General features: G+C 25.9%; 1 protein-coding gene and 1 non-coding gene across 2 annotated transcripts; one reads left to right on the top strand and one right to left on the bottom strand.

The window, feature by feature from the left end:
* Positions 1 to 45,951: 45,951 nt before the first annotated feature.
* Positions 45,952 to 55,034, bottom strand: LOC145831408 (uncharacterized). Its single transcript, XM_082938662.1, has 5 exons — positions 54,565 to 55,034; positions 51,271 to 51,463; positions 49,779 to 50,020; positions 48,082 to 48,293; positions 45,952 to 47,809 (listed from the first exon to the last, which is right to left on the bottom strand). The coding sequence occupies exons 1-5, from the start codon at positions 54,732 to 54,734 to the stop codon at positions 47,586 to 47,588; spliced, it is 1,041 nt and encodes a 346-aa protein (XP_082794788.1). The 5' UTR covers positions 54,735 to 55,034; the 3' UTR covers positions 45,952 to 47,585.
* Positions 55,035 to 59,708: 4,674 nt separating this feature from the next.
* On the top strand, positions 59,709 to 59,781 carry Trnar-ccu (transfer RNA arginine (anticodon CCU)). Its single transcript has one exon. It is a non-coding gene; the product is annotated as a tRNA-Arg (tRNA).
* Positions 59,782 to 72,089: the final 12,308 nt, after the last annotated feature.

Raw genomic sequence — 72,089 nt, 5'->3', positions numbered from 1 at the left:
AAGATTTTTTCGTTTTCTTTAACTTAGATTATAAACATTTTTTTTTTAAGTTAATTATATCAAACAGTTGATATAAAAAATATACAATACAATCTTAAATGTTTCTAAATGACATATAAAACTCATATAATTTAAATTTAAATTTTTTGTGTTTTATAAATTAGCTTATTTTATAACATTATTATATAATTAGTACAATAATCTTGATACACATTGTCATTTTTCTATTGATTTTGTATCGTTTAATTTAAAATGAAAAATAACATTTATTAGATATAGTTTTTTTTAAACTATTTCAAAAACTTTAACCAATTAAAAAACACAGCTTCATTTTTTATTTATAGAACCTATTTTATGGTTTTTATTTGTTTTACTTTAAATTATACTATATACTAGAAACTATTTTATTTACACATATAAGTTAAGAAATAAAATGTATTCATTATCCATACAATTTGATATAATCTTAAATGAAGCTTTAAATTTTTATATGTTTTTAAACTATTTTGTTTGAAAATTAAACTTCAGAATGTTCTTAATTACAGAACATTTAAGAAAATAACTAACATAACTAGACTAATTAGTTTTGTATAATTATGTTAAATTTTATTAGCAAACCTTTTATCTTAGTTTTTAATTATTTTAAAATTAAAGTTCGACATTACGCTGATATATAGTACCATATATTAAAAGTTATCTTAAACGTGCTTTTCCTAAACTCGTATAATTCACTTGCTTTACACAGCAATGACAATTGTAATTTTTTTAATTAGTAAACAACAAGGGTACTTAACAAAACATTTTTAGATTACCTAACTTTTACAAATCAAAGTTGCACGGTTTTAAATTTTCATAGGTTTTTACAAACTTGAGGGAAATAACCTTGAAATAGTTTAATTTTAAAAACTATGTTTTTTAGATATACTTGCTGCACTATAACTTCATTTCTAAAGTAAAAATAACTAAATTTAATTATAAGCTTTAAAAATATTATTACCAATCTAGTTTAGAAATAGTGCATTATCTTATTTACTTACAAGGGCAGATTTTAGAATTGAAAATTATAGCATGCTAGTGCAGAGTTTTTTTTTCAAGTAGGCTCTTAATCGTTGTTAATTTATCTAAATGAAACTTCGGATAGTATAGAACTTTCATAAAACTTTTTTTCTTCAAAACATTTTTACCAAACAAAGTTTTGCTCAAATAACTAAGTCAGTGATTTAACAAAAAACGTATAAAATTTTTGGAAATTATTTTGTTAATTTCGAAGTTATTGTAAAGTTTTTTTATTGATAAATGTCCTCTACATAATGAATATATCAAATATATTTATTAATTTTTAGCAGTTGTCGGCATATAAGGTAAACACCAGGTATATTATTTTTAGTATAGTAGTTGTCCACTATACGACGAAGGGTCAGTTTGCACGAAGACACTTTTGAAAAAGTGACATTTTTGCAGGATAGTAATTATTAATAAAATTAACTGAGTCAAATAAAAAAAAAAATAATCGAAAAAAATTACCGACAAAAGGTAGGTGTAAGATGGTAGAAAAAATAAACAAGAAAATACCGACCAAAGGTAAGAATTAGAGGTAACAGTTATAGTAAAAAAAAAGAATATTAGTAAATAAGTAAATTAACAATCAATGTAAGTAATATGAAAAACCGAATAAGGGTAAGGGTTAAAGATAAAAATAAAATTTTAAAATGCATTAACTTAAAAGAGTTTTAAAAAGAAAAAAAAAAAACAAACAAGCCTCATTCCGTGCTAAAGTGTTCCCTCGTGCATATTATTTGTTATAACTATATTTTTATACATTACTTAAATTTTCAACATGTTATTTGTGTTCTAACTTATTATAAGTGGTCAATAGACTTCAAAAGTCGAAAACATTTTTAAACATGATAAATTAAATAAAATTGAAAAGCAAATGTATAGGTATTAACTAACTTTGAAAAATGTAAACTGACAATGTAAATTACTTTAAATTAGAAAAACAGTTATATAATGATTTAAAACAATGTTGTTTAAAAATAGGTTGTCGTTCTAGTATTAATATTTAAACCGTTTAAACGGTCAAAAAGTGAGTTTCTTTTATATTTATTCTACTTTAAACTTTTAATTTACTTTTCAGTTTTCTGTTTACTAAGAGTTTACAAAAAGGTAATTACTTTATTTTAAGTTTTTGAGGTTAAAAAAAGTATTAGTTTTTAGAAACTGTATATTATTTCAAGTAAGTTAGTTAAATAAATTTTATAACCAAAGCACGTAATGATTATCAGCTAAGCGTTTTAGAATATTTACTTATTAATTATTAATTAAATATTGGAATAAAAACGTTAACACCTAATTTATGCAAGCAACATTACGTTTTGAATATAATCTTAATAAGTTGTTATAAATGTTATTTGTAGCTTAATTCATTTAATTTATTGTATGTTTTACTTTTTGTTTTTTTAAGTCCGCTACTCTAAGTTAAATTACTAATTAATTTATAATATGTAATTATAAACTGTTAATCTATCTTAATTGATTTTGCCTAATTTTAATAATTGACTATTTACTGACGAAACCTATAACTGTTTACTTACTAAATATTCATTCTAAACTTAGTTGCTCACAAAAAGGGCTAGCTGAAATATATTTTACTTGTTTACTCAAAAAAAATTTGTTTGAATGAAACTTGTCTCAATTTTTTTTTAATATGTGATAAAAGATCATTATTTATTATTAGTTATGACAAGTTTTTTTCTATAATTACGATGAGAATTTAGGTTTAGTATAATATAAATATGATACACTTTTTTTTGTAGTAAAACCTTTATGAGCCATTTAAAGTTTATAGTGATACAAAATGTTAGACCCCTAAAATTTTATTTTGAAAAATATTTTAGTTATTTTTATCTAATATTTAATATAGAATTAAAGATGTTTATAGAATATTATTTGTAAAAATAAAGTTCAAAAGCTCCTAACTTATTAAATATGCTAAACTTTTAGAAAATTAAATATTTAAATTTAATATGGTTATAAGCATTTTTACACATAGTATTTCTCAGGTTTATAAACAGTTCGAAACATGAGCAATATGAGTTCAAACAGATTAGATGTCGAAAATAATGCAAACAAAAGCATTTCAATGAAAATGAAACTTGAACATGTCAATACAAAACTACTCAATTCTGGTGTCAATTCTACACTCAGTACTGATAATAGTTTTGAAAATTTGTGTAAACGGAAATCTGTAGATGAAGAAAATATTTTGCAATTGTATCAAGATGTTGGTGTAACAGGTAATGTTTATCCTAATTGAAAACTAATCTAAATGTTTTACTAAAATAAACATTCCTTTAATGTTTAGCAACATAACATTTTTGATAAGTTGTACCAATTTAATAAGACTAGAGTAATAAGCGGTATAATTAACTTGTATGCAATTAGTTGTTTACATGTTTGTATCTGAAAATATAAATAGGTAATAAAAATCATTATGTCATAATGAACGTCAAATATTAATTAACGTCATAATATTTAAAGTTAACTTAAACATAACTATATTCTACAATTTTTTTATTTCATTGTTTTGATAGTTTTCCAACTAACTGCATTTCTTATTGTCATTCAAAACTTAATTTAATTTTGTTGCTTCATTAAAATAATTAAGCATTGCCATTTTGAAAGAAAGTATACAAATAAAAATTAACGATAAAATACTTGTTTATTCTACCACTTCGTAAAAATGAGTAAAACATTTATTTGTAATAATCTTTTTATACATTTAACAAAAAATTACGTTTTTTTAATGGCTAGGTTTGAAAAAAAAAAGATCGAAATGTAGTTTAATTAAAGTTTTAAGTTTATAATTAAGTTCAAGTAATGTACGATAACCAAAAGATTCTTTCGTGCACCAAGTCTTTAGACCCTATTTTCTAACGCCTTTCTTTTACCGTTCAATAAAGAATAAAACTTAAAAGTTTTATTATTTGAACATTCAGTTTAAAGTATAACATACTTAGAGAATTTAGTTCTAGCTTTGAAAATTTTATACTATATCAAAAAAATAGTTAAATATATGTTATTTTACCTATTTACTGATACATTGAAAAAATTTTCAGGAAAAAGTCAATTAAGTCGTAGCAACTCTGTATTATTCTTGAAAATTTCCAGCGTTCTACTGCACAAGGACATAGATAACACAAACTTCGACAACATGAAAAAGAATATTGATCCTCATAATGTGGCTACTTACTACCAAGTAGCAAGTTATTTTAATTTTTATGACCTTGCTAAACCAGCTTTACGCTACATTCAACGTTGTTTTGCATTGGTTTGTGAACATAAAAACTTTCTAGAGTTGGATTTCAATCTAATTGCAAAGATTATTTCCAGTTCTGAGTTGAAAACTGATTCGAAAATTGAAGTATTAAATTTAGTTGATAGTTGGATAGGTTATGATTATAATAAAAGATTCAAATTAGCAAAAGATCTCATATCAAAAGTTCGTCTCAATTTGTTACCAGATCATGCAATCGAAGCTACTTTGAAAAGTAATTTGTCTTTAAGAAGAATTGATGTTTTTATAGATGGTGGCTTAAGAAATAGTAAGAATATCTGTCAAAACAAACCAATTAGTTTTCCTTCGTATAGGTACTGTAGTCAAAAAAGTTTTGATATAATATTCAGTGCTGGTTTTAATATTTCTAATTACATGCTCTCACCACTACCTGATTCTAGTATGTCACAATTTGATATCAGAAACTTGAACGCTGTAAAAGGTTTTATTCCGATGCAGCTCGATAGATTTGGACACGAATCTGTTTATTACAAAGGGGCGATCTATATGTTTGGGGACACAGATCACAAAAATCGATTCGTAAAAGAAGTTGGAAAGTACTGTTTGATGACTAAAACGTGGAAGAAAGTGGATGATGCGCTTGATGCGCGAATCAGATTTTGTGCTTGCGCTTTCATGGAGCGCATTTTCATTTTTAGGGGATACTACGAAGGTAGCTTGGATTACTGTGTGAGCTTTGACACGAGAACCGACAGCTTGGGAGCAGTTGCAAGAATGAGCGAGGCGAGATCGAATGCAAGTTTTGCGGTGTATCGCGGTGTATCGCGGTGGAGAAATTGTTGCTTCCGGAGGATGTAATATTCAAGACGATCATGAATTGAAAACTGTTGTGGCATACGACCATGTGAGTAACTCGTGGTCACCGATGCCGAGCATGATTGAAAGAAGATACGGTCACACTTCGGTTGCTGTGAGAAACAAATTGTACGTCATCGGAAGTTCGATAGAAAACGGCATTGATTCGTGTGAGATGTTTGATTCTAATAATAAATGTTTTGTTTTACTGAAACAAACACCCTCTTCAATAGCATTTTATTTAGACCAAGTAGCTTATACATTTTCTGTTGGAAGTAAACTTATTAATATTGGTCATGAATCTAGAACAGCTTTGTATTATGACGTAGAAAAAGACGAATGGTCTGAACAAGCTGTTGATATAACGAAAAACAGAACCCAATTTAGCTACGCACTCATACCTCAGCTGAACTTTTGAATACAAACTGTGCATTTCAAGAATATTTGCTTTAAAATTCGATTTTGTTTTCTTCTAGCTCGCAACTATTTATTGCGTCCTAAATTTTCCAATTTTTTTTTTAGCGGCTGAACAATTTTTACTTATAAACTTCTTTATACATTAGTCAATTGAAACTTTATTAAATTTGTTTATAATGTTTTGAAGAGTGAACTAGATTTGTAATAAAAAATACCTCTTTGTATTAACCATAGCAGTTTTTATGTAACTAAAATCTTTATAATTAAATAAAAATTAAAAAAATATTATCGTAATTGAAGGAGTTAAGTATAATTTTTAAATTGTTGAAGGATTAAAATTAATGTTTTATGGTGGTTGTATATATAAAAACGTAAAATTGAATATATTTTTACAGTTTCTTTTGAAAAGTTTTACGGAATTGAAATAATAAAAGAAAAAGTAAATTTGTTTAAGTTAATTTTTTTGTCAGTGTGTCAGCTAAAACACTCTGCTTGGCTTAGTTTGTACATAAAAATATTTTTTTATATAGTTTTTGGAAGATAATAGAAAATAATTAGACAATTTTTCATTTACAATAATCAACATCTTAAGTGTACGGTTTTGGTCTGTACTTGTTTAAAAAAAAGGTAGGATAAAAGTTTTAAATAAACGGTTAACGGTTATAAAACAATTCTAAATTTTTTAGTAATTATTTTTGACGGCTTTACAACAGCCTTCAAATAAAAAGTTTCAAATATAAATCATGTTGAACAATTTTTTTTTTAATATAAAGTTATTTAGTTTTATACCTGACAGTAACAAAAAATTAGAAGCTTCACGCTAGAAAGTTATTAAAATCATAGTTTTTATCTTAGTAAGAGTTTTTTAACCTCATTATACTATTTTGACAGAAAGATTAAAACAAAAAAAAAAAGCTTAATATATGAGTTGTATGAAAAAAATTTTGAATTAATTTTTTAATAGATTAAAACTACTAACTGAATACAACAAAAATACACAAGGCCATATTTAACAAATATTATAAAAAACTAGTTAAAGCATTATTTTTCGAGATAACTTATATTATTGTAATCAATTGACTAAAATTAAAACTTATGATGTTGAAAACATGTGTACAGTGTCATAATTAAGACAGTTTTTAAATCAAAATGGCATTTTTATAGAGGTTTTGTAGCCATAGAAACATTGGTTTACTTTTAAGTATTTTTATCTTAAATCATTTAATTCAAAACTTTACAATATTTTACGAAAATTTGTTACAGCTCTAAAGTAGTGGTGTATAGCCTGCTGTGTGAAAATTACTGGACCTTAATTTTCCACGTTCGACATGCAACCAGATATTAAACAATTCGATTGTTTAATAAACCACAAGTGTTTCATTGACTGTTTGTAGTTATTTTGTTTGCTTTTTATTGTAGGACTTAATCTAGTATGAAAGTTACTTTTTGTTTTGTATCTAATATATGTACAAAAACATTTGTAAAAATCTTATTAGTTTATTTAAAATAAAAATTAAGTAGTATGATGTTTATTTGTTAGCTAAGTAAAATTAAATAGTTTTATATTTTACTCCAGCCTAGGGTACGATACCTGAAAAATCTGAACCTTAATTAAATTTGTAGATTAAAATTTCAACTTTTACACACGAGTAATTTTTGTTAATTAAAATGTAGTCTTTTAAAGTTTAGTATCAAGTTAGTATTATTTTTGCCTGGGATTACCAGACATACAGATAATTTCATACTAAAAAATATAAATTAAAAAATTCATGCTTGAGTAATTTTTGTGAATTAAATGGATTCTAAACGCTCCGGCCCGCTAAGGATTTTTTTCTTTCTCCCGGTCGACCAGTTGCAAACTTTGTCCACACCTATTTAAAATAGTGTTAATTATATACAAATTTCAAAGTTTTGATAAGTATTTTTAGTTGTGAAAACATTAAACTTAACTTTTGCCTTCCTTAAAAAAATAAACTATTTATAAAAAAATATAATTTCTTTATAACTGTACTTTATAACCATTTAAAAGTTTTAATAAATACTTTGTTTGAAAGATTTTGCTTTTATTTATACAATTTTTTTTTTCTTTTTTGTATCAAACGTTTTATCAAAATGGACCATATAAATTAAGACTCACTAACCTAAATGCTATTTTGCTTTTTGTTTAAGGTTTTTTTTTGAATACTTTTTAACTAAAAACTGACATAATACATTTTTATTGACTGTAAAGTATATGCATTTATCTTCATAAAAACTTATAATATTAATTTTTTTCAGTACTTTGTATAAAACTTGTTATATAAATGCAAATTAGTACTTAAATAAGCAAAACAAATAATACCTTTTATTTTTATTAGGACATGTTGGTCAAACAAAAGTTAACAAACCAATCAAAACTTGATAGCTATTATTTAAAAGACGCTATACTCAATGATAAACTTATTTTAAATTTAGTAAATCAAATGGACGGTTTTACAGTCGTTTTCGAATATTTAAAATTATCATACATTTGTACTCTGCTGACCAATAAAAAATGAAGTTTGTTTGCATACTTGATAGTAAAACAAGCGTAAATATTTTGAAGTTTTTCCGCCACTAATGGTGTTGCGATTATAATGATCACTTTAAGCTATGGTTTTAGTTTTAGTCAGTAATTTAAAATTGTCGTAAATATCATCTAAACAACTTTATTACAGTTTAATTATTAAAGTATGTTGTTTGAAATATAATCTAACTTAGTTTTCATCAAAGTGTTTTTATTTTGTTACTAACACAAAACTGGTTGAGTCAACACATATCTTTTAGTTAGTAGATGTACGTACATGTCAATACGTGTAAGACTTCAAGTTTTATTAAACTTAATTTTCTGACTATTAGAACTAAATGGTATAATTGACTAATTGAAATATTCTAATGAGAACAAATTTTCAACAAAACGCTTTTAAAAGTTTTTTTTTTTTATTTAGTTTAACTTGCTTAGATGTACGAAATACTATAATATTTTCCAGTTAGGTTTTAGGAAACCAGCATTTGTGTCTCCAAAAGTATTTTTAGACGGCTGTTAAAGCGTCAACTTATATAAACTAATATATTTTTATTAGGTTTAAAAAAAATTTAATTATTTTAAAAACATGATGCAAACTGCATATTAATTATTTTTATTTCATTTTTTTATTTCACAACAAAAAATTGATTTTTATACACAAATATTTTTGTATAAAGGTTGTAAATTACTTTTTCTCATTTTTTTAAACAGTTTTCTATACTGTACAAATCCGTCGTTCGTAATATTTTCTTAAAACATTTAATTACTTTACTTTTTTTTCTTAACAAACATTCTTGGTAAAATTCTTAAAACATTCTTGGTAAAAAAAGATTAGGAAATGTATTTATGTTTAATACTAAAATAACTGCTATTGATATTTTTTACTTAAAAATTCGTTAAAACTCTTTGACTTAAATGCTCACATAGAAAAACCAGTCTCACATTATTTTAATTTATACACAAAAAATATTTAATCATCACAATAGACCACCACAATGCAAATATTGCATCACATTAGATCTAAGTAATACAACTACCACATTACAGTAGACTACTACACTAAAACTACCACATCACAGTAAACCTAAACAATGCAACTAGCACATCACAGTAGTCATTAAAAAAACGTATTTTTTTGTTAAAATGTATTAAAAGATTATTACAAATAATTGTTTTTACTTATTTTCACGAGTTAGTAGAACATACAAGTATTTTGTCTTTCATTTTTATTTGTATACTTTCTTTCAAAATGGCAATGCTTGATTATTTTATTGAAGCAACAAAATTAAATTAAGTTTTGTATGACTTTTAGAAATGCAGTTAGTTGGAAAACTATCAAAACATCGAAACGAATAAATTGTAAAATATAGTTTTATTTAACGTAAAATTAAATATTATGACGTTATTACATAATGATTTTTATTACCTACTTCTAGTTTCAGATACTGAAATGGTACTCAGAAAAAATATCTAAAAATCAATCTAAAGTAGAAAAAATAAATAAATAAAAATAAAATAATAAAAAAATAAAAACTACTAAGAAATTGTAGTTTCTGAAACTTGTATTGGTAGAATTAATTTTAGTCTAATAAAAGTAAGAAGAAAATATAAAAAAATAAATAAACTTATATCTATGCAATAATAATTAATATATACAGCTAACAAATAAATATAACAAAAATATAATAAAAACTGGATAGTAGCAAATAAGCAATCACGCACAACCATACAATATATTTCGCCTATCAACAGACCAAAACCAGCCAATCATGATCAGAGTAGACACAAACAGAATTGACCATACATATATTAAGAGAAACAGATAAAAATAACAACCAAAAGCAATTAATCAAAATCTGCATGCAACACAAAATACTCAACCACAGAACTCTAAACCTACTCAGTATACTGGCTCAACAAGAACTTTTTGTAACTATATTTAAACTTATCTTTTTGAGGTTTTTAAAAATTTCTGGAACACTAGAGTCTAGACCACAACTTAGGGCCAAAATACTTGAAGGAGTTTAGGCCAAGTTGTGTTCTAGGTATTTCAATAACAAAATTATTATTTTTTGAATGTTTGTATAGTGTGTATAAACTATACTTACTGGAGTAAAACGACTGTGGTAAACCTCAAATCCTCTCAAAGTATTCAGCATCAACTTACATACTTGCAAATTAAACACCTCATTAAATTTCAGATTACCATTTTTTAAAAACAATGAATTTGTTGGAGTCAGTGCAGGTACGCGACAAACATATCTTACAATTCTTTTTTGCATACAAAAAATTGGTTTCAAATGACAACTAGCAGCACCACCCCAAACAGATATAAAATACAAGATATGAGGATAAAACAAACTATAGTACACCATTTTCAAAGTACTTTTGTCCAAATAATATCTAAATTTTAGCATCATAAAACAACTTCTCGAAAGGTTAGACTTAAGGTACTTTAAATGTGCCTTCCAATTTAAATTATCGTCTATTACCACACCTAAGTATTTAATGTTTTCACTCTGCTTAATCACAAAACCATTTACCTTAACACTGAATTCATTCTTTTTTCAGTTCTATTAAATAGCAAAAACTTAGTCTTCAATAATTAATAAACAATCTATTTTTACACAGCCATTCATCAATTTTCTTCAACTCCATATTTATAACAGCATTAACATGGTCAATATCACGATGTTGATAACTCAGACAAGCATCGTCTGCAAACAATCTCAATTTAATATTTGTAGCTGAAAGTATGTCATTTATATATACAAGAAACAACAATGGACTAAAACAAGAACCCTGAGGTATCAAAACATTCAAAATTCCACACTCACAAACAACATTATTTACAACAGTTGACTAACTTCTATCTTTTAAATAACTTTCAATAAAATTTAACATTGAGCATTTTGTATTATAACAGTTAAGTTTTGATATTAAAAATTGATGATTAATAGTATTAAAAGCTTTAGCAAGATCCAAAAAAACAGAATAATTTACCTTTTTTTTTCACCAGCCTCAATTAGTTCCTCAACAATCTGATTTACTGCTAACTCAGTCGTACTATTTTTTCTAAACCAATATTGTTTGCAGTGCAGTAAATCATTTAACAGAAAACAATCACTCAGTCTCTCACACACCAATGATTCAAAAGTTTTAGAAAAAGGAGACAAAATAGATAAAGGTCTATAATTATTTACAACTTTTTTTTTTAAACATTTATATAAATCGGCACTACCTCAGCATGTTTAAGAGAATTAGGAAACACACTATACTCAACACAACTATTACACAACATAGAAAGGGAGGAAGAAATTATTTTTGCACTAAGCTTCACAAAACGAATACTAGGGACATCAGAACGCACACTCTTGTTAGGGTTCATTGTTTTAATATAATTTTCAATTTCGCTCGCTGATATATTCTTAAAAACAAAACCATTTTTTACAGAACCTATTGAAAACTCATCATAATCACAAGCAACATGTGTTCTTTTTATTGTTAAACCATCAGCAATTGACACAAAATTTTTATTCATAACATTACCAATTTTATTTAGTTTAACAACAACATTACCATGCACATCAAGCACACCATTGATTTTTGAATGAGAGATAGGCTTAGTAGCAACAATATTGTTAATTATTTACAACAACAATTTTTTACTGTTTGGTTTGTTCTTGTATACAACCTGTTTAAAGTAAAGTATTTTAGATCGTTCAATAACCCGATTCAGAATATTTCTATATTTTTTGAATGTAATTGATTTTTTTTTATCTTTGATGGCAGACTTGAACATTAGATTTTTCTTTTTAATTGAAACAATAATCCCCTTTGAAATCCAAGGTTTAGCTTTTAGTTTTTTATCTTTTTTATTTAAAATTTTAATTGGTGCATGATAAAACACTGTGCTACCAAACACACTCTCAAACTCATTCCAACACTCATTTATATCCTCACCTTTTATAATACTCATTTTCAATTTACCCAAGTTCCTTATAAGATCATTTAAAAAAACTCCAACATCAAACTTACTAAAATCTTGAACTGATTTTTGATAACACAATTCATTTTTATTCAATAAACATTTAATTTTACAAACAACAGGCATATGGTCGGATATATTATAATCTACAACATTAACATTTAGCTTCTCACGCCCAAAACATGGTCAATCAAAGAACTAAAGGAGTAATCAGAAGTATGTCTAGTTGGGGAATCAACAAATTGTTTAGCACCAGCACTAGGTACACAATTCAAATAGTCACAAGTACGCTGATCTCTATTAAATAAGTTTATATTTACATTAACACCATATATAAAATCTTTTTTCTTTTAATTTGATATATCTAAAACTTTAAGGAAATGTTCTTTAAAAGTATTAAATGTAGAGCTCGGGTGTCTGTACACATTACCAAGTATAAGATGTTTATTGTTTCCAAGTTTAATAGAGATCCACAAATCATCTACATCAAACTGTTTAAATGACACACCTTCTAAAACCTCATAAGAGTGACAAGCTCTTTAAAAAAATGCAGCACCACCAGATTGATTACTATTAGACAGCTTATTTAAAAAATCATACCCATGCAGTTTACCCATAAAAGGTCTCAGACTAGTCAACCAAGTTTCACAAACACAGATTATGTCAGGTAGATTTTTCACTAAACTCAAAAATTCCTCAAATTTATGTAGATTTGCATTTATACTTCTAATATTCATGTAAACAACATTAATAGTATTTTCTTTTCCAAAATTCATACAATTTAAGTCTAAATATTGGTCAACATCTCTACACATTTATCTTTAGAAGAAAATCATTTAAAACAAATTTTACAAAAGTCTTCACTCCCAACAATGTCAAACTTGAAATTATTTGTACAATTTTTACAATAAAATAAATCTTTGTTAAAAGAATAGAAGTTAAAATTAAGCTTAGATAGCCCAGAACAATTTAAATGTATCCATCTTTTACACCCATCACAGTATATGGATTCAAAATTTGGAGGTTTAAAACCATTTTTACAAACTCTACAAATCTCAACAAATGCGGTTTTAGTTAATTTTGTCTTATATGAGCTCAATTAAAGTACTAAATAAAATCTCAACAAAAACTTAAATAAAAAATAAATAAATACATAAAAATATTAATATTTAGAATTAAGTGATAGTAAACAATCACTTTTAGAGTATTTTTTTAACACTTCTACACAGTGAACTACGAAAGCCTTGCTTGTTTCCTTCTTTCTCATCAAAACAACCCCACCAGACGACCAAGAGAACTTCCAGCCATTAGCCTTTTGGAACCTTCTTGTATGGTAAGGAAGGTCCTGACTAAATTGTGATAGGTTCTCGTTGATGTAAATCTTCTCAATATTTTTACATATTGAGTTAAGATTAGCATTTGCCAACTTTTTCTTCTCTTTCATGGTCTTAACCTTCTGCTAAAAAGATCTAAACTTAACTAAAATCGGATTAAATACTTCTTCTTATCTTCAGCCTTTCCAGTTGGTTTCATCCTTCTAAATGAAACAATATTCTTTCTATAAATCCGTGGGTCAACTATTTTCAATGTGTTCATCACTAAACTTTCGAGATTCTCATTTTCTGATACCGGTATCCCTTGGATTTCAGCATTTGACCTTCTAAGGAAGTTGTCCATCTAGTTGACTTTTTGGGACAACTCACCACCTTCTTTAACTTTATTAGCAATCTTAGATAATTTTACATTATCTGATTTTAGCACTTATATTTGATTTTTCATGGCTTTGTTTTCCTTCTCCAGCTTGTCAAAACCACCACTAATAAATTTCACAGACTTTTCAAGCTAATCAACTCTATTCTTCTGAATCATTAACTCCTACTTCAGTTCCCTCATATCGTTTGAAAGACCCCAAGACCTTTTGCAAAGTCCGACTTCACCTCCATGATCAACTTCTCCATCAATTCCTCCAAACTCTTTAAGGTTGTTGTTTTTTGCATCGACATTTTTCCCTGAGTTTTTTTCAAATCCTTAGAACTTTTAATAAACTATTTAAAATTTTCCTTGAAGTTTTTTTATAAACTTCCCTTATTTTTTTAGAAAAAATCAAAACTGCTTTGAGTTTCCCAGAGTTTAAAAAAAAAAATCCTGAGTTTCCCTGAGATTTTCTATAATTTGATAACTCTCTGAGCTTATTAGTGTGTGGCAACCCTGTACAATTTTCAAACATAAAAGCAAATATTAATTTGGTTATTACCTAGGATGATGTTGCACCAATATCAAACTGAAATTAAATTGTATTTGATGTCTTCTATACCACATAATTTTAGGTTAAAAACTTATGTTTTATAAGTACATCAATTTAATTATATATCACAAACTAATAAAACTTAAATATTTAATCTTTTCTATTCAACAATAAAAAGCAATAGTATCATTTCAAGAGCTTTTTTCCGGTGCATAACTTACTAAAAATATATAACAGAACACATTTCATTTTAAATTTATTTAAGTACTTTCAAATAGGCCTCGTCAGAAATTGTTTCCTATTGAATTTGAATGAATACAAATTGAAATAAAATTATACTGAAGTTTAAAGTTTTAAGATATAAAATGACGTAATAATCAAAAGTTAAAATTAAGTAAGTGCTAATGTTAAACAAATTTGGTATACTAATAAAACTCGGTAGAACTAAAACAATCTAAATAAAAAGCGAAAAAAATTTTAAATTAAAACTATGCTTAAAAATAAAGTTAAACAAGAAACTAATTACGTTAAAATTACTAATATAAGGATTTAAAAAGTCTAGTTTGGTAAACAAACTTTTTCTGCTTGCATAAACTGGGCTTTAAAGATTGAATACATAAAGCTTCCAGAATATGCAATTGGAAAGAGTTCTCCGCTCTCACTAAGACTGAAAAATTGTCCTTTTTATAATTTTTAACACACTCAGGATTGTCCAACAAATGCTGCCCAATCGCCGAGAAGTATTTTTTAGTTGGTTTCTCAGAACGGCCATCAAACCACTTTTTCAAAACTTTCGGAACATGTTGATCGATTCTTACATGAAACCTTTGAGATGTTTTTCCCACGTAGTCACTACCACAGTGACAACTAAATTTATAGATGATGTTACTTTTTTCATGGGTGGGAGAAACATCTTTGTAAATTCCACTCAGAGGTCGATCAGTATACAAAACTGTTCTTAAATGAACAGAGCTGAAAACTTGGCTTATTTCCTCAGAAATTTTCTTAGAAAACCTCTCAGAAATATTTCCAAGGTAAGGAAGTTTTAAGTATACTGGACACTTCTGAGGGCCAATCATTTTTAAAGCTGTTGAACTTCTAGCTCTTGTTATAACTTTCGAAACTAAGTTACCTGGATAACCAAGCGAAAGGAAAGTGTTTTGAAGTGTTTTCAACTCGCCTTCAAGAAAGCAAGGAGAACAAAGTCTGGTGAAACGCTTCACCATACTCGTTAAAACTCCTAACTTCTGCTTGACTGGACCAAAAGATGCCCACGGAACATATAATGCTTCTGAATTTAATTTACGATGAATTTTTGTTAAAAGTTCCCCCTCAACTGATCGTTGGACACAAACATCTAAAAAGTTTAACGACGTCCGAAACTGTATGGTCTTCCTAAAGTTCATAAAAATGATTGCCCTTTAAGGCCAATTTTATCAATGATAGGTTCGCCACAAAATGATTTGGCAAAATTCTTAGTAAAAACACTTGCACCAGTTTTACACAAATTTTCTAATTACTCTCTTAAAGATTCTTTCCAATTTATAGAAAAAAATAGTCTAATTCCTCGTTCCAAAGTCAAAAGTAGCTATATGATTTCATATGATATCAAAAGCTTGTTCACTAATATTCCAGTAGTGGAGGTTATTGAAATTTGCTTAAAGGTATTGTATCATTCCGATTTAAAACACCCTCAGATGCCGGAATTTGTGTGCAAAGAAATGTTACACATGGCTGTGTTAGGTGTTGAGTTTAGTTTTGATGGTAAAATGTATAAACAAATAGATGGGGTTGCAATGGGTTCACCTTTAGGTCCTATCTTGGCTAATATTTTTGTTGGTTACCTAGAAAGTAAGTTATTTTTGAACTGTAAAAGTCCTCTCATGTATCTTCGATACGTAGATGACACTTTTGTTATGTTTGAAAATAGACAAGAGAGCTCCAGTTTTCTTAATGATCTTAATAATCTTCACAAAAATCTCAGTTTTACAAAAGAAGAAGAACACAACAACTCGTTAAACTTTTTAGATGTTTGTGTCCAACGATCAGTTGAGGGGGAACTTTTAACAAAAATTCATCGTAAATTAAATTCAGAAGCATTATATGTTCCGTGGGCATCTTTTGGTCCAGTCAAGCAGAAGTTAGGAGTTTTAACGGGTATGGTGAAGCGTTTCACCAGACTTTGTTCTCCTTGCTTTCTTGAAGGCGAGTTGAAAACACTTCAAAACACTTTCCTTTCGCTTGGTTATCCAGGTAACTTAGTTTCGAAAGTTATAACAAGAGCTAGAAGTTCAACAGCTTTAAAAATGATTGGCCCTCAGAAGTGTCCAGTATACTTAAAACTTCCTTACCTTGGAAATATTTCTGAGAGGTTTCTAAGAAAATTTCTGAGGAAATAAGCCAAGTTTTCAGCTCTGTTCATTTAAGAACAGTTTTGTATACTGATCGACCTCTGAGTGGAATTTACAAAGATGTTTCTCCCACCCATGAAAAAAGTAACATCATCTATAAATTTAGTTGTCACTGTGGTAGTGACTACGTGGGAAAAACATCTCAAAGGTTTCATGTAAGAATCGATCAACATGTTCCGAAAGTTTTGAAAAAGTGGTTTGATGGCCGTTCTGAGAAACCAACTAAAAAATACTTCTCGGCGATTGGGCAGCATTTGTTGGACAATCCTGAGTGTGTTAAAAATTATAAAAAGGACAATTTTTCAGTCTTAGTGAGAGCGGAGAACTCTTTCCAATTGCATATTCTGGAAGCTTTATGTATTCAATCTTTAAAGCCCAGTTTATGCAAGCAGAAAAAGTTTGTTTACCAAACTAGACTTTTTAAATCCTTATATTAGTAATTTTAACGTAATTAGTTTCTTGTTTAACTTTATTTTTAAGCATAGTTTTAATTTAAAATTTTTTTCGCTTTTTATTTAGATTGTTTTAGTTCTACCGAGTTTTATTAGTATACCAAATTTGTTTAACATTAGCACTTACTTAATTTTAACTTTTGATTATTACGTCATTTTATATCTTAAAACTTTAAACTTCAGTATAATTTTATTTCAATTTGTATTCATTCAAATTCAATAGGAAACAATTTCTGACGAGGCCTATTTGAAAGTACTTAAATAAATTTAAAATGAAATGTGTTCTGTTATATATTTTTAGTATCATTTCAATAGTTTATATTGTTTATGACATTGTAAAACAAAATCAATCGAATACTTTAATTTGTCATAAATAAATTTTATTCTCACTATTTATTTAAAGCTTGTTTAAAACAAAGTATATTTTTATTTTACACAAATTTGGCATTAAACATTAATTTTTAGCCTAAAATAATGGTTAAAAAGACATTAATATTCAATATAATTTCAGTTTTATATTAGTGCTACTTCATCCTATGTAATTACTGTGAATTTTTATACAAAATAATGGACCCACCACTCATAACCTTATATTAACAGTAAATAAAATAATCCTAAATTATATTACAGTGCTTCCTCGCTAATCCGGTCCTCGCTAATCCGGTTCCTCGCTAATCCGGCCGGTTTTAGTCGAGAAGTCGACTTATTTACTTAAACGTTTTTAGCGTTTAATTTCATTTTACTTCGAAAAAGTATTCAATTTACGTTTTATAAGTATGTAAGCAATATATTGTTACGTCATAATAAAGTATCACTTGTCTAATCTTAAGTATTTTTTCATACTTTTCCCGTTCAGTTGTAACAAACTTGTTTATTATTCATTTGCAACTTTTCTGTCTTTGCTAAGCAAGTTACACTTTAATATACTACAATCAACATGTCTGGTTAAAAAATGGATAAAACAGCAAAGAAACGAAAACACGTTCAACTAACAATTGAAAACAAGTTAAAAGTTTGCGAAATGGCAAACAATAATGTGCCTAAAGCTGTTATAATGAGCCAGTTTAACATTGGTAAGTCAACTTTAAATGACATTTTAAGAGGCGAAGAAAAGTTCAAAAAGTTTAAAGCCGAAAAGGAGGAGCTGGGACTAATTGGAGCTGCTAAAACGGCAAAAAAAGTAGAGGGAGGCGTCTTTGACAAGCTAGACAGCGCCCTTTAAATTTGGTTTCGTCAGGAACGTGAAAAGGGTTGTCCAATAACTGGCCCAATAATTTGTAAAAAAAGCGATATTTTGTTTTTATCCGGCCAAAGGCAAATCCGGCCGTATTTTCAAAAAAATCTTGCCCAACTTGACCGGATTAGCGAGGAAGCACTGTATTATTTAATAAGTATTCTTAGCTGAAGATGTATTACAGTTAAATTGTATTCAAAAGGTTTAATATTTGAGAACACACTAACGAATTTCAAACCGAGTGTTTTGCTAATTTGTAACAACTTGTGGCGCCAAAATATGGTAGTTAGGTTCAAAATTCACGGTTGAATAGTTTTATCTCTATGAAAATAGATCAGCCAATCAGCGACACATTTGTAGAATGTTCAGCCCAACTGCTACAATGCCAATCTGTCTTTTTTCACATTTTAAAGCATAAGCAGTAAACTATTTTAACAGTTTTTAAATGATATCCAGGGACTTGAAACAAAATTAGTATAACTATAATTTTAAAAAATAATTAAATCAAGCTAAGTTTTCTTTGGCGGGCCACATTTACATGCTCGCGGGCCGCAGCTTTACCTTTTTTAGGGTAAACTTTGTGAGTTTTAAATGAAAGTAAAACAATACAAAATGTGTTTTTCTGTTACTTTATTTGAACAATATGCAAGCGAATTTGTTTAGAAACTAACATTTGTATGAGTTTAATAGGATGAAAAAAACCAACAAAAATAAACATAGTTAAATAGAACATTATAACACTAGTTATAAAGCTAATAAACTATTAACTAAAGTTATATACTACACGAAAATTTTTAAAAAGAAGTTTATAACTCTACTAAGTTTAAAAACCATTAGTAATCTTTAAATCAAATGTTTCATATAAAAATATAAAGTAATGTTGTGACCACAGCTGCAAGGAAACAGCCAAAATGTCTCAATCAATATAACAAAACTAGGGGGTATGTTGTTTTTAAATTCTTTTAGTACAACTCGGGTAACCTTCTAAGAAGATTCTAAATTGTGTTTTTGGTAAACAAAAATATTTGGTTGAGTTGTCTCACTCCGAAAGCTAGCCACCAAAGATTTTGGATTGGAAAATCATCGAAAACTTACGGGACTAAATTTGTTGAGACAGCTAAATTTTTAATTTAATGTTTTTATTAATTGGAAATTAAAAAAAGAATATTTATATGTTATACTTGGGGTAACGTGAATTAGGCATAAGGGTGTAGCTAGAAAATGTTTTTAAAATATTTTTTTTTATTTCGCTGACTCAGAATTTGCAATTTTGTAGTTTTACTTGCAGATTTTACAAGCTACCCCTAATAACAATTGTAGTAGTTGTATTTGTCTACATTCTTTAAAAAATTTCCTAATGGAAAACATACTATTTGTATTGTAAATTTTGCTTAAAGTTCACAAAAAAAAACACTTTAAAAGTCGATGTTAAATAGAAATTAATATTTTATTTTACCATGTCCCAGACCATCATGAATATCCTGAAATACTTTTGAGCCTTTTGTTTGTACACTATAAACACATAGGTGATACAGGTCACAGAGGTAATGCTCAGCTCCCAGGTCTTTACACACATATTCAATCACTTTTAGATCTCGGGCAGTGCTATCAGTCATTACAACTTGTTCAAATATGTCTTTAGCAGAACATTTGTAGCCTGTTGCAACCGATGTAGTTTTCATCGTTGGTTTCTACAACTCTTGTAAACTTTTACGAGACTCTGTAGAAATGCTAAAGTCCGTTGATGTTCTTTAATTGTGACAAATTGAACAACATATTTGCCAACATCACTCATTCTGGATCGATAAATGGAGTGTGCAATAGTTGAGTGGGTACTCATCATCATGTGTACAGTGATTTCGCAAACAACCATTTGCTTCTACATATAGATCTAGTCTGTTAGTATCAGAGGATGCTGGCCAAGTGTTCATATCATGTGGTTTATTATGCTTGTAAACATTCCTTTTAATTTTTTTCATTTGATATTTTCCATCTTCTTTGGACAAACGATGAGCACTATACTGTTTATAAAAATTGTGACATGTTTTTATAAAATTCAAAATCTTCATAAACAATTTTATCACCCTACAGGCTTCCAAGCGTTTCACATTGGCTATGTATCGAAAGAAGTATTCATTGACTCTCAAAACACATTTAGTTAAGTATAATACAATTCACCTCTCTTCTTGTCAGAAAGTTTTACCAAATGTTCTGAAAGACTCACAAAAGGATTTGAATTCTGCCTGCGATCAATTGACTTAACTGCATTTAATGATTCGTTTGCACTGAGCAAAACACCCAATGCAAAACTAAATGAAACGCAATGTCTTATCAAACTGTTGACTCACCTCTTATTGCTTTTTTTTCAATTAAAAAAACAGTTACCAATACAAAGAGTAAGTTTTCCATTGGGAAGTCTTTTGAAGAATTGAGACGAAATGCAATTACCACAACTAGTGTTGAGAGATGTATTTAAAAACCTGCAAGTAAAATTGCAAACTTACAAATCCTAAGTTATCAAAATTTAAAAACAGAATTGTTTAATAATTCTCATTTAATCTAAAACCTTAACTCTAACCCACCTTACCCAAAGATTAAAACTAAATATTTTTACTACTTAAAATCAAAAATAACAAAAAAAATAAAAGTTTTGCAGACTCATTTAATTAAGACCAAAGGAGAAAAGAGATTTATCCAATCTAAAATCTTTGGTGGCTAGTTTTTGGAATAGAACAACTCAATTAAATTATTTGGTTAGATTTAAACACTGTTTGGAACCTTTTTAGGTGGTAAAAAAATTATATACCCCCCTGAAAAACAAACAGTGAAAAATATAAACTTCTGTGATGTTGAGAATACATTTTCATTTAGAACGGAAAAAAGTTTGCGATCTGTGTAGCCAACGTTTTTACATTGCTTTTTATTTAGTTAAGGTAAAGAAAATGCAATTTCGCTTTTTATTTTTTCTTTTAACTGTTTTAATTTTACATCTCGCATTGCGAGTTTTTTTGATAGATTTTTTGGGATGTTTTTTGAAGAGCTCCTCTTTAGACGTATTAATATCTTTTCTATATTAGCAATCTCAAGCTCCTTTTTCTCGTTAGCAATCTTGAGCTTGAGGGATTTCCCGAAGCTGAAAACGCGTGCCACTTCATTTATCACCGCCTCGTTTCCACCATTCAGTTCTGGTAACTCCGACACAGTTTTAATGTTCACTTTATCGCTTAAATTCAGCTTGTTCGTCCTAATTTGCTCGGCTAGATCGTTTTCGTTAAACAGGTCTGTTGTTTAAAAATAATCTTTTTTTTTTGAAAGTGCTGGTAGTAAGATTTAAAGCGTTGGTAAACAATCTTTTAGGCATAGACCCAATAAATCTTAAATGTATTGTCACACGAACGTCTTTTTATGATTAGCTGACCACAAGCACATTTTAAAAGCAAATATTTTGATATAGTAATACTAGAAATTCTTAGTAAAAAATTTTATAAACTCTTATTTTACTTAATACTTGAAAATAAAATCTATTTTGTTGACTTAAATTCACAATTTTATTTTATTAACACAATTGTTAAAATAATAATAGTTAAGAAAAATTTAAACTATATATATACTAAAAATGCAGCATTACCATGAAATTTTATAATTTATAAAACGAAACAATAAATACTTACTTTTTAACCTGTTCTCCCAAACAAATGGTTTTTTAGATTTATTTTTGCATAAATTTATAAAACTGCCACCATCTGTCTTAATTTTAGATAGTCTAGAATGTTTTGTATTGTTTTCTAAATCCAAATTTTTCATTTCTGTTGGTAGTTTGTATATTTTATAGTCTTTTTTGAAACTAAAATTAATTAATAAAGTTATTTATAGTTTGCAATTTTACTGCAAATAAAGAAAAAAAAAACAGTCTAATTAGATAACTCTAGTTAAGTAAAATAAAATGTTTAGTTTTTTGTACTTAATTTAATTTTATCTCCAAAATATTTATAGTTTGGTTTATCAGGGGAGTTTTAAGTATGTGAAAAATAAAAATATGTTGTAAAGTTTAAAACCTTTTATCTCGCATGTTACCATAAATTTATGAACATCAAAGTTACCATTTTGTAGAACTTTTTCCAGTTTTTCATCCCTTGCTTCAGTTTGAATCGCTCTGATTTCTTTAGGTTCACCTTGAATGAATTCCATTCTCTTTTCATTAATTTTAATTAATATAAGCTAAAAAAATATTTTGATTTTTTGCTGTAGGTTTGTAAACGATCATTATGTTATAAACGCCTTTAAAAAAGAATAAATATATCTAATGCATTATTTAGAATTCAACAAAATAAGTTAATAGTTATATATTAATTGATGAGTTTAATTAAACGATTTAATAGTAATGCAGAATGCAAAGCATAAATTAAAATTTTGTCTAATAGAATGAATTATTTTAGTAAAAATCATTTATACTTTAACTATTAAGTTTAAATGATTATTTTCAAACTCCTTTAAGTTGTTAGCGTTTTCTTGAATTATTCAATAATATAGTTTTCTAAATTTTCTTAATTAAGTTTACACAATATAATAAATAAATTAATTCAAAATATTTAGGCCAACTTAAGACTAGATAAATTAAACAGAAGCATTTAAAAAAAAAACATATTTAAGTTAATATTAAGTTAATTTTAATGAATAAATGTACAGTAAAAAGTAAGTGTTAAGTAATTGAAAAAATTATATAATGCAGAGTATTATTACAGTCAGATATTTCTAAAAGAAGGATTTGTGCAAGTAAAATTTTGAAAATCAATTATAGACTTATAACTCAATAGTCATAAATCATATTTTATATTAATCATATATCTAGTACAAAAAAAGTATTTGATGAGTAAAAACAGGGGTCAGCAGGAAATTAGTCGACGGGGCCAAATTTTTATTAAAAAATTTTTTTGGGGCTGCAGTTTTAGTTTTAGTCAGTTTTTTAGTCATTTCTTCTTCTACTTCAGTTTCTTAAACTGTTGTATTTCCTTTTCCTTCATTTTTCTGCATGCTGTAGGTAGCCATTTGATGTAGTAAATTTCAAGCACCTCCCATTGGACATTGGATGGCATCTGTAAAAAAGTGTGAGCTTAAAAAACAGTTGTAGGACATTTTAAATTTTTTTTAAATACTCCTTTATCTAAATATCAATTTCTTCTAAACTGTTGAAAATAATTTTTGTAAGTTATATATAAAATGAAAATTAAATTATATAACATTTTATAACAATACATAGCGATTAAACTCTTTAAAGTTTCAGTAGTTTTATGCAGTTAACTAGAATATATGTATTAATATTAGTACTATGAAAAACATAAGTTTATTTTCAATATTCAATTGTTGAAAACTTAAAAAAAAATTTAGTTGAGTTTTTGAACAGTTTGGTTTTGTAACGGTTTTAACTAAAAAACTTAAACATGAGTCTTTCATTTTGACAACTTTAAGTTTTAAACAGAATTGCAAGTTTTAGTAACGAAAATTCAGCCTGAGTTACATCAAACCAACCAGATATATTAAAGGTTGAAATAACATTTGAAAAAGACAAAAAAAGTAAAAACTTTACCACTAAAAAAATAAAATTAACAATTTATGTAAAAAAAACTTTCTGTGGTAAAATAAAACCCAGAATAGCCTAAGTTTTTTTGAAATTATAAAATAATCTAAATTATCGTGTTAGAGTGGCAACTTTGAACACAAGTTATTAAGTTAAAGTTTCATTAAACTTCCAATAAACTCAAGAATGCCTGATGATTTTCAAACTACTTTTAACTAATCAGTTTAAAAACAATTCATCTTTATTTAATACAAGTTTAAACAAATGCTGACCTTATTTTTAAAAATTGTTCTAAGTCAGGGTGGCCACTAGTTTTTATTTCGATTCTTTTCTAGGTTTTAAATTAATCTTAAGGCTTTTAAAAGCACAACTAATCTTTATCTCTTATCTAGTAGAAAATTAAGTTTGAGATTAAAAAATTTTACTTTGTATAAAATTACCTCAAAGCTACTTTCTATATGTTTTTAATATAATATTTAAATCTAATATATGTTTAACTTTTGGCCATATAAAAGCTGTTTAGTTTTAATTTAGATTTTGTGATTTTACATGTAAAAAGATTTCCAAAATCGAAGTCATTTCAGTTTTTTCCAGATTACTTTTGTCTTTAAAATTTTAAGTTATCAAAGTAACGGAGATTAAACTGATTATTTGTTGAGCATGTAGCAACCCTGATCATTTTAAATATCATTCAAGATTGAAAATAAAATTTTCATTCAAGTAGTACTACAGATAGAGCAGAAAATTTAATTTTATAAAAATAAGCAAATAAAAATGCTTATAACATCAGCATATGTTAATCTTTTTTGTTCAATATTTTTTCGTTAAAATTTTCTTTTCTGTTATAATTAGTAATTTACTAAACTTATTTGCTTAAAAATAATTCTAAACAACATCTTTGTACTTCTGGTCTTTTTTTATATATTTTTTAAGGCTTTACAATTACACAAAACTATTTAAAAATAAAACGTTTTTAAATTTCTTGGCAGATCCCATGAATCAGAAACTACACAGGAAGAACTAATTTTTAAAAAATAATGAAATACTTATATATTTATGAAAGAAACTAAAAAATTTCTGTAATTATTGTGATAAGTTTTGTATGAGTTTCTGTTTTTTTTTTTTTGGGAACCTTAAAACAGTTTGGTTGAAAATTGCATAAACCGACAAGTTAAGTGGAGTTATTGCTTAAATTTTTTGTTAAATGTGTCAATTTTGTAATTTTTTTCTTTGCCCAGCAGGCCATTCTTGAGTAAAACATTGATAATGAAGTTTAATACAGATTATAACTTTATTACTTTCAAATTCATTATTTAGTTGGACATTTCATTGTTTTCATTTTTTTTATAGTTCTCAAGTTAATAAAGATCGAGAATAAACTCTTTAAAGAAAAAAACAATCAAGGTAATAAAAAACTATTCTGAGTGACTTCAAAGTAGCTTGAGTCAGCCTGAGCTTAATAAAATTGACTCAAAAAAAAATTCAATCTTATCTTAACTTTGAGGTAGTGTGCATTTAGATTTTTTTTATAAACATAATTATTATTTTTCAGCAGAGGAGCTGCAAGGTTTAAAGTTTTAAGAACAGTTAAAAATAATCCTGTAAAAATAGCAACAATGAAACTTTCATAGATTATGTATAAAAACAGAATGGCTGGTCTTTGAGGAAAAAGAGCAAGCTTAAATTGGCTGGAATTTGTAAGCGAATAAAAATATAGTTGATACAAGCCATAACTCGAAAATAATCTACCATATACATTTTCTAAACCTTCAAATTAGCCTGGCTTAGTATTAGCAGGATTGCCACTCGTTTTTTTCAATTTTTTTCCAGGTTTTTAAAGTACACATTTTTTGGTCTATTTTTAGTTTTAAGTTAATTTCTAATTAAGAAACTGTGTTAAATAGTATAAAAATATTGAAAAGATACTGTAAAGTTACTTTAAATGTGTTTTTTAATAAAAAAAATGTGTGATGAAATTTAATTATATGATAGATTTTTTGTGTCAAATCAAAATTTTACAATTGAAAATGTTAAAATTATTCAAAATTCCAGGTTTTTCCAGGTTATTTTAGCCTAAATTATCAAAATCCAGGTTTTTCAAGGTTTTTCCAGGTTTCCAGGTAAAGTGGCGACCCTGTATGAGTGTCTGACAGTTTTTACTCGTACATTTGCATAAGTTTATATTTAAAATTATCAATCTACAAACCTTAATCAACTCAACATATTAAATAAGTATATAGTAAACAAGTATTTCCAAGTTTGAGTATATGAGTGTCCTGTACATTAGTCTGTAAATGAAACAATTGGGTGTGCAAAAACAATTTTTTTTTTAAGTAAAAAAGTTCTCACAAATATTCTATTTTATTTTATATTTTTTAGTTCGTTTAAATGTTTCTCTGCAAGTTTAATTTTAAAACATAAACATTAATAAATATAACAGAAAATCAACAATATCAACTACATGTAAAATTATATACGTAAAAAAAAAAATATTGAAATTTTAGTTTATTACTGCAGTGTAGACAGCTTTTGTACAACATGGAAAACACTTATATTACCTAATTTTATTTATTACATTATCAACTTAGTGAGAAAAAGAAGCTCTCCAAACTACATACATAAGTTTTTTTTTAACTTTCCCCTTGGTTATTGAAGAAAATAATAAAATATAATCGTAGAAGACAACTGCTACAATGCCATTCTGTCTTTTTTTCACGATTTATAAGCACAAGCAGTAAACTGTATAAACAGTTTCAAATTTTATTCAGGTGAACGGGCTAAATTGCACGATGACAAAATTTAACTATAATAATTTTGCAGGAGGAAACAAAATTAGACACGGGGATAAAATTGCACAAAGACAAATTTAAACCAAGGCATATTTTTGCAGGAGTTACAACTTGCACGAGAGTAAAAAAAAGAAGTAAAAAATGTATATAATAAATAACAGAAAAAATTTAACTAAAGGAAAAACTATTAGAAAAAAAGTTACTGACCGATAGCAAGGGCTAGCAATAACAGTGATAGTAAAAGTAAAAGTAAAATAATGACTAATAAAAGTTATTATTTAAAAAAAAGCTACCGACCGAAGGTAAAGGTTAGGGGTAGTCAAAGTAAAAATTAATTAAAATTAATAAAAAAAAACTTTGAGTTTCTAACAGGGTTGCAAGTTTTTGTAACAAAAATTCAGCCTGAGTTACATCACACCATTAAGATTTATTAAAAGTAAAAAAATTTAAAAAAGACAAAAAATGTAAATATTAAAAAAAACTTTACCTCTAAAAGAGTTTAATTTAAAAAACTATTAATTACAAAAATTCTCTAAAGGCAAAGAAAATATACCTGAAATAGCCTCAGATTTTCAAAAATTGTGAAGTAATCTAAGATGTCCTTTTGGAGTGGCAACTTAAAAAACAAGTTATAAAATTAAAGTGTTGTTAAACTATGAATAAACTAAAAAAAAACCTGATAAACTTCAAACTACTAGTAATAATCAATTTATAAACAATTCAACTCAATAAGTTAGTTTAAGTTTAAACAAATAATGATCTCACTTTTTTTATCTTCAAACAACATTAATATGGTCTGAGACAGGTAGCCACTTGTTTTTTAAATTTTTTTGGATAATGATAAGGTTTTATAAAGCACAAGTTTTTTTCGTCTCTTATCTAGTAGAAAACTAAATTTAAAGTTTAAAAATTAATACTTAGTATAGATTGAATATAAAGCTACTAACCTTATTTTTTATAAAAAATTTATTTCAAAAAAAAAAAAAGTAAACATACTTTATTTTAGGTTTATAAAAGTTCTTTATTTTTTCTACTCTAGGTTTTATGATTCTCATGTAAAAAATGTTCAAAAATAAGTTAATCCAGGTTTTCAAATTGTAAGTTATCTCAGTATTTCAGTTTAGATTGGCCACCATGCTGTGCAAGTAGCAACCCTGATCTTTTAAGACATTATTAAAGATTGTAAAAAAAAGTTTTATTAAAGTAGTACTCCTCATAGGGCAGAAATTTTCTTTTTATAAAACATGATTAAATAAAAAAGCTCATAACATCTATAAAAATTAATAATTGCTGTTCATTAATTTTTTTCTTACTATAAGTGATAGCTTACTTAACAAATTAGCCTAAAATTAAACTAAACTACAACTCTGTATTTATATAATTTAAAAAAAGGATTGATGTGTGTAAATAGCATTATTTGATTGTTGTGATCTTAACAAAATATAAATTAAAACTGGGTATATTATCATCAGTCTGTTTCTAACAAGTACTAATTAAAACTGGATCTAATCCAAGCAACAAATTTAAATATATCTTCAAAAAAAAGTAGCTTTTAAAAGTTATTCATGCATGTAATTTGTTATGATAAACTTTAGCGTAATCACTGTTCAACGCTAGTCAACACTGTAAGTTTTACAACTCTTGCTAGAACGTATAAATTAAATAACTAGTAAAACATTATTCAAACAACTAGCAAAAATAACTTTTCTTATTTAAAAAAACTGTAGTTTTTAATAAAACATATCATTAAAGTTATTCATCGATACTAATTACTGTTTTAAGGATTTTTAAAACTAGTTTTTTTCAGTGATTGCTTTTTGTTTGTATTTTAGCTTATAATGTAAGCCTTGCGATTAAAAATTAAGAATACTTTTGTTTAGAATTGATTTAAACGAAAGAAGTTGAGCTGTAATTCACTTGAGTTTATTTGTTCTAGTTTTTTGGTGGATAAACAAATAAGTTTTTTTTAATCTTTCATGCATTAAGTTGAACCTTAAACTATTTTATACAACTTAAATAAAATGTAACAACAAACTATATTTTAAAGATTCAAAAAACTACGGTTATAAAATTATCGCAATCTTGAATCTAAATAACAATTCAAAAAATTAACACCGTGAAAATACGCAGTGCTTAAGAAATTTTGTAACCTTAATTACTTTAGGTAATAGTTGACTCTTTTGTTCTTTGGTTCTGTTAGTATATTCGTTGGTTGTTTAAACCACTTTTTTTCAAGTTTACTTTCATAATTGCTCAATTTAAGAAAAATGTTTAAATGTTGCCCCTACACTTTACAAACCTTGAAGTATAGAGAATTAATTGTTATAGTGAGTAAATTAGTTACAGCAGTTGTACTAGTTTTCACCCTTGTTGTTAAACATTTAAATTATACTATTGGTTACTATTGTCATTGAATATAATCTCTTTTTTTCTATTTCCTTTTTCTACAGATAAGTTTTTAAAACCTTGTTTTCTAAAAGTTTTAAGGTTTTTTGAAAGTGTGTTACTTCAAGGTATAAATAGACTTTAAAATGAGTTTAACTTATTTTTAGGTAATTTTGTATATATTAAGAAACACTGCACTTTGGTTAGTTTATAATGTTTATTTTTTGTAAAACCAAAATTTTGTCAATGTATTTAACAAGTGCTTGTGTTAAATGCTAGTTTGTAAGTTTACAAAGTTTTAATTTTCTATTAATTACTTTTTCTAATTACTTGAAAAAATTAGTCGCTTACTATTATTCTTTAAAGATTTTAATGAAAAGTTTTTACTTATAAGCTGTTTTATAAAATAACGTCTGAGTTTATTTGAAGAAGCAATATTATACTTTTTATCAGCTACTTTTAAACATAAATTTAGCTTTTTTTACGCTGGCGTTAGTTTAGTTTAATGTACTTAAAACAAACTTTTACACTTTTAAGATACCGAAAAATTACTTCTGAACACTTTACTATAAAAAAACAATCTTAAGTTCAGAATATTTTGTGTATTAAAAGTTTTAGTTTTGACGACATTTTCAAAAGTTATTCAAAGATGAATCTCCATTTCAAGTACTATGAGAAAATCGTCATATAGTACTCAGTGAGTTATTTTAAGTTTGTTTTATTTAAATTCTCGTTGATCTTATAGTTTCACATATACCTTTTGTTCTAGTTTTAACGGTTTATAAAATGCAATAAACGAGATATGAAAATAAATTGAATTATATCAATTATTTCTAAAATAGCTGTTTAAAAAATAAAAAATTATATAAACCCATATTATAATTTTTTAATAGTTAACATAGATAAAAATATCAATTTTACTTGAAGTACTTTAAGATTCATTAACTGAATACAAAAAAAACTAGTTTATTGATATATATTTTTTTAAATCAGTTATCCAAAAAACAGTGTAAATGCTTGTTAGATCTCTTTTTTTTTTAACTAATAAGTATAACAAAACAATTATTAACTATCATTTTATTAATCATTAAATTATATAAAAATATCAAAATATGTACCACTTTAATTTCTTTTATATTCGAGCAAATGAAATATGTAAAGTGTTTTTTATAAAATGAAAGATATCAAGTGGAAATGTTTGAAAAAAAGTTTAAAGTTATAATTTTACTTGTAAGGGTGAAACTGTATTTTGAATAATCATGACGTCACGATTCACTCAAAAGAATAAATTACATTCGTTTACTTTTACTGCAAAATATATTAGATCTGTTTTTTCTGCACTGTTTTGTAGCTAGAGTGCGTTTTAATCTTTGCCTGGTAATTCTTAAGCTTGGTGAATGAGAATAGTCACTTAGTGTGGTTTTGTGTATGTTAATTAGGGTGCTTATTTTTTCATCCATTTTTAGTTTTGCGGCTTAAAAAACTTTGTTTTTGGGCAATATTCTAAAAACATCCTGTGCAAAACTTTAGACGATTTTAAGTAACTTTAACCTCGACAAAAAAAATAATAAAAAAACCCAAATAATACGAATGTGATCCAAAACAGGTAATCAGTAAATATAAATATGAAGCTATACAAAAAAAATAACTAATTAAATTATTCCAAGTTAAGAAGCAATTTTTTAAGGTAAAACACTGAACTTATAGTGATGTTTGTAACTTGTTATTTTTTATCCAGTTTATTAAATAAAATCAAAATAACGAATAAAATTGTAAAATTGTCTTAAAACTTCTAAGTTTGTAAAATAGATAATAAAATAAAGTAGATTAATGCTTTCTAAAGGTCTAAAAACATTTGTTCAGTTTTATCTATTGCTTTACAATTAAATAAAACCGCAAACTATTCTTATTTTACTTTTTTTTTTCATAAAAACCACTAAAACAAGACTTTATTTCAATTTATTTAATTTTTTAGTTAAAGAAAATAAAATTATATAACCTTAAACATTCCTTAAAACCAAAACATTGTAAAAACTGATTACCCACTTTGCAGTATAAAGTATATAAGAAGTATAATGAAGACCTTTATTTTGTAGGTTTATAATGCAATTAAAATGATACAAAGCGTAACTTAATAATTATACTAAAACAAAGTGTTAGCGAATTTTTTAAAAAACTAAAACTTGTATGAGGTTTCTAGGATAATAAAACACTACCAAAAATAATCATATTTAAATAGAATATTAAAACAAAAGTTATTAATCTAATAAATAATAAACTAAAATTATAAACTACACGAAAATATTTTGAAAGAAGTTTAGAACTCTCCAAAATTAAGAAACCCTGAGTAATCTTTAAATCAAATGTTTCAAATTCAAAAATAAAATAATGTTGTGACCAAAGTCACCAAAACAAAGGAAATGTCTCAAACAATATAACAAAATCAAGGGAGTATGTTATTTTTGATATCTTCTAGTAAAACTTTAGTAAACTCCCAAAAGGTTCAAAATTATGTTTTTAGCTCAAAAAATTATTTGGTTGAGTTGTCTCACTCCAAAAGCTAGCCACCAAAAATTTTGGATGGGAAATTTATCGAAAATTAATAGGCTTAAATTTGCTTAATCAGCAACTACTTTTAAAAATTTGTACGTTTTTTTTTCGATTTTGAATAATGAGACTTATCTGTTTGTTATATTCCTGATTAACGTGAGTTAGAAATACGGTTGTAGATATTTTAAATATATTTTGAAAAAAAAAATTCTTTTTTTCAACTTTTCTGATTCACCATTGGCAATTTCACTTGCACGTTTTTAAAGCCAACCCTAACACCAGTTATGGTAATTGAATTTTGTCTATATTCTTCAAATAATCTTCTAATTGATAACTTAGTTTTTGTATTGTAATTTGTGTTTAAATGGCACAAAATAAGATACTTTTAAAAACGATGTTAACTAGAAAACAATATATTATTTTACCATGTCCTACACCATCATAAATATCCTTAAATTTTTTATGAGCTTTTCGTTGGAACATCAACAAGACATGGGTGATACAGGTCACAGAGGTAGGGTAGTTCAGCTTCCAGGTATTCACATACAGATTGAAACACTTTTAGACTTTTGGCTGTGCTATCGGTCGTTACGGAATTAACCTAACAACTATGTCTTTAGCAGAATATTTGTAGCCTGTTGAAAGTGGTGAAGTTTTTATCGTTGGTTTCTACAACTTATCTAAACTTTTACGAGACTCTGTAGAAATGTTAAAGGTTGCTAAAGTCCGTTGCTGTCCATTAACTGTGACAAATTGAACAACATGGTTGCCAACACCACTCATTCTGGATCAAGAAATGGAGTGTGAACAGTTGAGTTGATACTCATCATCATCTGTACAGTGATTTCGCAAACAACCGTTTGCTTCCACATACAGATCTAGACGGTTATAATTAGATAATTCTGGCAAAGTGTTTGTATCATATGGTTTATTAGGTTTGTAAACTTTCATTTTCTTTTTTTCATTTGATATTTTCCATCATCTTTGAACAAACGATGAGCACTATACTGTTTATGAAAACTGTGACGTGTTTTTATAAAGTTCAAAATCTTCATCAACAATTTTTATACCCCACAGGCTTCCAAGCGTTTCACATTGGCTATGTATCGAAAAAAAATATGCATTAACTCTCAAAACACATTTAGTTGAGTATAATACATTTACCAATCTTGTTGTAAGAAAAAACTACCAAATGTTCTGAAAGACCCACAAAAGGATTTTAATTCTGCCTGCGTTCAATTGACTTAACTGCATTTAATGATTTGTTTGTACTGAGCAAAACACCCAATGCAAAACTAAATTGAATGCAATGTCTTGCCAAACTGTTAACTCAACTTTAACTGCTTTTTTTTCAATTAAAGTAACATTTACCAATACAAAATGTAAGCTTTTCATTAGGAAGTTCTTTGAAGAATTAAGACAAAATGCAATTACTACAACTGGTGTTGAGGGTTGGCTTAAAAAACCTGCAAATAAAATAGCAAACTTGCAAATGCTGAGTCAGCAAAGTTTAAAAACAGAATTATTCAAATTTCTCATTTAATCTTCACCCTATTCCGTAAAAAACCTTTCCCAAAGATTATAAGTAAATACTTTTGCTACCTAAAATCAAAAATAACAAATGAATTAAAAGTTTTGCCGACTTATTTAATTAAGACCAAAGAAAAAAAAAACTTCTCCAAATTAAAACCTTTGGTGGCTAGTTTTTGGAATAGAACAACTCAATTAAATTATTTGGTTAGGTTTAAACACTGTTTGGAACCTTTTTAGGTGGTAAAAAAATTATATACCCCCCTGAAAAACAAACAGTGAAAAATATTAACTTTTGTGATGTTGAGAATACATTTTCTTTTAGAACAGAAAAAAATTGCGAACCATTTAGTAAACGTTTTTACATTGTTTTTTTTTTTGTTTTTTTATTTAGTTAGTTAAGGTAAAATAAATGCGATTTCGCATTTCACTCTATTTTTCTTTTAATAATTTTAATAAAGTATCAATAATCTTTTATGCTGTCACAATAATTCTTTCGAATATTTTTTCGCCATATTTGTTGTAGAAAAATATTATTTTTGTTTTGTCATTAGCAATCTTAAGCATCTTTTTGTCGTTAGCAATCTTGAGCTTGAGGGATTTCCCGAAGATGAAAACGCGTGCTACTTCATTTATCACCGCCTCGTTTCCACCATTCAGTTCTGGTAACTCCGACGCAGTTTTTCTGTTCACTTCATCGCTTAAATTCAGCTTGTTCGTCCTAATTTGCTCGACAAGTTCGTTTTCGTTAAACAGGTCTGTTGTTTAAAAATAATCATTTAGTTTATTTTTTTGAAAGTGCTGGTAGTAAGATTTAAAGCGTTGGTAAACAATCTTTTTAGCATAGACCCAATAAATGTTAACTGTATCATACGATTGTCTTTTTATGATTAGCTGACCACAAGCACATCTTAAAAGCAAATATTTTGATATAGTAATACTAGAAATTCTTAGTAAAAAATTTTATAAACTGTTATATTAATTAATACTTGAAAATAAAATCTATTTTGTTCACTTAAACTCACAATTTTATTTTATTAGCTCAATTGTTAAAATAATAAAGTTAAGAAAAATTTAAACTATTCATATAAAAAAAAAGCAGCATCATCATGAAATTTTATAATTTATAAAACAAAACAATAAATAAATACTTACTTTTTAACCTGTTCTCCAAAACAAAAGGTTTTTTAGATTTATTTTTGCATAAATTTACAAAATTGCCACCGTCTGTCTTAATTATAGATCAGGGGTCGGCAGGCAGTTGGTAGTCGCGGGCAAAATTTCAAGTTTACAAAGTCTTCGCGGGCCGCAGTTTTAGTTTTAGTGACGTTTGAATAATCTTTTGGTTTTAGTTTTAGTCTCACTAGAGAAAAGTTTAAGCTATACATAATTTGACTATTTAAATTAATTTAAAAAAAATTAGAATAAAATTTACATTGACTAATATACTTAAGTGTTAATAAACTATGTACTTTCATATGCACTTACTAAGTTAAATTTAATACTTTTGTAATTTTACATACAATTTAACTCTCTATAAAAACCAAACTTGAAAGACAATTTATTAGTTACTTTTATATATTTGTTATATTACCAACCCCTTTTTTCATATTTCTAAAAATATTAACTTCAAAAAAATGTTTTTGCGTGTTAAATAGTTTACATTCATTAGAAAATTTAGTAATGTGTTATTTAATAAAATTAATACCTGTTTGTATTATAGAAAGCTAGAACAAATTCTTTAACATAATTAATTCAGAATACTTAAATAAAATATTTTATTAGTAACTTTTACATGGTTGTCACTTAAAAAGCAAAAACGTCTGAGTTGTATCAAACCAGCCTAAGTTCATTAAAAGTTTAAAAAGCTAGTAAACCGTTGTAAATCAAGCTTAAGTACCTAGTAAAAATATCATGATCATTAAAAAGTACACAAAGTGTAAAAAAACAAGAAAAAACTACAATTAGTAAACTACACTACAGTCATAAAAACTATTCTGGGAATTCTAAGATTTATTTAAAGTGTTTGAAATAAACGTTTCACACACATCTGAGTTTTCAAGCTTTTAAAATAGCCTGTTTGTGTAGCAGCCCAGTTAAAACAAAGTTCACAACATAAAGAAATAACGAAACTTATTAACAGTAAACAATATACATGCCAAAAAAATATAAGTCAGCTGGAATGGACAATTAACTTTCTTAAACATTTTTAACAAAAGTATAAAACTTAATTGAGTCATTAGCGAAGGGAAAAACCTCTTTTTTATTAAGCATTACAGCAATTTTACAATATTATAACATATATTATAACTGAAACTAACACTTTGGGTTGAGCAAAACTTACATCATCAGTTTAATTTGCAACTCTTTTAAGCAAAAAAGTCAGCCTGAATTAACAAAAACATTCCTGATATTTTGTATACAAAAAACAATTCTAGCCAAAAACTTATAAAATGATTTAGTTGGCCTGAGATTTGAAGTCTTCAAAAAGTGATAGTCTGAGAGTGTGTCAATGATTATAAACTATCCCTAAGTCTAGTTTATATTAAGTAGGTAGCTCCAAAAAACAGCAAATGTGTGTATTGATATGCAAAGCATAAATGTTAACTTAGTTTGACAAAATCAATGTTTGAAAAATGAAAATGTATACCTAACAAAAACTATATTAGTTTATGTCATATGTATTGTTTTAATTGTGTTTGTACAAATTTAGACATTACATGTAGAAAAAACAAACTTAGAAAATTATGCATAAACTAAACTTAAACTAACTAAAGTATTTTATAAAAAGTGGTTTAAAATATGAGCATTTTTTTAAGTTGGTGTGCATATAAGTTAGTTTAAGTGCAAAGAAAACTTCTAAAAAATTAAAATGTGTCAAAACAAAACTTAAATAAACCTTTTTTTCTCATTACTATGTTATTTTAAATGTTTTTACACTAAAACATAACATTTACAAATAAAAAATATATAAAAGAAACTTAGGTAAAAAAAATATTGGAAAGAATATCTAAGCTATAAAGAAATGACACTTTATTTAATTACTGTGCATTGCTTTTGTACAAAATGGAAAACATTTGAGTTTAGTTTATTTGATAAATAGGTATAATATAACTAACTTATTAAATTCAAGCACTCTTTTTTCAGATAATTACTTGCTGTTGTAAAATAGAAGTTATTATGAAACACAGAAAAATATCCTGTTAGAATGCTAATCTGTCTTTTTCACATTTTTAAATTAAAGTAGTAACGTCTTCTAATTATTTTTAAATGTTTTACAGAGACTTAAAACCAAACTAAACAAAGTAAATCGAATTACCGAAAAAATTTTACTTGAAATGTATTTTTGCTCAGCAGGCCACTTTTACATGCTCGCGGGCCACAAAATTTTCTTTCGCGGGCCGCAGTTTGCCGACCCCTGTTTTAGATAGTCTAGAATGTTTTGTATTGTTTTCCAGATCCATATTTTTCATTTCTGTTGGTAGTTTGTATATTTTATAGTCTTACTTGAAACTAAAATTAATTAATACAGCTATATATAGTTTGCAATTTTACTACAAATAAAGAAAGCAAAAACAGTCTAATTAGATAATTTTAGTTGTTACCATAAAATGTTCAGTTTTTTGTATATAATTTAAATCTACTATTAAAAATTTTAATTTTTTAGTTTATCAGGGGAGTTTTAACTATGTAATAGATTAAAATATGTTGTAAAGTTTGAAATCTATTATCTCGCATGTTACCATGAATTTATGGACATCAAAGCTACCATTTTGTATATTATTTTTCAGTTTTCCATTCCTTGCTTCAGTTTGAATCTCTCTGATTTCTTTAAGTTCACCGTGGATGCGTTCCATTCTCTGTTCACTCATTTTAATTTTATAATCTAAAATATTTTTAATTTTTGCTGTAGTTTTGTGATTGTAAACGCCTTTAAATAAGAATAAATATATTTAATGCATAACTTAGAATTTAATACAATAAGTTAATAGTTATAGAACAATTGATGAGTTTAATTAAGCGTTTTAAATGTAATGCAGAATGCAAAGCATAAATTAAAACTTTGACTGATAAAGTTAGTTATTTTAATATTAATCATTTATACTTTAACTATCAAGTTTAATTTATTATATTCTAAGATTTCTTAGAGCTTTTTGAGACTCCATAGATCTGTTCTTAAATTTATTTGAGAGCAGTGAAACGCTGTTAGTCGGAATTAAGTTTTAACACAATAACATATGTGGTATATTAAGTTAATTTAAATTCATAGCTAAACAGTAAAATGTAAACTAGATGAAAAAACTTTATAATGCATAGTATTATTTTAACCAGAGATTTATAAAAAAAAGATTTGTGCAAGTACTATTCCGAAAATCAATTATAGACTTATAACTAAATAGTCAGAAATCATACTTTATATTAATCATATATTTAGAAGGAAAAAAGTATTTGATGAGTAAAAACAATGTTCGGCTGGCAATTGGTCCTTGGGGCTTAATTTCAATTTTTTTGGGGGCCGCATTTTATTTTACAGTTTTGTGATAGTCAATTTTTTAGTCATTTTATGTCCTATCAGTTTCTTAAATTGTTGGTTTTTCCTTTTCCTTCATTCTTCTGCATGCTGTAGTTAGCCATTTGATGTAGTCGACTGCAACCACCTCCCATTGGTCATTGGATGGCATCTGTAAAAAAAAAAAACAGCTCAAAAAAAAGTTATGTAGTACATTGTTTATATAATCAACCTTCTTTTATTTAATTATCATTTTCTTCTAAACTGTTGAAAAGAATTCTTGTATATTAAATACATAGCGCACACACACTTTAAAGTTTCAGTAGTTTTATGCAGTTAAATATAATATGTGTATTAATATTAGTACTATGAAAAGCATAAGTTTATTTTTAATATTCAATTATTGAAAACTTAAAAAAATACTTAGTTGAGTTTTTGAATAGTGTTGTTTTGAAACGGTTTTAACTTAAAAACTTAAACATGAGTCTTTCATTTTGACAACTTTAAGCTTTTAACAGGGTTGAAAGTTTTAGTAACAAAAATTCAGCCTGAGTTACATCAAACCAGGCAGATATATTAAAGGTTAAAATAAACGTTGAAAAAGACAAAAAATGTAAAAACTTTACCACTAAATAGAATATTCGAAAAATTATTTACAAAAAATAGTCTAAGATAAAACAAAAAACCAGACTAGCTTTAGTTTTTTTTAAATTCCATAATCTAAAATATCCTGTTAGAGTAGCAACTTTGAACACAAGTTATTAAGTTAAAGTTTTATTTAACTATAAGTAAGCTCAAGAAAGCCTGATGATTTTCAAACTACTTGTAACTAATCAGTTCAAGACAATTCATCTTATTTAATACAAGTTTAAACAAATGCTGACCTTACTTTATAAAATTGTTCTAAGTCAGGGTGGCCAATAGTTTTAATTTTCGATTCTTTTTTTAGGTTTTAAATTAATCTTAAGGCTTTAAAAAGCACAACTAATCTATATCTCTTATCTGGTAGAAAATTAAGTTTGAGATTAAAAATTTGTACTTAGTATAAAATTACTTCAAAGCTACTTAATATGTGTTTTTAAAAGAAATTTTTTTTCAAAAAAATGTTTAACTTTCGGGTATATAAAAGTTGTTTAGCTTTAATCTAGATTTTTTGATTTTACATGTAAAAACTGTTTACATAATCGAAGTCATTTCACGTTTTTCCAGATTTTTTTTGTCTTTAAAATTTTAAGTTATGATAGTATCCAAGACTAAATTGACCATTTGTTGAGCGTGTAGCAACCCTGATCATTTAAAATATCATTCAGATTACAAATAAAAGTTTCATTTAAGTAGTACTACATATAGACTAGAAAATCTCATTTTATAAAAATAAACGAATAAAAATGCTTATAACATAAGCATAAGTTAATATTTTTTGTTCAATATTTTTTGTTAAAATTTTCTTTTCTGCTACAAGTAGTAATTTACTAAACTTATTTGCTTAAATTTAATTCTAAACAACAACTTTGTACTTATGGTCTTATTTTATATCGTTTTTAAGGCATGAAGATTACACGAAACTATTTAAAAATAAAACGTTTTGAAATTGCTTGGCAAATCTCATGGATCAGAAACTAAACAGGAAGAACTAATTTCTACAAAATAATAAAATACTTATATCTATAAAAGAAACTAAACGGCTTTCTGTAATTCATGTGACAAGTTTTATATGAGTTTCTGGTTATTTTTTTTTGGGGAACCTTAACATACATCAAAAAGTTCAAAAATTTCCTTTATTTAAGACAGTTTGGTTGAAAATTGCATAAACCGACAAGCGAAGTGGAGTTAATGCTTAAATTTTTTGTTTAATGTGTCAATTTTGTAATTTTTCCTTTGCCCAGCAGGCCATTCTTGAGGAAAATATTGATAATGAAGTTTAATACACATTATAACTTTATTACTTTCAAATTCATTATCTAGTTGTACATTTTATTGTTGTCATTTTTTTTGTAGTTCTCAAGTTGATAAAGATCAAGAATAAACTCTTCAAAGAAAAGAGACTATGTTAAATCTTACTTTAATTTTGAGATAGTGTGCATTGTGCATTCTTATATGAATATAATTATTACTTTTAAGTTGAGTAGCTGTAAGGTTAAAACAATCCTGTGAAGTTAGCAACGATGATACATTCATAAATAAATTACAAAAACAGGGTTGCTACTCTTTGAGGAAAAAGGGCCAACTTGAGTTGGCTGGAGTTTATAAAAAAATTCAAGTATAGGTAACACAAGCCAAAACCTTAAAATAAACTATAATAAATATCTTTAAAATCTCAAAATTAGCCTGACTTAGTATGAGTGTCTGACAGTGTTTACTTGTTTGTTTGCATAAGTTTAAAAGTAAAACTATCAATCTACAAACCTTAATCAACTCAACTTCTGAAATAAGTATAAACAAAACAAGTGTTTACAAGTTTGAGTGTGTTTTGTACATAAGTATGTATTGAAAACAACTTGGTGTTCTAAACTGTTTTTAGGGTAAATAGACTCTTAGAAAAAATATACTATTTTTTTTTTAGTTCATTTAAATGTTTCTTTACAATTTTAAATATAAATCATAAAGAAAAAATAATGGTAATAGAAAATATATATAAAATACTTAATAAACTGAATTCCCTAAATTGTTAATAATTGAAACTTAGTTTAGTACTGCAGTGTGCACAGATTTTGTACACATGAAAAATATTTATATTAATAAAATTTATTTATTACATTTATAACTTACTGAATTCAAGAATAAGAAGTGCTCCAATCCATACACATAAGGTTTTGTTGACTTCCCTGTTATAGAAAAGAATAACATATAAACTTAAAAGAAATTGCTGGAATTCCAATCTGTCTTTTTTAACATTTCATAAGCATAAGAAGTAAATTATTTTAACAGCTTCAAATGTTATCAAGAAGAACGGACTAAAATTTCACGATTATACTTTTGCACAAAGACAAATTTGCACTAGGGAACAAAAATGCACTAGGTGATAAAATTGCACAAAGATTAGTTTGCACCAATGGTCAATTTTGCATGAGAGTAAAATAAAAAATAGAAAAAACGTATATAAGAAAAAACAAAAAAAAACTAAAAGATAAATTATTAAAATAACAAAAAAAATGATACTGACCAAGGGTAATGGTTAGGGGTAACAGTGATAGTAAAAATAAAAACATAAAAATGACAAATAATTTATTAAAAACAAAAACAAAAATGAAATAATATGTAAAAAAATGATTAAAAAGAAAAAATGCTACTGGCCGAGGGTAAAATTTAGGGGTTACAGTTATAATAAAAGAATAGAAATTAAAATTAATAAAAAAATTATAGAAAAAAATCAACCTGTGCAAAAAGTTCTCCTTGCAAAAGTGTCTTTGTGCAAAAGTATCATCGCGCAATTTTTTGCCCATATGCAATTTTGTCCTTTCGTGCAATTTTTTACGCTTGTGGAAATTTGACATTTACCTGTTATCCAGGAACTTGAAATAAAATTAATACATCTATAGTTTAAAAAATCCATTTAGTTTAAAGTTTTCTTTAGCGGGCCACACTCACATGCTCGTTGACCGCAGCTTTACCTTTTGTTGCGGGCTGCAGTGCAGCGTTTAACTTTGCTATAATATTGTTATTAAAATGATAAAACCTGAAACAAAATATTTTCATACAGTGCACTGAAATGTAAAGTATATGTGACAAAACAGTAGAATATAAATCTAATATATATTTAACTTATGTGGTAAAAGCAAGACTTTAACATGAATTATTTTGCTTAATTTTTATAGAAGTGGGCTGATTGGGTAGGGGTCCTAAAGATTGCCTTGTAAACTTTCAGAGTTGAACATAACAAGATCAAAACTCAATTGTCAACAAGTATAAAAAAAAAAGAATCTTAAAAATTATTTTTATCTAAGTAACTACTTATATTTTGATTAATCAACTTATTTTATCAAAATAATTCATTCAGGAATAATGTCAGTTTCTTGTTTCAGGGTAAAAATTTTACCTATAAAATCCTAGAAATAAAAAAAATAAGACAAAAAAAGCTGAAATTTTTAACATATGTAATGTTATGGTTACACTCAGAATTTTGAACAATTTTTGTGTAAAAAGCAATGATATCTACTATAGATTCAAAAACTACTATAAACATTAAAAAGTTTGAACTTTTTATTTTTGTTTAACCATACCAAGTGAAGTAAGTTGAACTTAAACAAAAAAACATTAGAAAAATTAAAGTTAGGATCTAGACTATACCAAAAATGTCTAAATAATCAACAGCACCAACCATTGTTAAAGGAAGACAAAATTTATACTGCTTTATTTTACTGAAAACTGTGCAAAGATATTATGACCATAGACTGGTAAGAAACTTTTTTTACTGGTTGTACAATAAAAATATTTTGTAAAGTTTAAATTTTATTTTGAGGTATAAGGGTACAAAGCTGGAGAATTCAATAGGTTATTTAAGGATCAAAGTATAAAAGTAAAAATAGACTTTTTCTTTAAAAAATTATTCTGTCTAGTTTTTTAACAACTTCTATAAAACTTTCTCAGTTTGGTCTAAACTTTTTATTGATCAATTTTATTGTAGGGTTTTATTTAATTGAAAAATCTTTTATGTTTTAGTTTATATAGTTTTTTTTGCTTTTATTGATCTTTTTTTTTTTCAAGGTAGAAAAGCATGAGAAAATACTCACTCTCTCCTCTGCAACAATAAACGTTTTCTGAAGGTCAAGTAAGTGAGTTTGAGCTCATCACATGTTATTCCATCTGCCCTATCTTTAAATTTACTAAGAAAAAAAAAAAAAACCTTTTAACTAAAAACAAAACTAAAAATGTCTATGTAACAAAAAAAAAATTTAGCTAACTGAAATAACTAATCCTAACCCTTTCTTGAAAAAACTTCTGGTGACACGTCATTTGGCAAACACTCACAAGAATAAAATCTCAATACTAAAAACCACAAAGTGTGGGAAAATCATGAAACTCAAATCTCCAAGTAAGTTTTTGCCAACGCTACAACAAATAACACACCAACAATCCAATCATGTGATCACTGCCACCAGTGTGAACTCACAATCAGCTGTTGTAAACTCAAATAAACCAATATCTAATTTAAAGTATTTAGTTCTGAAAAATAGAAAAAAAACTAAATAGAATAAGAAAATACTGTAAGTAGGAAAAAAAGATACTATTTGTATTAAAAAAAATAAAAAATATATATATATTTCAACAATAAAGTCAATAAATAATAAGATTTTTTAAAATTTGTTAGTACATATTATCTTTGTACAAGACTCAAAAAAAACAAAAAGAAAAAAAAATAATAAACAAATAAAAAAGTTGTATTAAGTTTATACTTTTACCTCTAATTTCTAATAAAAAAATATAAATAAATGAACTATCTTAAATCTAACACAATAAAAAAATTGAAACAAGTAAGACAACCTAGCAATAAACAAAATTTATTACAATAATTTATAACAATCACTCTTTCATTACCAGGACATTCATAAAAATAAAGACCAACACATCACAATCTGGTCCCAAATTACATGAATCAAATTTTAACACAGACAAAACATACATGTAGAAGCCCTCTAGATCTACTCCATGTAGTTATTCAACAAAAAGTCTTTATATATAAATTTAAATGGATCTTTTTTTAAGTTTTTAAAAGTTTCAGGGACACTAGACCAAAACTTGGGACCCAAATACCTAAAGCAGTTTAGGCCAAGTCTTGTTCTAGGTCTTTCAGTTGTAAAATTCATTTTCTTTGAAAATCTTGTATTGTGTAGGTGAACAGAGCTAGTAAGTGTAAATCTATTGTGTTCTACATCAAACCCTGTTATAGTATTACGCATTAACTTACAAATTTGCAATTTATACACATCCTTTAATTTTAGCACACCAGTTTTTTTAAACAAAGGGTTTGTTGTGGTCAAGGCAGGCACACGACAAACATACCTGATCACTCTTTTTTGCATACAAAAAATTGGTTTTAAGTAACAGTCAGCAGCACTAACCCAAACAGATATACAATATTGGATATGCGAATAAAACATACTATAATATACCATTTTAAGTGTAAATGTGTCCAAGTAATATCTTAATTTTGACAAAGCATAACAACTCCTAGACAATTTCGATTTCAGAGAACTCAAATGTTTCTTCCAATTCAGCTTATCATTCAAAACCACACCTAAGTATTTTATACTATTACTCTGCTCGATAAGAAAACCATTTACCTTAACACTAAATTCACAATTTTTTGAAGTTTTATTAAAAAAAAAAACTTAGTTTTTGAATAATTAATAAAAAGTTTATTAGCACGCAACCATTTATCAACTTTTACCAACTCCTTATTAATAGTTTCATTTAAACACTCAGGATCACTGTGTTGGTAGCTCAAGCAGGCATCATCAGCAAACAATCTCATATTTGTCTCAGTAGAGGAAAAAATATCATTAATATACACAAGAAACAACAAAGGACCCAAACAAGAACCTTGTGGTATTCCAAAGTGGTCATCTGCTAAACAAAAACCATTATTTTTTATACTTCTACTTCAAGACAACAACTGCTAAAAAAACCGATATACTTTATTCTTCTGTTTTGCAGAGGACATTTACTGATTAATAAATATACTATTACTTATAAATTAACAAAATACTTACGAATTTTCACACGTTTTTTATTATTGCACTGAAAATGAGAAAATTGTCAACGCTTACAATTATGATCAACGGATTGGTGTGGAGAATTGAATTATTAAGGATAATTTGATATAGTATTGTAACTCTGTAAAAAAAAACTCTATACAATGCACTGACAAGTTCTTTGGGCGAAATTTAGTTTGGTAAAAATGTGTTAAAAAAAATAGTTTTTATTAAAGTACTACACTATCTTTAGTTCCATCATTATAAATCAATAAAGATTAAGAGCCTACATGAAAGAGAAAACTCTGCACTAGTATGCATTAAATTTTAAACTGTAAAATTTATTGTATGTGAGTAAATAAGATAATGCACTACTTCTAAACTATATTCTACAGATTTAATGATGAAATTTTCAAAGACATATTGTTAGATGTTGTTCCCTTCATAAATGAAGTTATAGTGTAGCAAGTTTATTCAAAAACTTGTACTTAAAATTATACAATTTCAACGTTGTTTCCCTCAAGTTTGTAATAACTTATGAAAATTTTGTTATTAGTTTTTTTAATTTAATGTTTTAGTCTTTGTAGTTTACTTATACCTGTCAATGTCACTTTATTTAACAGGCAGCATTTAGTTTTGTGTCATCAGTATGTTTTTAAATTTAGCACCTGAACAAAAGTTAGTTATTTTTGTACTTTTTTTACAAACACTACCAACAAGGGCAAAATTCATGAAGTTCAACAAAATATGCAATCAGCTTGTGTAAAAATATTTCACAAAAAAATAATTAAACTTATATTCAGTAACTGTTTACTCACGCTTTCATAATACTTGAAAACTGTTAGTCACAATTAAGTATTATGAGTCACGAATGACGTTTAAAATGCAGCTAATAATATAACTAATTTTACTAATGAGTGTTTTATAAAGCTTTTTATGTTAATATAAGAATTATTTAAAATGCTTAGTACAATAGGTTTTATATTACGTGCCTCTTTTATTTTATTGTTGATATATTTTATAAACTTTTTGGATATAACATTTTACTAGTTTTAAAAATTAACATAAGGAAAATTTAAATCTAATTAAATAGTGAATATTTATACTTCGTGCTATTTTTATCAAAACAGCTAACTTAGCTTAATACTGACAAGTTTAATAATTTATTTAGATTTTTTTTTCCATATTTTAAAATAAAATTTAAAAAATTACATACTCTAGTTTTGAATACTAAACTTCAACTGTTTTTATACTAATTACCATTTTAGGTACAACTTATACATATGGAAAGTTTGAACATTTTATTCAAGAAGTTTTCTAAAGAAACTTTTAATAGTAAGCTGAGTTATACTTTAAATAAATCTAAATAGTTGTTATGTTATTCTGATATTTAATGGAAAAAAAATTGTCATATTTATTTTAAAATAAATCTAAGATTGCAAGTGTAATATTAATTAATTAGAATATAATAAAAACTCAATATAACTTATTTTATTTTCAATGCTAAAGGCACAAAACAACAAAAATAAAACTATTATTTTTAAAGACAAAATTTCAAAGACAACTTTTGGCCAAAAAAGGAAATATGTTTACAATGAATAAGACAAAACAGGCAGTTAAATTATTTACAAGAAATTAGAGGCACCCAACTATTAAAAGGCAATAGATGAAATGTATTAGGCAAAACACAATAATGATGTTTATAAAAACATTTTCAAAAGCAGTATCGGTATATAATTTTCTTTTAGTTTTTCAAACTGTACTTCAACTATATATCAAAGTTACTATTTTTTAAGTTAATATGATGCTTTAAAAAAAAAACTTTAAACAGATGTAAATATGCACTTAGGTAGGTAAATAAAATTACAAATGTTTGTTGATTTAATGTTTTCTGATACAGAAAAATTAAAAATAAGTAAAAGATAATTAATTGTAGTAACAGCATCTTTCAAATATTTTTAATTTTTAGAAAACCAAAGCATATATATTTTTTATTACAACTTTTTTTTACATACATAAAATTTTAATCAATGATGTTATAATAGTTGTGCTAATCGTATTTTATATACAAACAGCGAAACAAAATTACTAAAAACTCATTAACTTTTATCCAAAATTTCGATTATTTTTCAACTAAACTTAAGTTTAAACTTAATTTCAAACAATAGCTTTAGTAAACTATTTGATCTATAAAACGATATTGTTAACAATGACTGAAAAACAGCACTAGAATGTTTAAAACTATATTTTAGTTTACGGAAAATTATTCAAAAAAAAAGTTTTTAACGTTAATGACAAACTTGGCAAAAAATATTAGGGAATCTTTATGCATGTACAATTTTATGTCACGAATCATAAGTGTTTGGAGCTAAAATATATTTTTGGAAATAACAATAATTTAATGGAATACACTTAATTTAAAACATCATAGAAAAAAAATAACACTGTTATAAAACCTTAACCTTAAAAAAATATCTAACGAAAAATACAAATAAGCAATACCAGTTTCAAACTTATGGCAACTTACAGAAAACTTTAAAATCAAGTAAAATTTATGTATTCAAACTAGTTTTCTTTTTTCGCGCTATAAAGTAAAACACTTAAGAGCAAAAACTTTATACCTGGAATAAACAGTAATTTGATAGAAATGTAAAAAAATAATAACAAAATCTTCGGAAATTGAAAAAGTTTTATTGAATGCTTTGTAAGCATTATGGAAACACAAATTTAAAAAAAAAAATTAAACTTTTCATATTTAGACATAACAGGAATGGAAAAAAACTGAACACAGGTTAAAAAATAGAAACTTGGCCAAATATTGCGACTAAATTAGATGCTTTATACTTATAGTGTATTTATAGGCGTTCCTACTTTGTATATTGCAACTATATGTTTCTGTGCGAACATTTTTTTCTGAAACTGAAATAAGGGAAATCATTGTATCTTTTAGTATTCCAATTCACCAACTCGGGTAAGTTTTTTGATAGTCCATAAGTTGTTTTCTTAAAGTCTTAACAAAATTTGTAATTCTTTGTATAAAAAACAAATGATAATATGTTTTTTTTAAGAAACCTTACAAAGTATTGTTTTCAAAATTACTTCTAAGTCTTTCACAAACTCAGCGTAATTTTCTTTATGTCGTTTACTTGTATTTTCGAATCGACTCTGTCGCCAGCAATCCTGAACTTGACGTGACTCGTGAACTTTACATTGGTTTCCATGACAACCTGCTTGCCCAGCAACCATGACGTAATGTCCAGTGACGCAGGTAACCATGACGATTGGTTACTATCAAATCTGGCGAGTGCTCGAACTTTTGTTGTTGGGGAATAACCTAAAATTGAGTAACAATCAATTAAAAACTTACAGCATAAATATAAAAAGACATAATATAATAAGTTATACGACTAAATTAAACAAAATATTAATAACCAGAATAAAGAATTGAAGCATTCTATAAAACTAGTTTTTTATTTACATCGCGTTTTTGTTCTTTTATTAAATTTTTTTTATAATAACCTAGAATGAATTGGATAACTTTACAATATATATTAAACTTATTCCAGCTTGAGTTTTTTAAATAAAAAGTATATATTTTCAACCAACCCATCAACGCCCACAAAGAGGCCATGGCGTCGTTCCTGTTGTGGTTGAACTCTATGACGTCACAGTTCTTCCTGCTCACGGTGACGTCACAATCAAATTGTTTGAAGTCGCCGTGCAGCATCTTGCCTCCTTCCAGTTCGCAAACGTCCCAAGTTCCCACGCAGTTGAGTATTTGACGGATCAATGATAATTGGGAGTATGAGAATGTCCCTCTGTGGAAATAGTTATTTTATTTTGTCTTTATGTAATAAACAATGTTTAGGACAATTTGTTATCATCACTACTGCTATTATTTTTATATTTACTATTATTGTTACTAATCAATTACTTTAAGTCGGGAGTATGAGAACGTATTTATTTAAAATTGAAGAATAGTAATAGCTATTTAGAAGTTTGTTTAATTATTATTATTTTTACAACAAATAATAATTACAGAGTTAAGTATTTGGCAGATCAAACTAAGTTGGGAGTGTGAGAAAGTTCCTCTATTTGTAAAAAAACTAAAGACTTGAAACAGATTTATTCGAGCTTATAAAATGTTTTAAATATTTTAATTTCTACATGGTTGAGAACTTTGGGTTAGTTTGGAGTATGAGAATGTTTATCTGTATAATAATTACTTATTAATTATTTTTGTAAGTTGTTTATTTAAAAGTGTTTAAGAAATTTATATTTTAAACAACTTTTAATTTTATTATAATTACTGCTAATTAATTTTTACAGAGTTGAGAATTTGACGAATCAATTATAATTGCGAGAAGCTGAATGCGCTTCTGTAATATAGTTACAACTTTTTAATTAAATTTTATTAGATTTTTTTAACTATATTTCTGCGAACTATCACTATTTTCAATATAACAAGTATTTTAAATATTAAATAATTAGTTATGGAGCTTAGAATTTGTCAAATTAAGCTTGATTGCGAGTAGTGAGATTTTTTAAAACGTTTATGAGAAAAATCAATTACAAAATTTATTATAAATATTATCAAAGACTAAAGTATTCTCAATCCAAAAGTATAAATCTAAAAATTAAAAAAAAATCTTTTTATGTATTTAGTATAATAAGACTTATGTTCAAAAAACTACAAAAAAAAACATTAAAGTCAACATAACACCTAAAATTACTTTATTTCAAATTTAGTTATTTTCTTTCAACATAAAAAAACTCAATTAAACAAAAAAACTATATCAGTAAAATAAGCAAGTTAAGGTAAATTTATTGTTAAAAGAAAACTAAAATAAAATAAGTTGATTAGAGTAAATCACCAAAATAAACAAAACAAAAAATCAATTAAAAAACATAGAACACCTCATGAAAGTTACCTTGCAGATTCCATATTCAGAAGGCTTTATAAATTTTTTGTCATTAAATTTATAGTAAGTTTTAAAAATTTAATTAACAATCAATCTAAATAAAATTAAATGAGTCCATTACTTTTTTAGAAAGTATTGAAAATCATTCTTTAAAACTACTTTAAATATTAAAAAGTGTTTAGCACATTAAACTATGTATAACTCTTTTAAAACTACAAAATAATCTATAACATTTAGCTCAGCTTAATCTCAACCTAAAGCCAAAAACCTTGAGTCATAAAAATTTAAAAACTACATATATAAGTTGAGCAGTTTTTATTCAAAATCTTATAAAACAATTGTAGGAAAACAATTTTTCAGTATTTTAGGAAAAAAACTCACCCCAAAAAGAAAGGTACAAATGGATCTAACAAGTAACTGCTAATTGGCTTCTGAAATTTCCCCGCGAAATCTTTCAGTTGCTGGGGGGTGATCACAGTATCGCTGGTTGTTATGCTGGGGTCCAGCTCCCCGTTGCTGTTCACCATGACAACGCGGGAAAGTAGGGATTTTCCCGGAATAAAAACTCCATTACGTGCAAAGTGGGATCTAAGGAGGGCAGTTTTATCCACAATGCTCCGGATCTAAAAAAAAGTTTAAGAATTTTTATTAGCCTGTTGTATCTAATTAAAAACTTATATTTCTAAATTTTAAATCTATTAAAATTAAATGTTTGTCAAAAAACAAATTTAAAAAGTTAAAAATACTCATTACAGATTAAGCAGGCTTTTTGATTGCCAATAATGCTCCAGACTTTTTAAATTAAGCTTAATTGCTTTTAGGCTGAGTAAAATAAATAAGTAAATTCAAAAAGGTCTAAAAAGGATTTTGAGCAATTTTAGCAAATAGATTTGTCTGAGTTATAAATTAATCTTTAAAGTTAAGTTATCTGAAAATAGAACTAAGTATATTTAAAATATGCAACTCCGAACAATGTTTAATTAATAACTTCAGTAACTTTGGTTATGTCAAATGGTTTTGTACACTATTTAAAAGCTTTTGTAAGGCTTTATATTTCATATTTATTTACCTAGAACTTTGTTGAGTAGAGAAAAAAAAATAACATTCTTATGTAAATAAAACTGTGTTCAGCATAAACAATAAAATACTATCATTTTAAAACAAAATATCCCACATTGCTTATCAAGTATACACATTAGCTTAACAAAACGGCTACTCTTGAATTTAAGCTGAAAAAGAATTAAGATTGGCAAACATCACTTAAAACACCGTGAGCAATATTTTAGATTATTTAAAGAAGCGTTAGTAGAAGCGAAATATTTTTTTTTCTGAAAACAACTCTAATTAATTGTATAGGACCTAAAAAATTCGACTTTCAAGTTTTTGGTTCAAATTTTTTACATGTAGTAACTATCACAGAAACATATTCTACACGTTTTAAGACGATTTGAAAAAAGTCTCATGAAGGCACTTCTTGAGTTTCTCACAAAAAGCATACTTGAGACTATATTCATTGAAAATGTTATTATCAGAAAAGCATCCTTAAACATATATATATATATATAAAATTTTAAGTAAACAATAAAAAAACTTGTAGGGCACATATGATATATAACTTTAATCAATTTTAACAGAAAAAAAGTTTGAAAGTACAATGGTATAAAAACTAACAGTGCTATCAATAAATTGCAAGTTAGTAGTAAATAAATTATAAATATTGCATAGATTTGTATTTTAAAGTAAAAAAAAATATTATAAATACAAACATTAACTGGACACGTATGCTAAAATAAATTGAAACACCAAATAAGCAGACAATGCACAACATAGTATCAGCACAATTTAACATTTATTTTAAAAAACAAACACTTACAGGGCACATGTGCTGTATAACTTTGGTCCTTCCGTCCCTTTTAACAGTCTGATCCCAGTATATATTGTTGCAAGACATCCTTATATTTCCACTCCAATTCTTAACTTCCAAGCAGTAAATTTGGTGGTCGGTTATCACCACAAGGTCAATTTCGCTCCTTCCAGTTTGCAACTGGTTGGGTATGCGAAGTGATCTGTAAAAAAATATTTGTTTTAGAAGGCAACAGTATCAAAATATTATATCATTAAAAAAATACATAATACCAAAAATTTTAATTGCAGTTCGTTGGGTATTCGAAGTGAACTGTGTGAAAAACTTATTTTAATGATAAAAATTTAAAAAATAAATATTATCTAAATATTACAGTACTAAAAAAATTTAATTGCAGTTGGTCAGGTGTGCGGATCTGTGTGGGATTTTATTTTCATCAAAAATATTGACACTAAACTATACCAAGTCTAATATCAATAACTATATACTAAACTTGGAATACAGAGTGATTTCTTAATTCACTTCTACTGAATAAAAATAATAATTTTCTAACAATAACATCAAATCAAGATATATTTGTGTTAAAATAATGATTTAATATTTCAGTGAACCTCTGTTTGCAGTTGGTTTGGGTATGCGGAGTGATCTGTGTGAAAATAATTTTTAATTACAACAATCAAGGTGTTTTAAACTACAAATGGATTGTTTTCTGAAAATTTCAGCTCAAAAATTAAGTTTCAAGTTCATTAGAATTTTCTGAAACCATAAGGAGGTCCAACATTTTTTTTACAAAAATTAACTTTGGCTTTTATATAAAAGTTGTAAGAACAAACTATAAGCAAGTTTTCATAGAGCTCAAAAATATCATTTATGTTTTGAGGTATTTTATTTTGTGTAAAAATTTTGCAATACAAACGTATGGATCGAAAATTTTTCACTTTCAATTTTCTTGGAAATTTTAAATATCACTAAAATCTATTTCCTCCTTCATTTTTCAACCAATCTACTTCAAACTTTCAGGAAAAGTTTCTTATACTAAAAGAAAAAAATGTTACTTATTAATTTTAGTAGTTTATATTTTATTAAAAAAGTTTGTCTTGTTTAAAAAAAAAAAATCTTTGAAATTTTTTAAAGTCCAAAGTAATGTTTTTTGTTTTTTTTTTTGTTATTGTATAAAGATTAGATTATAAAAATTTGAAAAATATTGCTTTAAAAATGTAGGAAGAGATAGATTTTAAATATAATAGTCTTTTTTTTGCTGTTTTAGTTTTCCCTTACAATAGGGAACCTATTATGCTGCCCGACTTTGACTGGTCATATCTCAAAAAATAATTTGAATTTTTTAAAACAATAAAAAAATATCTTGAAACTTAGAAAAAACTTTATAAAATAAAATCAACTTGTAAAAAACATGATTAATATCCCTATGGCCTTAAAGATACTGAGGTCCATACTTTTGCACTGAAAGCTTAAGAAAAAATCAAAATTATTCAAAAAATTGTTATTTCCTTCAATTCTACAAAACCTGACTTGTAGTTACTTCTCATAGTTTTTAAGCTGTTATGTAAATGTAAAAAAAAAATTAAACCCCCTATGGCCTTAGGTCCTTTTTTTTTTTGGAAACACTTTGAAAACCTGAATAAACTTTAAACATAATGTAATTTTGTACTTCATGCTTACATAAAAAAGCCGACGTTAATGAACACCTACAACATTTAAAATTTAACTATATTAAACAAAATAAAAGTTATAAAAATTCAAAAATAAAAACATACATTGGTTTTAAAATATATGTAATGTTTCTTAATATGACTTATTCACAATAAAAAGTTGTTTAAAAATTAATACTTAAATTAGTTATTATGTAAAACCTGAAAATATCACATTAAGAAATATAAGTCATACAAACAAGTCATCGAACAAAGTTTAATTTACACGATTTTAAACATATTGCTTTAAAAATAAAACTTATTAAAGTTTAAACAAACTTCATTTGTACATTTTTATTTTTTACTTTGAAATTAAATGCTAATAAAAGTACTTAAGCAGGTTTGCTATGAGAAAAACTTATGTATAATATTTTAATATTAAAAACTTTAAATTTAAATAACAATCTGCTATACAACTTCAAGTTAAAAATTAAGTTTACAAAATAAAATAAACAAAAATTACGTTAAAAACAGGCACTACTAATACTAATTGTCATTTATGTTTAAATTGTATCAAAATTAAAATATACATAAGAACTTAAACAAAAAAGTAACAACTTTACAACTTCAATAAGTAATAAAAAAAATAACCAAAAATAACAGAGTTTTAAAAGTTTGAAATTTTGCCTCCTTAATAAAGATCAAAAAATGTAAATGAATAGCTAAATTAGTAAATATGGGCAAGTATTTTTTCATTATCTGACTAGTTATAGGCTAGGATAATGAGTTTGGAAAGCCATGGTATACACTGAAATGTTAAATAATTACGCTAACCTCTATACATAATAAGCATAGATGCCACCCATTAATTAACATTTACCATCTTGAATTCAATTATGAAAATATAAATAAAAACACTACATTTAAATCAAAATATTGTTTAGTGTTGATACAAAACAGATTTATACAAACTTCAAAAATGATAAAAAAAGTACATTCATACAAAAAAATAAACAATCAAACCTGAAAACACATTGCAAGCTGAATGCCATCTGCATTGATATAAAACACTTTTAATTATGTTAAAAGAAAAAAACAAAACAACAAATTAAAAAATAAATGTGCCATACTAAAAAGGATTAAAATAAATTAAAAAAAGGATGAAAAATACATATTAGTTAAATAAAAAAAGAAACTGAAACTGCAGTAATTTGTAACATAATCAGTTTGACTTATGAAAAAGACTAAAATACTGGGTTATAATCATAAATAAATGTAAATATTTAAGTATAACAAACATATAAATATCAATTACGAAAAGAAGATGAATAACTTTTACTAATTTTTGCCTTGTACAAAAACAGTTACCTGAAAACATTATATGCAGCAATGCTACCCAACTGCACAAACATTTACCACGTTGAACTAGAAAATAAACACATAAACTCCAAGTTTAAATCAAAGTACTATTTATTTTTTATTTAAAACAGAATTCTATATACTTCAAAAATTATAGACAAATTATGAAAAAAAAAACTTAAATAAGAACATTAACAGCGGACACACATAAACAAAGATTAATAAGACAAAATATTTAACTTAGTAAAATATTTCATACATTTTAAAATCAATATATATAAAATAGTAAGGCTACCTGAAAACATTGTAAGCTGGTATACCACCCAGTTGAACCAACATATCCTCAACATTCTTCTCAGCCTGCCTGCCAGCTCTAACTGCTTCATTCTCCTTGTGATTGTTTGGTTTGTCCACTATGCTGGCTTGCACAAGTCTGCTTGAAAGTTCTTGCAACGTTTGTAACATACTGATGAAAGTTTACATTAAAAAAATATAGTTACATTTGTATCTGTGAAATAGCAGTCAGCAATAAATATTTGTGACATTCTTATAGGTTTGAATAGTACATTGGTCTGTAGAAAAACGGGAACTGCTCAGTTTCAACCTACAATCAACTACCACCTGATCAAATACAAGAACCGCTTACTTACCAAGGGTAAGGGGTTACGGTGGTAGTGAAAAATAAAGTAAAAAAAAGTATACAAATAAAGGAAAAAAACTTTAGGTTGCAATTGTGCTTAAGTAGGATTTGATCAGGTTGGAATTTGAAGTACACCAGAAAAATAGTAATTTATAAGTAGCAACATTGGTATACTAATTTTTGCTGGCTTACACAAGTCTGCTTTGTAATTCTTGCAAGGTTTGTAACAGATTTTGGTAAAACTCACATTAAAAAATTTTATTTGTCTGTGAGAAAAGTAGTTAATTATTTAAATATCAACTAAGTTATATTACTAATGTATGAAAGTTATTTATAATAACTAGCTTTAGTGACTTGCACAAGTCTGCTAGAAAGTTCTTGCAACGTTTGTAACATACTGATGAAAGTTTACATTAAAAATAATTATAATTACATTTGTATCTATGAAATGGCAGTCAGCAATAAAGGTTTGTAACGTTATTATTGGTTTGAAAATTACATTGGTCTGTAGAAAAACTGTTATTTATAAGTAGCAATATAAATACCTGTATATAATTTTTTTCTGGCTTGCACATAACTGTTTGATATTTTTTGTTAATTTGTAACACATTGTTGTAAAAATCACATAAAAAATTTATAATGGTTTATATAAAAAAGTAAATGTTTAAAAAACAACTTATTTATATTACTAATGCATGTATACTGCCTATAGTAATTTTTTTAATGGCTTGCACTAGTCTACTTAAAATTTCTTGTTAAGTTTAAAGATATTTTAATTAAACATTTGCAATAGGAAAGTTATATATGTCAGTAAAAACAGTCAAATTTTAAAAGGTACTCTATTTAAAACAGCTGGTTTACAACAACATAAAAACCATTTTTAACAAAATAAGCTTCATGAATTTGTATGATCACTTAAGTTTGTAACTGTAAATATATTTTACAAAATTAATGCTAACCTTATGTTTTATTGCAAATTTCTCAGGTATTTTTAAATAAATTATAATCAGCAACAAAACTTACTTTAAAACTTTTAATTAGTTTGAGTACATTCTAAACTAATGCACATGTCTTTTTATTTTAAAATATTTTAATGATTATAATAAGATTTTAAAACATGTTTTAATATAGTACTAAAGGCATTAAAATGCTTAATTTGTTTATTTCATACATATGTACTTACAAACAAAATTAATTGTATAATTTTTTAATGATTAAAACACCAAAATCTGTAGTACGGTTACAATGTATAAGAAAATAAAGTATGCTTTCATGATAGTGAAACTAACTTTATTGATAAAGTCATTAAAAATATCAAAATCTTTTTATACAAATTTAATCCTATGGTTAAAGTTTAATTATTTTTATGCCACTCATTTAGTTCATAAAAAGTCAATGAAATGTTGAGAACCTTTTAACTATATTTTAAAATTAACAAATGTTGTTCTTTTAATATTTTCTATTGATTCAACTTCAAACTTAATGAAATTACATATGTTAGATACAAACACTAATAGAAAGAAAGAATGAAAAAAGTGAACGCTCACAACTATGGTCAATGGATTGGAGTGGAGAAAGACCTTTGGGTCATCGAGCGTCACACCATATATGTATAAATAACTTTGATAAGCTTTATTTTAAACTTTGATAAAATCTAATTTTAAGTTAAGTGTAACAACGTTTAATGTAAATGTAAAACTTATTATTACATCTTATTATTAATACTTTTTTAATTACCAACTTGTTTTACTAAAAAAATAGAGTAATCTTAAAGTGGTTATAAACTTCAACATTTGGTCTCACACATAAACTTTATTACCTTTAAATTTCTTAATTTCTGTATAAAACAAAATTAATTTTTGTTTGCAGCATTACTATAGCATGTGATATAAGTAGTCATATGCTTGTTTACAACTTTACGCATGAGTAGATATATTATAGGGCGAAAATGATATTTACAACTAGTTATAGGTAATAGAATTTTTCATTCATACCACTATGCAGCTTAGGTAAAGTAAAGTACTAATAAAACATAATTATAAATTTAATAAAATTTTACCACAACTACTACAAGTCCGATCTAAATATGTATTTCTAGTGATTGATTGATTATATATGTAATGTAAGTATAAAAATGTTATATAATATAATAATTAGCAATACTTCTAAGTCCGATCCGATGTAGGCTGCATAGTTAAGGTTAAGATAGACTGCATCAATAAAGCTGTACGTTTAGAATTTAAACTTATCCCTTGAAATGCTTGGCAAAGTCTTAAATTAGCTCTATGGTTTGGAAAAGTAAAGGTATAGTTTTTTTTAAAATTGATGAAATTGCATTTTATCCTTCTATCAGCGAAAAATTGTTTAAAAAATCAATAAAACTTCCCAGTAATTATACTAGCGTATCTACTGAAGACTTAAGTATGATAAAAAACGCGTGTAAATCAGTACTTTATAAACAAAGAAACCTATGGCGAAATAAGAGAGCAAATAACACAAGCTCTCTTTTCAATGTAGCGCAGGTAGCGTTCATTGTGGCAGAATTATGTAAATTAGTAAGACTTTTTTTTGGACGGGTTGAAAAATACTTTTGGTTTAGAAAGATTTGAGTTGTACAGGGACGATGGTTTAGCTACACTGCCTAATTTATCTGGCTTTAAAGTTGCACGGCTAATAAAACAAACGCACGCCCTTTTCACGTCTTTCGTTACGAGTCACTGTTGAACTACCACTAACGACAACTGACTACATAAATATGAAGCTCAACTTGTATAATCTCTCCTATAGCCCTATTAAAAGCAGAATGTTAAAGTTATGTATATAAATATATGTTCTACTCACCCAAAATACGTTATAAAACAAATACCAAAAATAATTAATTAACGTTTAATAAAAAGATCAAATAACAAATAAATATTTTTTAAAACAAAGCACGATTATGATTTAAAAGTGAAAAAATTCATTTATAATGATAAACTTAATTTTAATACTGCAAAGAAAAAACTAAAGCAATAAAAATAAAATAAAACAAAACATAATTTTGTCTAATCCCCCATTCTGTAGTTCAGTCAAAACAATCATCGGCAGAGAATTTATAAATCTAGTAAAAGAACGATTTAACAAAAATAACCCATTATCTTAAATTTTCAACAAAATTAATATGCAAATTATTTATTCAGGTATGACGATTTTAGATAACTTAATTAAGTCATACAATCACTAGATATTAAATAAAAGTAATTTGAAACAGAATCATTATAACTGCGCTAGTGACTGCAAGTATGATTTGAAAGGAGGCAATTGCCTTTCAGAAAACATTATTCAAAAGGCAACAGTTAATATCTGAACTTGATTAGAAATACATCGGCTTATGCTCAACTCAGTTCACATCCTGGTATGCTATCCATCGAAAGGCTTTCAAAGGTGGAGAATACGAAAATGAGACTGAGCTTTCAAAGTGGTCACAAGAATATTCGAATTCGGAAAATTCAAAATCCGACAACTCAAATTCTAAAAAAAAATTAAAGTGCCACAAGTTAAAATATTTTATGTATTTAAAAAAAATATTAGTATGTTAATACTAATATTATCTACAAGCCATTTATTTTCTTTTGTAAAATATTAAACAATTCTAATGATATTTTTAAAATGATAAAAATAAGTATACTTTAAAACGTATTTTAACCCTATAGAAAAAAAACATTTAACATGTTAATACTAATATTATCTACAAGCCATTTATTTTCTTTTGTATAATATTAAACGATTCTCATGATATTTTAAAATGATAAAATTAAGTATACTTTAAAACATATTTTAACCATATAGAAAAAAAACATTTAATATTTTACTAAAATAAAATATGCTTATATATTTTATGATACCATCTTACTTATTATTTTTTTAGTATATGCTAATTTTTTAATTGCGGCCCTTTAATTTTTATTTTTAGTTTTTATATTTTCGGAGTTTGAATTGCCCGAATTTGAATTGTCGTGCACCCTTTTAAAGTGTGTGTGATGAAAAAAATTGATTTCAGAATAAATTGGGAGGTGATAAAAAGAGCACAGCCAATAGCAGATAGTAATATGCCTGTTTGCAGGCTATGCTCAAAAGAATCAACAACCGTTGTGTATGGTTTAAAAAAAGAAGGTTGCTTAAATAAGAGGAGTGAACTCGTATCGTCTGATCGACATATAAAAAAGCTCCTCTTAAACTACAAAAAAAATATAAAACACTTTATAGTCACTTAGTTGTAGTTTGGTGAACTTTAATTGTTTGTTTAGATGGAAGATAATTTTTGCTCTGAATATTTTTACTGTACAACATTCACTAATCATGTCATAGTGTTTTTTGATCGTTTGTATATCTTTAGCATCTTCGTTTAAAAAAGTGCTGTTTATTTTAAGTAGATCTAGCTAAAGATTATACAAATTTTTTTTTTTGGTTTTATAAAACATAAGTTCTATAACTTTTAAAATCGCATTTTTCTAATAAATTAGTATATTTACTTATATATATACATTTAGTTATATTATCATTGTAAGAAAAATTAGCTTATGCAACTAAAAAATTATAATACTATATTATTTTTTTTATTTATAACACTACTGCTTAGCGTAATTGAACCCAGACATTGATTTTTAGGCTTTCAAGTTTGCTTTTTTTCTTTTTACTTAAAAGATCATATTTATGATTGGCTACTTGAACCTTTAAATGCTTGACTAAGCACAAAAATTATCTCAAATAGCTTAAAAATAGCTTAATTTATATTTGCTACAAATTCAGCTCTCTCAGATGACCGCGTGGCCCAATGGATAAGGCGTCTGACTCCTAATCAGAAGATTCCGGGTTCGAGTCCCGGCGTGGTCTTACTTTTTATACTTAAATTAACTTTTTTCATATAAACGTTTTAATAAACAATATGTATATATAAATCCCGGATAATTACTATTAGATTACTAGAATTACTATAACTAATATACAGATATTGTTTATTACAGCGTTTGTATACATAAAATTAAATTAATTTTCAAAACAAGATCACGCCGGGACCGGAAGATCTTTTCGAAGATAAAAATAAAAACAGAAAACTTTAAAGCCTAACAATCAATGTCTGCGTTCAATCATAGTAAGTAGTGTTATAAATAAAGAGCTAATTTTTCTTATATTAATAATGTTAATTATACTATGACACTGTTTAGTTTATTTTTAATAATCAATTTATTTATTCTTATTATTTACACCTAAAAAAAATTATATCTAATATATTAAAAAAACAGTTTATTTTATTTATTCTAAAATGTTATGTTTTTAACACATAAAAGCTTTTTTTTTTTGCGTAAATAGAATTACTCTATTCATTTAACTTTTCCAAACAGGGTCTACTAGAAACAAAATACACAGAAACTTATTATCTTAGGTTAAAAGTTTTATATACTTTCAGATTTACTTATGCTACTTAAAATTATGTAATATGTACTGAAATTTTATATTAGTAATATTTATACTGATACGGTAAATTTGGATAATCCTTATTATAAAAACTTATAATTCAAAACCTAAATAAAGCCTATGAAGCTATCAAGTTTACCAATGAATTTAAAACAAATGATCGACCAACCTTTCTTGATGTTTTCGTTGTAAAACAAAATAGTAAATTTATAATTAAAGTATATAAAAAACCATCTTGTTCAATTAATCACTTAAATTTTAGTCGATTTTGAAGCAATCGCAGAAAAATTTGTCTGATAAAAACTCTATATAGTAGAGAATAGAAAACATGTTCAACTGAGTTTTTAGAAGAAGAATCAAAAACATAAAAACAATTTCTAAACTAAATGGGTACCCTAAAAATTTAGTAAAAAAAATAACAAAGTCGCAGTTAACAAGGTTAAACAAAGGTAAACCTTACGGACCGGAAAAATACATAATACTACTCGAACTACCATTTGCCGGTTCTAATTCAAAATTAACTGAGAAAAAGGTAGTTGACATGACAAACAGAAGCTACTTAATCTTATAATTCTCTTTACGTCTAAACCAATACTCCAACGATCAAGAAAAGACCCAACGTTACCAGTAGTACAAAACAGTCTTGTAGTCTATAAGTTTAAGTGATACTATTAAAGCAGCTAAATTGGAAAAACTTACAAAATAAGCATCTTCTAAAATGTACATTTTCTTACATCAGTGACAAAAAAGGCAAAAAAAGCGTAGCAGCTAAAATTACGATGAAAATAATTTAGCTGTTCCATAAAATAAGCACTAGTCTTTTACATTAAAGATAAAACTGTGATGATGGTTTTGTTTTATTTTTCTTCTTTTTGAGAGAGCTGTTAGCTATTCAAGAATTTATGGTTTTGTTTAAGGGTGAATTTTATATTTAAATTTGGCTCAGTTTTCTTGTCCTTTTATATTTGAATCGAGTATTTATTCAAGATACTTTAACGTTAAAATATTTTTTATCATTAAGTTTATTTAAGCTCTATCAGTTTATGTATTGCTAGTATTATTAAGGTATTAAAAGAAACCGCTGAACTGACGTTTAATGTTTTTAAATTTTTTTATTTTAGTACTTTTTCATATTGTTTTTTAAATTTTAAATAACTGCATTGTTTCATGTTCGAGTTATTTGACTATTAAAACAGGGAATGGGTCAAAATTTCACGAGTTACAACTTTACACAAAGACTATTTTGCTCTGAGAGTCAATTTTGCACGAGTAAAATATTTTGCACGGATAGTCAATTTTGCACGAGTGACAGTTTTGCACGAAGGGTCATTTTTGCACAAGAGTAAAAAATAAAATATCAATTTATTACCTTAGTTCTATCATCCTGTCTAAACTGGAATTTTATAACTACTATTTTTGTTACTTAAATTTTAAAGATACCAATAATAAAGTTAATGCAATTTTAGCTAATTGTTTTCTTACAAACTCGAAACTTAAATTAACCTTAAAAAATATTGCTGGTACCATAAACGTAATAGTTGTTTCTGAATTTACAAATTACTTATTTTTAGTTTGGTGATTCTTAGTTAAAATATATAGAAGTTTAAAACTTTTTAAATAATAAAAAAAAATTGATTGATTACTAATTTTTGAGAAATTATTACTTAAAAAACAGTTTAACAACTCTAAACAGATTACAACTTAAGATTGCGAACTGCGGCAAAAGAAGAGTAAAAGTTCTGCTATCAAGATTAAAAAAAATTAATCTGAAATCAAGTTTCAACAGAGATCCGAAAAAAATCTAATTAATAAATTTTGTTGATCACTAGTAAAAATCTACCTTATATAAAAGATAGGAATTTAAAAAAAATATTGACTACCACAGTTTGTTTTAGTATAAAACTGTTGGAAAATTTAAAATTCAAAACATGAAAATAATAACATTTTGTTGTTAAATTAAAACTACTTTTTATTGTAAATAAGTAATACATTTCTATCAATTTACCATAAATATCATTGTACCATATAAAAAGAAATACTAAATACAGTCTTATCTGCATAAATATAATGCATTTATTTTAGACATAGCAAGTTAAACAAAAAATATATAACCAGTTAGTAATGTTTTTTAACTCGTCAATTTTAAAATCTTTAATACTGCTGAGGTTAATTTTTGTAAAAAAATATTGTTATCCAAACAATTTTAGTAAAGAAACTTTAAATTAATATAAACTAGTAAAAAAAGGTTTAGAAATTTTATTAAGATAAGAATATTGTAAATCAATTGTTAAAAACTGTAATATAAATGTTCAAAGTTATTTATGCATTAGTTTTTATTGTAGTTAACATTGATAATAAGATACAAAAAGATTCTGTACTCTGTCAAAGAAATGTATGTATCTTTTTTAAATAACAATCACTTTTGCAATTGGGACTTTATTCATTGCACACGTCATCATCTGTGCCCCTATTGACGTCATCGTCACCATTGACGTCAGTTTCAGAAACATCAAGATCATCATAACCCAATTTTTCGAACAAATCTTCTAATTTTTTAGAAGTGGCAGTGAGCCAATCACTTTCCTCAGCAAGACTCACAAGCAAGCTTTTTTCTTGCGATGGCATTTTTTCCAGGTTTTCGTGATCGAGAATTTGAACTAGTATCTCAGCATTTGTCTGAATGGACTTCAGTTTACATTTAATAAGGAGCTTTAGAACCATAACATAGTTGTTTTTAATCAAGTTGTTTTTAATCAAGTTGATTGTTGAAAAAGATTCTTCGCTAGAAGTAGAACTATCACTGGAAGTAGAACTTTCGCTAGAAGTAGAACTTTCGCTAGAAGTAGAACTTTCACTAGAAGTAGAACTTTCACTAGAAGTAGAACTATCACTGGAAGCAGAACTTTCACTAGAAGTAGAACTTTCACTTAAAGGGGAACTTTCACAATTCAATGGACAAGATTTTTTTATCAAGGAAACTTTTTTTTCTAGCCTGGCCTTTTGTTTAGTTTCAAACAATACTCTGCGGAATTTGTGCAGAATTGTACAAAAATCTTTACTTTCTTTAACAGTAGTGTTTTTACCACTGATAAGTTTATCATTTTTAAATTTGTAATCTGTATCATTATATTTATTGCTGCTATCTTTAGTGTTTTCACTGTCACCAGAACTGTTAACATTACTAAAATCATCATTGTGATTACTAACATCATGGTTATCAAAATTATCTTTATCATCTTCAACATTATTTACATTGTCACTCATACCTTCATCTAGTATACTATTTCCAACAGAATCCTTATAAAAACCACCTTCATCATTACTGCTACCAGCACTAATGTATTCCGTACTTTCATCATCATCATCACTACCACCTGTGTAATAATATTCTGAACCGTTGGATTTAGTAATTTTATCTTTACTGCTATTATCACTGCATGTACTACTATTTCCAACACTATCCTTGTCATCATTATAATAATTATCGTTTTCATCATTATTACTATTATTTTCGTCATCACTGTATTCAGTGTCTTCATCATTATTGCCACCATTGTTATCATCACCACCACTTTCGTCACTACTACTTTCGTGACTCTTATCATCATCATCGTTGTCTCCATCACTAATGTATTCAGTATGTTCACTATAATCATCACTACTACTATCATCTGAACTACTGTCTTCACCGCTGAAATCTTCTTCGAGAAAATCCAACTTTGTTTTGAGGTGAGAAATAAGTTTTGTTTTTTCTTTAACGATTTTAGTGAGAGTTGCTATTTCTCTCTTATCTTTTTCAACACTTTTAGTAAAGTCTTCAATTTCTTCTTTGATCTTTATTCTCTCATACTCTTTAGAGCTAGACTCAACAAAACTGGTCAAGTCTTCAAGTTGCCTTTTTATTTCGGAAAATCTTTGAGAAGGTGATAAAACACAAACACTTTTATTATTCCAATTTCTTGCACAGTGAGACATATCATTTAATTGCTTTTTTATATAAGCAAAATTTTGTGATAAGAAAATGTTTTTAGGATTTGGACATTTTACTGCCGAAGACTTACGTTTACTAAACTTGTTTGTACAAAACATGTTTCGGTCCATTTTTATGTTTTTAAATGTATTTATAAACTCTGTTCAAGTATCTTTTCAATATAATATTTGCAATGTTATTAAATAGTAAATAAAAGTAACAAACATCATATGATGACAAAAAAATTGAAATTTTAGCTTAGTTTCTTCATTTCTAAACACTTATATCAGTTTATTTTATAAAAAAAAAGTTGGTTTTAAAAATTTATAAAACAAAAAGCTATAAACAAGGTAGTATAAAACAAAAATAAAATTATGTTATGGATTTTAGCCAAATAGTATAGCTTGAATTTTTTGATGCTCTGTGGGTAATGATTGTGCTTGAAAAGATTAAACAATAAAAAAATTAAAATTATAATTAGTTACCAAAATTTTAACAAAAACACTTGAATTTCAAAACATAATTGTCATTATTTTTTTAAAATCAAACGTATAACATTCATTGCATACACTTAGGTAGTTTTTTAGTTTAAAATACAATGCTATGGTAAATTGAGAATAATTTTAAGTAGAAAATCCGTCAACTGTTTTATACAAATCTCTATCCTAAAATATGAAAAAAATCTTTTAGACTTTAAAAAATTAAGTATAAACTAAAAGTCTTTCTTTTTAAGAATCATATGAAATTAGTGTTTTTAAAGATATACAGTTTCATGAAAGTTTAGTTGATGTGAATTATAAGTTTTAAAATGTAAAACTTTTTTCTTATAGGTTTATATCACCTCTTGTGTTGATTTTAAGAATATTTATAAAACTAAATTTATAGTAAACTGTAATAGAGACTATACAACGATAAAAGTTGATATGTAATAATGAAATTTTTAAATATAGTTAATATTTTGTACTTTTGCAAAACTATAGTCATGCCAAAAAACATTTTAAAACACACAAGTCTTTAAATTACTTTAAGTAGGTTACCTTTTTACTACTATATATTTATTTTAAATAAATTCTACAACCATACCTAATTTAAAAAAAGAATCATTATCTAATAAAGCAATCCTTTGTAAGCCACAGTGTTGTAATAAACTTTGAATAAGTAGCCTTTTAAGGAATTTTTAAAATGCTGAAATTTAACCATTTTAGAATTGCTACCTTAATAAAAAAAATATTTAACTCATCATATAAATTATAAAAAAAAGGTAATGTCAATTGCTTTACATATAATTTGATTACTTTTTGCTCTTGTTAAGAAGTAAAATAATAATAAGAAAAATGTACACTTTTAATGAAATTTCTACATTAGCATTTACTAATTACATTGGTTTTTTTTTTACTAAATTGAAGCCTGTCTTAATTAGAAACTAAAATTTACTGAAAGATTTTATATAAAAAATTTATGGTCTGAAACAACTAAGGTCATCTCTATGGCATGATTACTCGACACCTAAAATGTAACTAAAACATATTTTGAGCAATGTTTTTTAATTGTCAATAGTATCTTATTCATGTTTTGCTAATTCCGGGATCCTATTATATAAAGAGAATTTAAACTGTCTGTGACTAGTAATCTACTGCATAAAACTTTTAGGATCATAAATGTTCTAGGTTTTATGCAGTTTCAATAGATAACAAAGGTATAAAATATTATTATTATAACGATATTAGTTTTAAAAAGTGTTTAACACAAATATATTATTAAAATTTAAGAAAATTTTATTATCTAAACATTTCTACAGGTTTTTATTTCCTTATTTTAAATTCAGGGTTTCAATATATTTGGCCATTCTGTATAAAAAAAAAATAACAGTAGGTTTAGTATAAATTTGAAATACGGTTGCCTTTAAAGGTTTTTAAACTGTCCTAAGAGACTAAAATCGTTGTAACCTAAAACTAGCTACACTTATCCTCATTTTTTACTATTCTAAAGAAAAAAACAATAATTATGTAAATTCTTCTAAACTTACTGTTTTTTAAATTCATGTTGTTATAACCTGTCAAAGTGTAATAAGAGATAGCCACAGGGATAAAATAATATCAAATTAACTTTTATAATCAAGTTTTTCAATAAGGTTTGTTTTATACAACAAAATAAATTATAAATTAATATTACTACTAGTCCTCATTAAACATCAAAAAACAGTTGTAAAGTTTAGAAAAACTTTAAAACTAATCAAAAGCTTTAAAAAATTAGTAAGCATTAGTTTTTAAAAAATGTTCAAGTAGGCATTAGTGTCTTGAGTTATCAAAAATGTTTAACAAATTAAAAAAAAAGAGAATTATCTTGAGTGAATTTAGTTTACTGAGCTTGTGGCTGCCAATTTTGATAAATAAAAATAAAAAAAAGAAAGTTATTTATATGAATATTGTATATATTAGAATACAATTAGAAATAATTATTTGAAATATTAGATTACTATAACTTTAAGAGGCAGCAGTAGTTTAACAAAATTTTAAACTTTTAGAAAAATAGTTTGTACTACTATTACTATTTTTCATCTAACCAAGGGTTAAAAACAAACTTGTTTTGTGAAAGAAAATTAAGAAAAAAAAAGTTGGATAATTGAAACTTTTTAAAGTTAAAGTAACCAAATTTAAATGAGCTCACCTGTATTTGTAGAATTTTTACATTGCTTAATATATCTACATGAGAATAAAATAATTAAATTAAATAGTAAAGACTTTTAACAAAATAAATGTAAATTTATATTTTACATAGAAAAAACATTTTAACTTTATCTATAGAACTAATTTAAAGAGTAATTATAACAATCTAATCTGCAAGAAACTTTAAATTAACAATTAAGTATTTTTTCTAGAATGGATGTAAGTAATTTACACTGATGATTGAATTAGTCTGTTTCGCTTGACTAATTTTGTATATATTTAATGTTCAAAACGCAATAATAAAAGAAACTGATCACAGAAAACAATGTCTTTACAAACTAAATGGATTCGGATCCGGCCAAATCTCAGTTAAGATCTAGCCTGATCCGAATCTAAGCAAAAAGTGGTCGGATCTGGTATATCATTTATTCATACCTAGGTTAAAAATTTAACACATTGATGGCTTTTTTAAACAGGTTGGCCACTAGTTTTTAATATTTTTTTCCAGGTTTTTTGAATTTTTTTCAAGGTTCTTTAAAATATTTTTTTTGGTCTATTTTTAGTTTAAAGTTAAGTTTGAGATTAGAATATATACTAAAGATTATATCAACATTGAAAAAAAATTGTCAAGTTTTTTTGATTATTTTTAATATAAACAAAATGATTTTTTTGTATAAAAATACACATTTATTAAACAGAGTTATCATTTACTTAATTATAGTTTTTTAAGCTATAAACTTTAATAAATAAACAATTTTAAATATTACAATAGACGTAATATAAAATATATAGTTTAGTTTAATAAATAAAAATTTTAACTACCTTCTGTTTTTCTGTTCTAACGTAGAGCTTTAAAACTTAAGAATCAATTTAAAAATCTATTTAACTAAATTTTATAAATTTAATTGAAAACTTAAAGTTATAAATAAAGAAATAAAATACAAAAATCATACAACTACTTATACTTATAAAGTAACTTAAGAGAAAGTCAAACTAGATAGCTTATGTATACTTTTTTTTTATCAATTTTTAACTATATAGTGAGCTTGTTTTACTTTTTCATTTACTATTAAAATAACCTCTAAAAAATTGTTTAGTTTGAGTTTTTGAATAACATATTTATTACCAATCAATAGCTTCTTGGTCTATATAAACGCTAAAAGTACATTTATATTACAGACAAAACACTACTAAAACTCTAAAGCTAAAAGTATATGTTAATTTTGAAACTTACTCTAATATTCTTGAATTGCAGAAGAAAAGCAAAAAAAAAAGGTTTTAAGTATATTTATAAGCAATTTTGAAACTTACACTAGATATTCTTGAGTTGCAGACAAAGACCAAAAAGATATTTCTTAAGTGTTATAAATGGTATTTTTGTTGGAGGGGGCAATAGTCTTTTCAATTTCTTGAAAGGGAGCAAATAGAAAAAAAAACTTGAAAGCCTGCTCTAAACACATTATATATCTCAGATTACTAAAACTAACAAAATAAATATCCAAATTTTTTTTTACTATTTATGTCAAACTAAATTTATTAATGATGAGCATTTAATGTTAGAATTTAACTTTATTTTCATTCCTTCAGACATTTCAAACTAATTTAGAAGGCATAATAAATTAAATCTTAATAATTAAAACTTTTCATGCTTACTGCCCAAAAAGTTAAAAAATTAGTCCAAGTTAAATCAAACTAGCTGGTGTCAATTAAAAAAAATAGAAGTAATGCATTACAACCTTAAAAATGATGAAAAATGCCTTATAGATATATAAGCTTTTATGATACAAAAAGTAGTATAACAAATTATGAGGTTGTCATCAAACATAACAAAAATAATTTTTAGAATAAAAAAAAATATTTAAGCTATAAAGTCTAGTCTGAGTATTTTCAAAAAAATTAAAATTAATTTCAAACTTTTTTAATTATTAAAAATAATTTAAAAAGTTTTGAACTAGTCTGAAATAATCAAATCAAACAGAAAATTTAAACCAATATTAGCTTTTAGCATAATACATCAAAATGAATTATACACAATCTTTAAAAATTTTAAAAGTTTTAAATTAACTTTTATTATATGTATATATATTTTTATAGTGATTTTTACTGTAATATAAATCAATCAATTAAAAAAAAGTGATGAAAAAATTAGAATTTATTAATTGTATTATTATGCTGTTTTAAAAAAAAATTCTTATTTAAAATAATATTATAAATTATTTTTCTTTCTGAACAGAGATTGTAAATTGTTTATAAATTTGAAAAAAGAACATAACTTAAAGTGCCAACTGTGTAGAATAAAATATTTGAGATATTTCTCAAATAACTATTACAAAAGGTACTTAAATAACCTAGCAATTAAAAACTTTCTATTTTTGTATATATTTAATGTATATTTAACAATAAATTGTGTCGCCCTTACCTCAACTTAAAAAATAATGTAGATACAATAGTTTAATTGAGTTGATATGGTAAGTAAACAAAATAAAAAAATAAATAAGCCATTTTGTTCCTTAAATCCGATAAAAGAGTTTTTTTTTAATTTTTTATCAAATATTAAATTTTAATGCTTTGGATATGACTCGATAACTTAAAAAGGTCTATTTTTTAAACTAGGTACCTAAGTAAAACTTTTCCAGCACTTTTTTTATTGTCCAATAAACAGAATTTTATTACAAAAAGCTAAATAAAGTTGATACAACTAAAGTATGAAAACACAAACAGTACTTAAAACAATAAAGTAGCTTAATTGATTTTAACTAAAGCTTTATTTTATATTAACAATTTTTCTTAAGTTAAGAATTTATTCTTTTTAGCAAGATTGCAAAATGCTAATAAGTTGCTATGTTAACTGACTATAAATGCTGAAAAAGCTTAGTTTGAATTGTATTAAAATTACACGCTTGAGTAATTTTAGTGTTTTTTATAAATTACGGTAAAAAATTATAAAAAAAATTACCAAATTAAGACCTCTTTTTTTACAAAAACAAAATGTTTGAAAAGTTGTGCAGACAAAGCTTTAATTTGCCTTAAAACATAAACTTTATAACATTCAAAAATATATTACAAATAGTAATATTATTACCAAAATAATTAGAAAGCGTGTATAGTTTTTTTTTCTCTAAAAATTTATAAACAAGTTTTTAAATAGTTCCTTAAAATCGAAATTACTATCGAGTTATAAAACTTTAAACCAAGAACAAAGTTTTAAGAGAATATTTTTTAACAAATAAGGAACTAATAAAACAATTAATTTTAAGTAAATTTGTATACTAAACATAAATCAAACTTAAAGGTTTAATTCGTATAATAAAAGAAAAAAGTAAGCGAGAAACAATAAGTACAAATAAAAATAGAAAAAGAAAATGAACACCTTCAGTTCATTTGTGTGGACTTTTTGCCGGGTTCGACTTAATTATTTAAAATCTTTTTTATCTTTATTAAGATCAGTCAACGTATTTTCAACCTAGTATTTTATCATTTAAAGCGTTTAGTTTGAGATCGACAATTTCTTATTGCATTTTTACAACAATTATGATAATAGGATTATCTACAAAGTTAGATGGTGGTTGTTGTTTAAATTTTATCAGGTTCCTAAAAACTGTAATTTCTTTAAAGTTAGTCTAATATTCTTTTACTTTCTAATACTTTTGCTTTCTAGTGTAGTCTAGACTCTGTTTACTTCTAGTTTTTGTGATAACTTTTCCAAATTTCCCTTTAAAAAAAAATTATTTACGTGTTACTTGTACGAATAGCATACCACATAATAATTTAAATATGCGTCATTATTTGCTAGATATTGTTAATTAAGTTTACATTTAGAGCCCGTAAACCGGATTTTACAGGCAAACATAGATATTTGGCTTCTTACTTAGGCTTTAGCTTTAGATCAACTTTGAATAAGCATAATAAAAAAGTTTTATTGTGAAAATTGTATATAAATGTGCTTTTAATTTGATTTAAGGTATACAGTAGTGCTTTTAATTTAAGTCTTATGATGACTTTGCTCAAACAAATTTCTATGCACACTGTGCACTACGAATGCTTATGAAAAATAAGAGAGTTTTTAACTGTAAGTTTATTTACATGTGGCGATCATCACAATGTACAGAAGGAAGACAATTCGAAGAACGTTCCCGAAATACTGAGAAGCTTTTTACGCGAACTTTCAAGACAAGTTGTATAACTTAGGTACTAACTGAATTTTATTGTTTTTTGTGTTTTAAATATTGTGTATAGTTGCTAACATCTTATAATCTTATTTTCTCAAGAAAATCGCTTTAAAAAATAATTTTGTGTATTGCTACAAAAATGTATTTCTAAGTTATTTTGAAAAAAAAAACAACTAAGCTGAAAACTATTGTTTCATTAAAGAACATTATTATTGATTTCAATGAGAACGGTTTTTTGTTTTGCTGTTCATGCTTATTATTAAATTAACATTGTTTGAAATTAAATTATATAGTAAGAGATAGAGATTCTTCTAGTAAATATTAAAATACTAGTATTGTTTTTTATTCTATTTTTGTGTTTGTTTCTTAAAAGAAAAATGAGTCTCAAGCAATTCATTTTTTTCAAGTAGAGTTTAAAATTTTCGGTAAAAAAAAACTGCAATTTCTAGCTTTTCTTAGTTCTACTAACGACTGTAGTGAGGTTTTTTGAGTGTAGTGCCTGAAGTTGGATAGAGATTTAGTCTATTGATAGTAAGTACAAACTACAAACCCTCATTCAAATGATTGAAAGAAAAAATAAAGTTAATGAAGGGTAGTATAACAAGTAGTAGCTTCTACTTGGTCAAAAGCTAGAACGAGGAAAAACATCCAAAGAAATTAGTACTCAGAAATAAAACAAAACAACTAAGTATGGTAGAAAGGGTAGTATAACACGTAGTAATTTACTACTTGTTTCTAGATGTACAATGAAGGAGTCAAAGAAAAGTTTAAGTTGAAAATTACATCAAAGATTTCAATATAAGTTTAAGTGGGAAAATTTTAACAAAGGAGTTGACATAAGTTTAAGTGAGAAATTACAGAAAGGCTTTTGCGCGTGACTTAATAAGTAGAGAAGAGAGTAAAAAATTTAAATTTATTTTA

Source organism: Thalia democratica, chromosome 3 (genome assembly GCF_965202585.1).
Source record: "Thalia democratica chromosome 3, ktThaDemo2.hap1.1, whole genome shotgun sequence".
Taxonomy (NCBI): domain Eukaryota; kingdom Metazoa; phylum Chordata; class Thaliacea; order Salpida; family Salpidae; genus Thalia; species Thalia democratica.
The sequence above is the reverse complement of the archived record's forward strand: the minus strand, read 5'-3'. Positions and strand labels throughout refer to the sequence as shown.

Bases quoted from the DNA above. Each gene is read 5' to 3' on its own strand.
- LOC145831408 (XM_082938662.1), bottom strand. From the start codon at position 54,734: ATGTTACAAACGTTGCAAGAACTTTCAAGCAGACTTGTGCAAGCCAGC. The intron at 50,021-51,270 runs GTAAGTGTTTGT...ACTTTTTTTTAG, and splicing joins TTATACAGCACATGTGCCCT to ATCCGGAGCATTGTGGATAA. The intron at 48,294-49,778 runs GTGAGTTTTTTT...CTATTTCCACAG, and splicing joins TTTGTACCTTTCTTTTTGGG to AGGGACATTCTCATACTCCC.